General features: G+C 55.0%; 7 protein-coding genes and 1 long non-coding RNA gene across 9 annotated transcripts in view; all 8 read right to left on the reverse strand.

Moving 5' to 3' along the window:
* Positions 1-15,086: 15,086 nt before the first annotated feature.
* Positions 15,087-19,671, reverse strand: LOC309848776 (ral guanine nucleotide dissociation stimulator-like). Its single transcript, XM_082700769.1, has 4 exons — positions 19,620-19,671; positions 19,114-19,221; positions 17,344-17,537; positions 15,087-16,756 (listed from the first exon to the last, which is right to left on the reverse strand). The coding sequence occupies exons 2-4, from the start codon at positions 19,204-19,206 to the stop codon at positions 16,693-16,695; spliced, it is 351 nt and encodes a 116-aa protein (XP_082556895.1). The 5' UTR covers positions 19,207-19,221; positions 19,620-19,671; the 3' UTR covers positions 15,087-16,692.
* Positions 19,672-24,794: 5,123 nt separating this feature from the next.
* LOC309848778 (ral guanine nucleotide dissociation stimulator-like) lies at positions 24,795-28,074 on the reverse strand. Its single transcript, XM_082700771.1, has 4 exons — positions 28,004-28,074; positions 27,498-27,605; positions 25,728-25,921; positions 24,795-25,140 (listed from the first exon to the last, which is right to left on the reverse strand). Exons 2-4 carry the CDS (start codon positions 27,588-27,590, stop codon positions 25,077-25,079), a joined length of 351 nt encoding a protein of 116 aa, XP_082556897.1. The 5' UTR covers positions 27,591-27,605; positions 28,004-28,074; the 3' UTR covers positions 24,795-25,076.
* Positions 28,075-33,477: 5,403 nt separating this feature from the next.
* Positions 33,478-35,970, reverse strand: LOC309849144. Its single transcript, XR_014303523.1, has 3 exons — positions 35,891-35,970; positions 34,121-34,314; positions 33,478-33,533 (listed from the first exon to the last, which is right to left on the reverse strand). It is a non-coding gene; the product is annotated as an uncharacterized lncRNA (long non-coding RNA).
* Positions 35,971-42,762: 6,792 nt separating this feature from the next.
* On the reverse strand, positions 42,763-45,715 carry LOC309848929 (ral guanine nucleotide dissociation stimulator-like; the record flags this gene model as incomplete). Its single annotated transcript, XM_082700944.1, has 4 exons — positions 45,689-45,715; positions 45,183-45,290; positions 43,414-43,607; positions 42,763-42,826 (listed from the first exon to the last, which is right to left on the reverse strand). The coding sequence occupies exons 2-4, from the start codon at positions 45,273-45,275 to the stop codon at positions 42,763-42,765; spliced, it is 351 nt and encodes a 116-aa protein (XP_082557070.1). The 5' UTR covers positions 45,276-45,290; positions 45,689-45,715.
* Positions 45,716-48,618: 2,903 nt separating this feature from the next.
* On the reverse strand, positions 48,619-51,802 carry LOC309848930 (uncharacterized protein; the record flags this gene model as incomplete). The annotated part of the gene is made up of 3 exons (XM_082700945.1): positions 50,750-51,802; positions 49,421-50,504; positions 48,619-48,631 (listed from the first exon to the last, which is right to left on the reverse strand). The coding sequence occupies exons 1-3, from the start codon at positions 50,988-50,990 to the stop codon at positions 48,619-48,621; spliced, it is 1,338 nt and encodes a 445-aa protein (XP_082557071.1). The 5' UTR covers positions 50,991-51,802.
* Positions 51,803-51,859: 57 nt separating this feature from the next.
* On the reverse strand, positions 51,860-54,852 carry LOC309848777 (ral guanine nucleotide dissociation stimulator-like). Its single transcript, XM_082700770.1, has 4 exons — positions 54,801-54,852; positions 54,295-54,402; positions 52,526-52,719; positions 51,860-51,938 (listed from the first exon to the last, which is right to left on the reverse strand). The coding sequence occupies exons 2-4, from the start codon at positions 54,385-54,387 to the stop codon at positions 51,875-51,877; spliced, it is 351 nt and encodes a 116-aa protein (XP_082556896.1). The 5' UTR covers positions 54,388-54,402; positions 54,801-54,852; the 3' UTR covers positions 51,860-51,874.
* Positions 54,853-60,882: 6,030 nt separating this feature from the next.
* Positions 60,883-63,853, reverse strand: LOC309848779 (ral guanine nucleotide dissociation stimulator-like). The gene is made up of 4 exons (XM_082700772.1): positions 63,827-63,853; positions 63,321-63,428; positions 61,549-61,742; positions 60,883-60,961 (listed from the first exon to the last, which is right to left on the reverse strand). Exons 2-4 carry the CDS (start codon positions 63,411-63,413, stop codon positions 60,898-60,900), a joined length of 351 nt encoding a protein of 116 aa, XP_082556898.1. The 5' UTR covers positions 63,414-63,428; positions 63,827-63,853; the 3' UTR covers positions 60,883-60,897.
* Positions 63,854-67,014: 3,161 nt separating this feature from the next.
* The window catches only part of LOC309848750 (uncharacterized protein), a 10,577-nt gene continuing 10,340 nt past the window's right edge, over positions 67,015-67,251 (reverse strand). For both annotated transcript variants that reach the window (XM_082700728.1, XM_082700729.1), the window contains one exon: positions 67,015-67,170. In XM_082700728.1, coding sequence (XP_082556854.1) covers positions 67,025-67,170 — 146 coding nt within the window. In that variant the 3' untranslated portion in view covers positions 67,015-67,024. The remainder of the gene's footprint in view (positions 67,171-67,251) is intronic.

A 67,251-nucleotide genomic window follows, 5' to 3' on the forward strand; every position in this document is an offset into this window, starting at 1 on the left:
TACCCGACCCAGAGAGAGACTTTCCCTTCTCAGCCCTCTCAGGCCTGGTGTGTCCACAACAGCAAGCTCCAGGGAGTAGAACCCATCTGGTTCAGAACTTTGTGTGCTCAGGAAGGAAAGGGTATACGTGCTTAGAAAGCACATGAACTTGGGAGCTCAGCATCTGTGAAAAGCAGAGAAAGATCAGTTGTGGCAGGTACTTCAGGTGTGGTCTGCGTGAAATCCAGCAAGTCGTACATCTCTGGTCTGGGCACTTTTGTTTATCAATGTTATGTTTACTGTTTACATTTTTTAAAGGTTAGAAAAACATTATCCTCAATTGTTAATGCCCTTTCTAACTCGAAATATGTTTAAGAGGTTGGATCAGGGGTGGGGGTATGGTCTGGCTGAAAGTCCTAGGTTCACTGACACCGACGGCTGATGGGCTCCCCGGGTTGAGCTGGTGGCTGGCACCTTCCTCGCTCACTGCCCTGAGACGCACCCCCGCTCGGGGAGGGGCACGCTCTCCGGTCAATGGCAAAAGCAAAAAGGTTTGGCATTTTTCTGTCGGGCCATGGAGCAGAGAAACAAAATGCAAACAGGGACCCAGAAGCCCTTTCCCACATGTCCTCCTCCATGATCTGCTCTTTAAAGTTTTGGAAAACATCCACTGTCAGGAAAATGAGTAAGGAGGTCCCTGCACATGGACCGCCTGTCTGTTCATGCACCCAGGTACCACCAAGATGCATGTTGTCCCAGAACTCCCTCTAGTCTTTGGGACCATTTTCCTGTACACCACTGAGCTGAATCACCATGCTTAGGATGCTTTAAAATCAGAGAAGGACAGAGTGTCAGAACTGCGTGGTTCCCCAGAGAGCACCTCTCTCCAAGTTCTCAATGGTTTGAGAAACCATCCTGAACCTCGCTATTCATCTCAAGCAGTGATGAGCTGCAGCCGGGTCCTACTTGCCCCAACCCTCCACTCTGCATTCAGGAATACCCCACCAACAGCCTGCAGTGGGAGTATTTCCCCTTGGACAGCAGCAGACACTCCCCATCAGGGCTGCTCCTAGCTGTGCCCCCTGCCAGGGTCTGGGTGTCAGCATCCCACTGACAAGTCGAGCTCCATGTGTGAGTCAGAAATCAATTACCCTTGGCGGCACACCGCTGGGATGACTCTCAGAACAAGGTTGTGAGGTAACATCTTGGTTTGCTTTTAAATCAAGGTGTGGCTCAGCACACTGTGCGCACGGAGGGGTGTTCTTGGCCCGCTCGAAGGTCGTGTTCTCCCCAGTGTCCCTTTCAGCTAAGTAACAGAAGACGTGCTGGCTCAGAAGGGGAGGCTAATTTGTAGGATGTCACAAGAGACTGTTTGTTCACATGTGCTGGCACAGGCTGCGGACTCCCCAGAGCCCCAGGCCAGGGAGGGGAGCGTTGCTGTGGGGAGACAGCAAGGCAGACTCCCCAGGACAACCCAGCATCCCTGGAGCCCTTGTGGGGGTTGCTTATTGACCTTTGTCAGGAGGCCAAGCCGGTGACCCTCTACCAGGAGGAAATCCCTTTATGCTTTGGGCCACGAAGCGCTTTGGCTCATGGGATTCTTACACGGGACCTGTCAAGCAGGTGCCCTTACGGGGTAAGGAAATGGAGGCTGAGTGTAGGAGACAGCTGCCGCGGGTCACGTCCGGCTCCAGAGTCCCTTTTACCAGCTCTACCCCGTGTCCAGCCCAGCTGCCGCTTCTGCTCCTGTTCCCTCCTCAGTAGCAGACATGGGAGCAAGCCCAGTGCAGAGAAAGGAGGGAGGTAGCCAGCTCTATGGGGAGCAGACAGGGATGCGAATGACCAGAATGGTGGCTGTCCCTCTGAAAGCCCAGCAATGCTCCCAGGACTGCAGCAGGCAACATAAGGGCTCTGACTGGAGGATAAAAACCCCATAAAGGAAGGAAGTGCACTTGGCTCCCTTCCCCTTATTCCTTTCTTTTTTTAATTATCTTAATTGGGATCACCCTTCCCCTAGGCCTCAGCACCCCATTTCTTATCTGTCAGTCCGTGTGGTGGGCGCAGTGAGGACGTGGGGACAATATCAGTTCAGGATCGGGAGACAGGATCCTGGTCCTGACTCTGCCCAGCTCTGGGAAGTCACTCACCTCTCAACTCAAGGTTGGTCTCCACCTCCTACTCGGATGCCTCAGTGATCCACAACTCCCCACTCCTTCCTATCCTGCCCGCCCTCCCTCCCTGGGGAGCAGAACTTCCAGCCCAAGGTTCCCTTACTATTAGCCAAGATCCACTAATACAGGCAACTCCAGCCCACAAAGTGCAGAGGGACCCCACTGCAGGGACCATCCGTACAACACAATGCTCTGTAGCATCGAGCTATTCTCTTGTCCCTAAAACAGTCCCTGGTAACAGTGCTTGGAGCTGACTGCCAGAAGGGCCGCACAACAACAAACTTAGTCTTATACATGCTTTTCTCAGTCAATGCTACCCTCCTTCTAGAAAGAATGGGAGTTGGGAGGAGAAGCCTTTGCCTTTACCTTTGTGGATATGACCTTAAGCACAAATGGCGCTCCAACACTCTTTCCTCAAATATTCCCCACCAGAAACCCCTCTGCAAGCCCCAAATGCTACCCAAAGATCATAGACCATGAGGCTCGGTCCCTGACAACATCCACTCAGTCCCAGCCGCACCAGCCACTACCTCGGTGTTGGAAGGGTCCTCAGAGGCCACCTGGTCCAGGTTGCCCATAGTGGAGGACTGCTCCCTACATCCAGCTGGTCTCCACACGAAACTTTCCAGACATCCGGCTACACACCTGGAATTGTGAGGCATTCCCCTCACCCTGAGTCCCAGTCCGCCTCCCTGGGATTGCCGACATGAACACCAGCTCAGCCCTCCAGAGAGACGTAGACTATGTCCGCTCTCATCCAGATCATAGCCTTGCAAATTTATGAAGACAGAGGGTGTGTCCCTGGGTTATTCCAGGGTAAACATCTACGGTTTCCTCAATCATACCTCAGGTGACAAGGCTCTCAGAGCTCCCTGCTGGACACGGTCCAGAACCCATAAGAGCTAGTTGCCATGTGCCTAGAACAAGGGACCACGGGCCCCTCCCTCCCTTTCTGTAGACTCTGCTCCAGTGGGGTTCATATAGCTGAAAACTGCACAAGCAGCGAGTGATGCATGAATTCACGTGAGATCTGTGGCTGTCTAGAATTTCCAACTTGACCCCTACCTTGTCTTTACTCAGTTAATTATTAGAACTGAAATGAGGCCATTTACCTTTTAAAAGCTTATCCTTTCCCTATCAGCTTATCGGGATCTTTTTCTTGTCCCGATAGCTTTGTGCCGTTTTGACGTAATAAGTCACATGGGGTTACCCCAAAAACATTACCCCTCGGGACGTTACAGTCTCTTCTCAGTGGACCCTGAAGCCCTGAAAAGTAGTTAATGTCACATCGTAACAGGGTAATGACATTTATTCCACATCTCAGAAAACTTTGTTTTTTAAGATCACATTTGTCATGGAGATTGGGCTTGGGGGCCACATCATCCCCAGCTCAGACAGGTGGGGAGCCGGGGTGGGGGTAGTTCTTACTAAAGTGTTTGTCCTGAACCTAATGTTCATTATGTGGGATGTCCATAATCATCCTTCACTAATTTTTCCAGAATCTTCTACTGGAGTTCTAGGTGCAATATTTTATGCCACTCACTCTCTAGTGTATCATGGGTGAATGAAATAGTGATTGTGAACAGATGCATACGTCACGCCACCAGCAGACACAATTGTGCCTTCCATGGTGGAATTCCTGAGGGAGGAGAGGCTGAGAAGTCTCTGATGCGTCTTTCTTAGCATTACTTAAAGTCTTTGCATCTTTCTCCTTCTTAGTTTTCTTTTAACCACCAGTGCCTTGACTAACCGAATTTTGGAATTTCTCCCAATGCCGACACCTTATAAAGATGCGGTCTGTGCCCATTCCCCTCCTCCCCTACCCCCAGAAGCAGGCAGTTTGAATTTGGTGGGGAAGGACTCAAAACTAAATGTCCTGAGCTGAAGTGTCCCTCCAGGCCCTTCCCAGCTGTACAAGACCGGGCACGGAGGTCAGAGCAGGGCTGGGAAGTGGCAGCTAATGGGGGAAGGAGGGAGACACCCTCTCCGGAGACTGCTTCTCCCTCCGGGTGTCTTCAACAGGGAGGGGCTGCCTGGCCAGTGGGGGAGGTCCGCTGGGCAAGATACTTTGCTGAATTCTACATCCATGAAACGGGAAAGACAATACTCGCTTTGCAGGGTTTGTTTGCTCTGGGCTGGTAGGCCAGACCCCACTTTTTTCCCTCCCCGCTTCCAGCTTAGTGTCCATAAGGGACACGCAAGCAGGTCGTCCGAATGTGTTTCTTCCTTGTCAAACGAGGAGATCTCTGGCAGTACTCAGTACCGGGTGCTAGCTGATTTACCTGAATTCTGTTTTCATCAGAGTAACATGCACACGGAGGTACAGTTCATCATTCGCTAAATAGTTCAGTGTTTATTTCAGAGAAACACCTTCTACACTGTGTGCATGAGAAAGGTTTGCATTGTATGAATTATTTTCCCATTTGAAACCCAGAATCTTGCTCAAATGGCTTTCCAACCCATAGTGTACTGAAGTATCCTGTTTGTTCCATTAACTATTCACAGAGTCAACCGGGGAACCGTAGTTATTAATTTCAATGGAAAGCTAAAATGCAGTTCATTTTCTATAATTGCAGGCCCGCGGTCTAAAGAGCCAGCAAAAGCTTTTAATCTGAGGCATTTTTAGAGGAGTATGATCAGAATTACATTGAACATCTTTTGAAGGTACGTAATTATGAAAACCTCAATAACAGTGACATTCAAAGAGGCCTATAGCATAGATGCTCAACTCTGCGCAGTGAGCAAGCCGGGTTCGCATCTTAGTTACTCTCGGAGAAATGCCCGCGGGGAAGGTTGACAGTGTTTGCACACCTTGCTTTTCCAGTTTATTCAGGCTATGCGAGCTCTCTGCACCACATGGGTGGGGATATGGTGCATATCCCTTCCAGGTTATAAGATGTTTGCCCCACCGGAGTCTGCATGGGGCAGGGGACTGCAAACACCGGGCACAAGTGAGAGGGCGCTCCCTCCCGCCGCCAGAGGGCGTGAGAAGGCGACACAGTGAACCTTGGCTCCCTGGATAGCATTTGGCAAGCTCCGACGCCCCCCCCACCACCCCCATTCTGATGCTGGGCTGCTCCAGTTGGCAGAAAAAGCTAACAGGTTCCTCCGCTTGCTGTCTTCCTCCAGACTACTCAGAAGTCACAAGCTTTGGGTCAGGGCTGTCATCGCGTGGGTCGAAATCCCACAAGGATGGAGCCCAGCACCTCTTCCTCCTCCTCCTCCTCCCTGGAAAGGAGAGGGACAGTGAGAGAGGGAAGGGGAATGACCCCGAACAGCCACCATGAGCCACCTCAGCCCCCTCCCCCGCAGGCAGCTTAAACATCATCACCACCATAACAGGCGCCAGAAGTCTGGGAGAGCAGGCGCAGGAGAGATGTCCCTTTCATTCCAAACTAAAGTCTGTTTTACAGACACACCCACCAGCCCACGCTGTTTAGCTCAGTAAGGGGAGCGCAGAGAAGAGGGAGGCACATGAGCCTGTTTCAGGTCTGCAGGGACATCTTCATGGAGCGATGGTTAAAGTGTTGCAGAAACAGGGATGAGGGACATGGGCCATCAGGAAAGGTCGCGGGAGGCAGCGAGAACTTGAACTTGCTCTGGCAGAGAAGAGGTACAGGGTGCAGGGCTTCAGGGAAGGGCAGGAGCAAAGGGAGGAATGAGGACAAGTCTGGGGGTGGGGCAGGCGGGTGGGGTGAAGGCTCAGAGGCAGGTGCGGACAGTGGGTGGTGGTTCCTGTAAGATGTAAGACAGACTGAGGAATCTAGGTTCTATTCAGTCAACCATGAGAAACCGGAAGTGGTTCCAGAGGGCGACATGGTCAGATGTCTGATCTGGGATGTCCACCCTGAGCCTTTGTTGTCACCACCGCTGGCTGGGTGAGAGGGGACAGTTTAACCACCGTGCTGCCGGAGAATTAGCGAAGCAAGCATGCATGGCCAACCGGTGCTGTGGCTCCCCCAACGGTCCCGGGGTGGGGGGCACCTTGTCATTCTCTTTGAATGGTGGGGAGAATCCTAGAGCTCTGTTCACTTTCTCCTTAAAAATAAAAACCTTAAACATTAACAAATCATTAAAATGCTGGCACGCTGCATGTCAAAGTCACATGTCAGGTGGTAGATGAGAAAAGCCATTACAAAAAGGTGATCCTCAAAAAAGGGTGTCAGGGGGAACCCTCACATCTCCATTCTTAATACGTTGTGACTTAACGCAGTGTGTGTGTGCGTGTGTGTGTCTGGTGAAGGGGACTAAAGGATTTTATTATTTAATGTTAAGTACATGGAACCTGCAAAAAAGTGATAGATGGCTTTCAAAAGATCGCTACAAAGAAACTACAGATGGACAAGGTTAGAACTGAACGCACAAGTAGACACAAAGGGGCCGCTGAGACCTCTGCTTTGCCCAGAAGAGCCCTCGTCAACCACCCGGCAAGGAAAGCAGGGAGGGCCTCAGCCCATCTGGCAGGCTCAGAACACCAGTATTTATTTTATTTTATTTTTTATTTTTTTAAGATTTTTATTTATTTATTTGAGAGAGAGACAGTGAGAAGCGCATGAGCGAGGAGAAGGTCAGAGGGAGAAGCAGACTCCCCATGGAGCTGGGAGCCCAATGTGGGACTTGAACCTGGGACTCTGGGATCATGACCTGGGCCGAAGGCAGTCATCCAACAACTGAGCCACCCAGGTGTCCTACCAGTGTTTGTTTTAAAAAAAGCCAAGGAGTCTGCCATTTGCAGAAAAAGGTGCTTTAACAGTAAGTGGAAGCACAATTCTTTGCTTACTTTCTCTTTCTTTCTTTCTTTCTTTCTTTCTTTCTTTCTTTCTTTCTTTCTTTCTTTCTTTCTTTTTTCTTTCTCTTTCTTCTTTCTTTCTTTGTTTACTTTTCCCTGAGAGAAAACATATGGGATAGCATTTTGCAAATGAGATGCTTGGAAATGTCTTTCCATTATGGCATTGTTGTTGTCGAAAAGGTTCGATTTGTAGTTGCAGCGTGTAGGTACTCTCCTGCGTGCACCCTTCAGGTTGAAACAGACTTTTCTAATTACAAGGCAATCTCCCGCACAGTGTTTTGAAACCATTTGTCCAACAGGTAAAATTGCAAGAGCTTTTAATCAGCATGAAAGATAGACAGACGTCAGAGGAGATGGAATTTCCCGTACCTGAACCAAAACAGCAAACTATAATTGGTGGACGGATGCAGAAGTGACACAGGGACGCGTGACAACCAAGTACCAGCACAAATGAGATTCTAGAACCACTTCTAGATACTGTATCACCAAATACAAAAGTGAGGTTTATACAAAAAATGATGTTTAGCCAATCAGATTGCTTTCACTGAAACTTATTAATAAATACTTTGGCTCCGTCGGTGGAGCCTGTGCCTCTCCATCTGGGGGTTGTGAGTTTGAGCCCCTTGCTGGGCATAGAGAGGACGTAAAAAAAAGTTAAATTAAAAAGTAAATACATTAGAGAGAAAAAATTAATACTTTTAATAAACTAAAACTATGTCGGTATTTATTTAATCTTTTTCTTCTATTTTCACATTTTCTCTTATAATCAATCTCTATATTAGTTGAATCATATGTGTAATTTATAGATTCGTGTATAGGTTTTGAGGGGTGAGTGCTCCTAATTCTTTATTGAGGGGTACACAATCTTAAAAGTTGGAAGACACCTGCCTTGATGCGGAAGCGTGGTTTGTGTCCCTTCTGATCTCTGCCCTGGTAGGCCCGCCCGATCCCCCAGGGCACGGCCACTCCTGCCCACCGCCCCCCTTCGCTCCTTGTGTTCTTGGTGGGGAGGATCCTGGGTGCCAGCCCGGGGTCAGAGGGGAGGGCTCTCAGCTGGGGAGGCTCGTGGAAATCTTAGAATGCAGAGGGCTTTCCTGGGCAGAAAGATGGGCCGGGAAGAGGCGTGAAGCTGAGTGGGACACACAGGGCAGCGAGGCATGAGTCTGTGGGACCAGCCCTGCCTTCAGCCCATCAGAGAAAGATGGGCGGGGCCGGGGGGAGCAGGTGCAGGAAGGGCAGGAAGGCCGAGGCTGCAGGTGGGGCCCAAACCACGAGCTGCTCTCAGGGGGCTCGTCGCCCACGGAGGCTGAGCCCTGATCTCTACCGTCCCCGGGTCAGGGAACTTAGAGGCCTGAGAAACAGCAAAGTCCTGGTGCCTGGCCTCAAATTACCCAGAGAACTTTCACCCAGGTGAGAAGGTGTAGTAGGATAAAAACAAACAAACAAACAAACATGCAAACAAACATGAAAAGAGAACAAAGCTCAGGGGGAACTAATGTGGGCCTTCCCTGGGGGTATGTTGGGGGGGTTCTGAGGAGCCCGAGATCTGGGGCAGGGCCGCTGGGGGAGGTGTAAGCGGAGCACTGGGGTAAAGTGAGCGGCCCCACAGGGCTGGTGTGGGGGGATCAGATATGACAGAGAAGAGAGAAGGATGGAAATGAAGGAACCAGAGGCTGCCCCGTTCCCCTGGGGGGGGAGTACGCGGTCAGACCTTTGAAATTCAGCCACGACCCCTTGCAAACCTGGCCAAAATGCAGCAGAAAAGAGCTGTGGGAAGGAGATCCAGGAAAGGACGAAGGCGTGGTGCAAAGCAGTGTCGTTTTCAGGCTGGGGAAGCAAAACCAAACAGCAGAGTGCAGGGGCCAAAGTGAAGGAAACGAGGCACGGACACAAAACGGAGACAGGACAGGCTGGGGCCGCAGGCAGGAAACCGGGGCTGAGGATTCTCTCGTGATCTTGGGGTTTTGTTTGCCCATTTGTCTTCTTCTTGGGGTTTTACTTACACTGAGCTTTGTCAGTCCCTCGGGGCTCCCCACTGCCCACCATGTGTCCACAAACCACCGTGGGCAAGGTTTTGACCAAGGCAGGCCCTGAGGCTGTGACCACATGGAGTTTACACACACATGGGCTAAGGAGAGGGTCGGCCGGCTTCTGGCAGAATAGCCACGAAACTTGAGGGGGATAGACTTGTGCCTGCTCCTCGCCCCCGAAGGCCCCAGGCCCCGTGTCATCTGACCACAGGAGGGGAGGTCCAGCAGGTCGCACTTTTGGAGAATGGGCATTTTTGTCAATGACAGTGATGTTTCTAGGAAGCCCTTTTCCACATGTACTTTTTTTTTTTAAGATTTTATTTATTTATTTGATAGAGGGAGATCACAAGTAGGCAGAGAGGCAGGCAGAAAGAGAGAGGAGGAACAGGCTCCCTGCTGAGTAGAGAGCCCAATGTGGGACTTGATCCCAGGACCCTGAGATCATGACCAGAGCCGAAGGCAGCAGCCTAACCCACTGAGCCACCCAGGTGTCCCCCACATGTACTTCTTGACAGCAGGAAATCCCATCTATGAGATGACGTGAAAAGAATCATGCCTGGAGCACAGTTCTCACTGTCAAGCAGCTGGGATGGATCGGACCTTCCTTCCAGCGGCTGGAGCCGTCAGGGGACGGGCTGAGGCAACTCAGGGTCTGGCCCACCAAGCTGCAGGTTCAGTCTTCTCCTTACTGCCCGGCCATGTCAGATGTTGGATGGTGACAAGGAAATTAGCTCATTCTTGGTCCTCACAGGCGACCCAAACAGGTAAAAATCTCTAGGTGCACAATTCTGCAACCAGCTGTGCCATCGATCACCCCATCCAACCCTGTAATTGGGAGCAGGAATTCAGTACAAGTGATGGGAGTGCCAAGAAACCCAGTAGGAACAGTGGAGGTGAGCAGAAGTAGGAGCAGCTGGAGGTAAGACCCTTCCCAGGAGAGGGGTGGGGTGGTGTGGGGAGGTGGTGGGACCAGAGCCCAGGCTGCACCCCTGGAAAGCTGGTTGTCAAACTCTTGCTAGAGTCACCTCTGGTCTAGTCTGTGCCAGGAGCCCCACGGCCCACCCAAGGCCCGCCAGGGGCTTACCCCAGGCAGGGATGTTAGACTGACACAGAGAGTCTGTGCTATGTGGCGCTGACTCCTGGCCTTGCCGGGCATGCTTCTCAGGTTCCCAGGTCCTGTGACGTGGACCGACTGAGGGATGTGTTTACAGCCAGTCACCTCTCCAGGAATGTTCTCTCAACAGGGAGATGTTTTCAGCTGGGAAAAAACGTCCCTGTTGTCGGGCAGTCTGTTTCGCTGGAAACAAAATTCCACATCCAACCCCTGGCCTGGAGATCTCCCTGAACTCAAGGGGCAGTGGTGCCACCTCTGACTGGGGCTTGGCCTGGGTCTGTTGTCTGACGACGATGTGACTTGGCACTGAGGACTCTCCCAGTCCCACCAGCCTGTGTCTGGGCAGGAGGAGGTTTCTCCCTGGGTACAAAGGCTCATGGAACCTCAGAGTTGAGAAGTCCCTTCTGAAGCATCTGGACGCAACCTTCTTGTGAGTTGGGGCCCACAAGCCTGGCAAGCCCTGGGTTCAAATCCTGCCTATGACTCTATGGGGAGCATGGAGAGGGGAAGGTTCTTAAAGCCTTGGTTTCCTTCGGAGTCCAACAGAGACAGCATTTTGCCCTTCCTCATGAGCTGGTTAGGGGGATTGACTGTCCTGATTCATGCTCTCAAAAGATACTCAGTAATCCTCAGCTTGACCTGCTCAGAGTAGCCCCCTTGGAGCACGCTGCCGTCGTGGGCTCTGGGCCTCTGCCCTACTGTGTCCCTTCAGCCTGCCAATCCAAACTCCCCTGACCCAGTCGTCCTTCCAGAAAGCCTTCCTGCCCGCCAGTATGGGATCCCACTACACTGGTGCTCACCCATCAGACCCAGGCCAGCCCTGGGGCAGGACGTCCCCCAGAGCTAGTGTCCTGGACATGGACAGTCCTCCGTGTGGAGACTGGCAAGCTGGAGCCCGCTGTGCTGCCACCTGTTTTTAGAACAAATATTGGGGTGCCTTGTGATGGGGCTCTTTCTCCCCAAAGCAGGGAAATGAGCTGCCCCCAGTTCCATCACGCCTGTCCCACTTTTCCCCCACCATGGAACCATTGGTACATAGCGTCTTGGGCCTCCTTGGCTGCCAGGGCCCCAGAGCCTTTTCGTGGCTGGGGTTGAAAATGTTTGATGGAGGTCAGTTTGGTTTTTGATGGACCTGTTGGTGGGATAAAGCCTGGGCACTCCCTGCAAGCCAACACGAAGCCTGAGCCCCTGACCAGTAAGGCAGCGCACAGCCCACGGCAGCCCCTCCCCTAGCGCTCAGAGCTCCCCTTTCTCACTGAGTCCCACTCGCTGGTGTTTCTCTCTCTTCCTGCAGGGAGAGCCCCAAATGTCCTCTCTCTGAGGACCTATCTTGTGTGCCTGGTTAGCTCCATCTTCTGGAGGACAAGACAGGAGTTACTGACGACAACCTCTATTAGAGCATCAGATCAAGGGGACACCCCCTTACCCGACTTTGTGGGAGAGGAGGGGTGTCAGCAGGAAGCCGGGCCCCCTCTCTCACACAAGTTTAACTTGAGGGAAACCAAGGTTGGAGTTGGCAGGGTCAGGGGGTCACAGCCAGAAGATCCTGAGGGTGTGGATGAGCTCTGTCCAGTGCCAAAGGCCCTGGTTGAGGCTCTGTCCATCCTGCAGCTTCCATGAGCAGCCGACGTGCATTGTAAAGGCCTCTCTTGCTCACACAGTTCATGTGACTCTTGCTGTTGCCACTAAAACTCCATCTGCATGAACACTTGTCTGTCACCCATTGACCGGCACTGTCCTTGGAGGTTCGTCCCTGAGAGGATGGGGTTCAGCCAGGAAGGACAGGGAGCAAGCCGAGAGGAGTGGCCTGGCCTGTGCCCCTCTGCTGGCCTGGAGCAGGGTCTGGTTGCTCCAGTGAGAGTCTGGGTGATTGAGCCCGGGGGGGTTGGAGTGGCTGGAGCGTGTCACCAGACAGGGCATGGATGAGGTGTGTTCCAGGACACGGGGCAGGGGATCATCTGGGAGAGGACATATGAGGGCGCTGTGGGCAGCCTCCCCAATGCTCTGTGGTCACTCCCAGGGCCCCGACGTCATCACTGCTGGCTTGTCCTCCTCATGATTTCAGGTCTCATCTATAGAATCCTGGATCCCTCCAAAGCAATGCTTCTTCCTAATGAAGACAGCATAAAGGAGCCAGCAGCCAGTCCCCTAAAAATGTGGGTAAAGCGTGTTCCAGTGTTGGTGTTTACAGGAATCATTCCTAAAGAAACAGACATTTATGGCACAGACGTGCTTATCGCTTACATTATGAGAGTCAAAGAACTGGAAATGAATTAGTTGTTCAACAGAGGGGTTTCCTGAATGCTGTCACTGAGATTGCCCAAGGGGACAGAGCGACAGTGTCTGTCCACTGAGGGGACATACGGAAGAACAAGAGCACAGCCCCGGAACCTTCCCTACCCCACTCTGTCATGTACATGTGCGCACATGTGCACGCACGCGCGCACGCACACACACACACACACACACACTACACTTAGAGGGTAAGGCAGAGAACAAGGATGCCGTGTATTATAGGGGATTATTCATTGGTAGAAGGAACATGCCTTCCTTTTTTCATCTTTAAATCATTATTTATTAAATAAACATAGTCGGGATAAAGCCTAAAGAACTCTTTTATGACCTAACGTGTTAGCAAGAGGAGAATATTTAATTTTAATACTTGAAAACATGCCCATTAGAATAGTTGAAACATAGACTATCCAGAAAAATGAAAGCATGTAAAGGTGTCTCACGGACCCAGACATTTCTCTCATGGTTTCTGCTTTTCAAGGCATGCTTCTAAATGGGAAACCTAGCTCAGAATGAAAATAGTTCATTTGGGGGCTTCCCGTGATCTTTGTTCTTTCAGGAACATTCCTATGTAATAAAATGTTATTTGTATAACAAAGTTTGAAGAGGGGAATCACACTTGTGTTCTGCAGACACACAGAGAAGGCCATATTGTAGGATTCCAGGCAGAGGAAAATCCAAGTCGAGGTGAAGTGGCCGAGACAGAGAGCAGAGCAGCGGTTGCAGGGACTGGGCGAGGGACAGAGCAGTGAGCGATGAGGAGCGCGGGTGTCTCTGTGACGGAAACGTTGCAGAACGACATGGTTGTGCAACACTCTGGATGGACCTAATGAGACCTCCATATCCCACTGCAAAGGATGCAAGTAAAATGTTATGTAAACTCAAATTCTACTGTCTTTAATTAAATCTAGTATGTAATTATATACATACACACAAAAGAGAAGAAAAACAAAAAAAGCAATGAGGAGGATGGAAAAGACATGCTTTCTGGTTGTAGCAAGCACGAGGTGCTCCTCTGGAGCTAAGCCTGCTTGCTCCACGGAGGCAGGTGGGGGCAGCTCGGGGACCGAGACTGCTTGCTCCACGGAGGCAGGGGGCGGCAGCTCGGGGGCCGAGCCTGCTTGCTCCACGGAGGCAGGTGGGGGCAGCTCGGGGGCCGAGCCTGCTTGCTCCACGGAGGCAGGGGGCGGCAGCTCGTGGCCGAGCCTGCTTGCTCCACGGAGGCAGGGGGCGGCAGCTCGGGGGCCGAGCCAGCTTGCTCCACGGAGGCAGGGGGCGGCAGCTCGGGGGCCGAGCCTGCTTGCTCCACGGAGGCAGGGGGCGGCAGCTCGGGGAACGAGACTGCTTGCTCCACGGAGGCAGGGGGCGGCAGCTCGGGGGCCGAGCCTGCTTGCTCCACGGAGGCAGGTGGGGGCAGCTCGGGGGCCGAGACTGCTTGCTCCACGGAGGCAGGGGGCGGCAGCTCGGGGACCTAGACTGCTTGCTCCACGGAGGCAGGGGGCGGCAGCTCGGGGGCCCAGCCTGCTTGCTCCACGGAGGCAGGGGGCGGCAGCTCGGTGGCCGAGCCTGCTTGCTCCACGGAGGCAGGGGGCGGCAGCTCGGGGGCCGAGCCTGCTTGCTCCACGGAGGCAGGTGGGGGCAGCTCGGGTGCCGAGACTGCTTGCTCCACGGAGGCAGGGGGCGGCAGCTCGGGGGCCGAGCCTGCTTGCTCCAAGGAGGCAGGGGGCGGCAGCTCGGGGACCCAGCCTGCTTGCTCCACGGAGACAGGGGGCGGCAGCTCGGGGACCGAGACTGCTTGCTCCACGGAGGCTGGGGGCGGCAGCTCGGGGGCGGAGCCTGCTTGCTCCACCGAGGCAGGGGGCGGCAGCTCGGGGGCGGAGCCTGCTTGCTCCAAGGAGGCAGGTGGGGGCAGCTCGGGGGCCGAGATTGCTTGCTCCACGGAGGCAGGGGGCGGCAGCTCGGGGGCCGAGACTGCTTGCCCAACGGAGGCAGGGGGCGGCAGCTCGGGGGCCGAGCCTGCTTGCCCAACGGAGACAGGTGGGGGCAGCTCGGGGGCCGAGACTGCTTGCTCCACGGAGGCAGGGGGCGGCAGCTCGGGGGCCGAGACTGCTTGCTCCACGGAGGCAGGGGGCGGCAGCTCGGGGGCCGAGACTGCTTGCTCCACGGAGGCAGGGGGCGGCAGCTCGGGGGCCGAGCCTGCTTGCTCCACGGAGGCAGGGGGCGGCAGCTCGGGGGCCGAGACTGCTTGCTCCACGGAGGCAGGGGGCGGCAGCTCGGGGGCCGAGACTGCTTGCTCCACGGAGGCAGGGGGCGGCAGCTCTAGGGACCGAGCCTCCTTGCTCCACGGAGGCAGGGGGCGGCAGCTCGGGGGCGGAGCCTGCTTGCTCAACCGAGGCAGGGGGCGGCAGCTCGGGGGCGGAGCCTGCTTGCTCCAAGGAGGCAGGTGGGGGCAGCTCGGGGACCGAGACTGCTTGCTCCACGGAGGCAGGTGGGGGCAGCTCGGGGGCCGAGCCTGCTTGCTCCACGGAGGCAGGGGGCGGCAGCTCGGGGGCCCAGACTGCTTGCTCCACGGAGGCAGGTGGGGGCAGCTCGGGTGCCGAGCCTGCTTGCTCCACGTAGGCAGGGGGCGGCAGCTCGGGGACCGAGCCTGCTTGCTCCACGGAGGCAGGGGGCGGCAGCTCGGGGGCAGGACCCTGCTGGTCATCCAGGAAAGTCAAAAGGCCTGGTGGCTCTTCCGTGGCAGAGAAGTGAACAAGGGCCCTGACGACCATCTGCCCTGGCCCCAACGGGTCAGGGGGGCTCACTGGTCTTCCTATCCCATAGTGAGCAGCTGCAGCAGGGATGGCGGGGACCAGCTCTGGCCCCAGAGGTGCAGCGGGTGCCAGAGTGGCTGCTGGAACAACTTCCCGAGACTCATCCTGATCTGGCTCTGGGGCCGGTGATGTAGCTCCAAGAAGAGAAAGCATCATCAGCTTGGTTGACTTCCCTCTCACCTTTCCCTTTCCCCACCACTCAGCGTGGCCTGCGTTCAAGACCCAGCCCCTGGAAGGTGTCCCCAACAGAAGCCCATGGGGACAGGGATCTGAGATAACTCACTCCTCTCGGCCCAACTACAATCTATGGAGGCTTCCTCAGGGTGGCCCACCCTGCCTCCTCCTCAGGCCCACATCAGTCAACCCCAGTCCTCCTCACCACCAGCCTCGGGCTCTGTGGTCTCAGCGCGCTGCCTTTCTGGCAGCAGAAGCTGGGCACGGCACAGCAGGTCCGAGCCAGGTGCATTGACCTGCAGGTAGGCCAGTAGAGCATGCAAGTTGGGATACTCTGGAGGCTGCACAAAATCCCCTGGATACCTTTCCACCCAAATATCCAGGATGGCATAGATGGCCCTGGGGACAGACATAGAGGCAGAGAAGTCAGAGGACAGGGTACGCATCCAAACCAATATCCCAGGGAACCTATGTGGGAACCTGGGCCCCTGGGCTTCCAGCTCCTGTCCGAGACCAGTCGGACTCCTTGTCCACCTGCGACCTGGCAGTCCTGCCCGAGAAAGGCCTACTCCCAGACGGCGGGCTGGCCAAAAGCCTCTGGGAGTGGGAGTCCTTGGTCAATGGGGGGAGCATTTCTGGACTTTTTAGGGGAGCTGGACACACTCCTCAGTCTGTCTCCTTGCCCACGAGCCATTTGAATTCCACTGCATGTGTCCAGGGAGGGGTGGTGTCTGGCCTCTTAATTACCCTCACTGCACTCACCTCTGCTCCGTGAAGATCCAACCGAGGAGGGAACAAAGGGACTCTGTCTCTAGCCAGGCCTTCCGAGGACCCTCCCCATACCTCCACCGTTACCTCCTCTGCCCAGTCACTAGGTGCCAGGAGAGTGGGTCTGTTTCCACTGACACTCACCTCCCACAGGGTGTGGGATGTCTGCTGCTCCCTGGGCTCTACTGGGTCACCACTCTCCCTGAGCCCCCTCTGAGCACCCAGCGTGCAGGTGCCAACAGAATGCTGTGCGATGGTTCCTAAATCCTGCTATCTGGGTCCCAGAATTGGGGCAGAGAGAGGGCTGGGAGGGGGCAGGGATGGAGCATGACCCACTCAGGGGTTGAAGCTGTCCTCCATGCCCCTCTGCTCTCCCACAGTGCTCACACACCTACCCCAGCTCCCCAGGGCACCTTCCCAGTTTCCAGTAGAAGCTCTCAGACCTTTACCGTAAAGCAGGAATCACAGAGGTGTGCATGAAGGTCCATCAGCCCCTTGAACTCACAGTACCCTTACTGCCCTGCTGGAGAGGGAAGGCCCTCCTAGAGCAGCCAAAGCTTACTCACATGTCGCGCTGGTTCTGGTGTCCGCCGTCCTCGCCATACGTGGAGTAATAGCATCCGAATCTAGAGGAGGCCAGGGGGCATCACATGATATGTCTGTGGATGTTGGCTCTCACCGCCTGACCCTCGACTAGCCTGCAGCCCTGGGGTGCTGTCTGTTCTGTGCCGGGATCCCATTCAGCTCCGAGACAATCGCCTCCACCTACCGGGGCTTCCTGAATGCTTGCTGAATGAAAGGGCCCCAACCAGTCCATCACCGACATCTGAGTTGCCCTGGCCCCTGCTCACCCTCAGGGTTGCCTGCTCTGGATTCAGCCACACACAGACCCCAGAAGGAATCTCAGATCTCCCTTTCAGTGGCAGAGGAGCCCGGCTCAAGATGATAGTGAGAGTCAGGGATGAGGCAGAGGTTTCATCATGAAGGGCACGGGAATGTTCAAAGAGCATGCCCACAGGCCCAACAGCAGACTTTTCCACTGGCGCAGGCTACCAAGTGTTCTTTCCCTACAAGACCCCACTGAGTCCCTATAATACCTCTGCCCCAGTTAGGAGCAAGGGAAGCTTGGGGAAGCTTGGGGACCTGCCAGAGTCTCACAACCAGGCATTGGCCAAATCCCACGGAGCAGTTAGGGGCAGGGGAGGGTGCTCACCTTGCAAAGAGGAGGCCCAGCACCTCCTGGGTGGTAGCAAGGGTGCGATGTATTTCAAGAAACATGTGAACATAGTTTAGATCTTGTTTTATGACGGCAGTCACCAGGTAATCTATTATGGCCTCCAATGAACTGGCACGAGTGTTCCATAGTATCAAGGTCTTATTCCTCTTCCTCGTTGAGCCATTTTTCCCCTGAGGTGAATCAGAGGAGACATGAGTCAGTGCTGTGGCCACCAGGAGGGTTGGGGCTTGGAGGGCAGAATGAGCCCCCAGATCTCAGGGACTTCTGCAAGAGGTGGGACAAGAGAGCCCAGAGTCCGAAAAAGAATCGGGTGACTCAGTGTCTCATTGGGTTCAGCCTAAGACTCTTGGTTTTGCTTCAGGTCATGCTCTCCATGTCCTGAGGCTGCGTTCCCCGTACGGCTGTGTCCATAGGGCAGTGTCTGCTTGAGGATTCTGTCTCTCCCTCTGCTTCTCCCCACTCTCCCCTGCCTCCCTCTCAATCCATCCATCAATCAATCAATTAAGAACCCTTTAAGGAAGGGGTGTCTGGGTGGCTCAGTGGGTTACAGCCTCTGCCTTTGGCTTAGGTCATGATCTCAGGGTGCTGGGATCGAGCCCCGCATCGGGCTCTCTGCTCGGTGGGGAGCCTGCTTCCCCTCTCTGTCTCAGCCTGCCTCTCTGCCTACTTGTGATCTCTGTCTGTCAAATAAAGAAATAAAATTTTAAAAAAAGAAAGAAAGAAAGAAACCTTAAAGCAAAAGAGAATATGTTCTTGGTATCCATACAAAGAATTGAAAAAAATGATGTCTGAACTTGCTAGTATCTCAGGTCCTTTTGTGAGCAGAGTATTGGTAGCACGTCCCTGCATGAGTGGCATGGATCCTGTGATTTCTGATGACATAGCCCCATTGTTTTTATTTTTTTAAAGATTATTTATTTATTTATTTGACAGAGAGAGGTCACAAGTAGGCAGAGAGGCAGCCAGACAGAGACGGGGAAGCAGGTTCCCCGCTGAGCAGAGACCCCAACGTGGGCCTTGATCCCAGGATCGTGAGACCATGACCTGAGCTGCAGGCAGAGGCTGAAACCACTGAGCCACCCTGGCACCCAACATATCTCATTCTTGAGATGAGAACACAGACGTTTTAGGCAAGAGGGCGTAGGATAGGAGGGCACGGAGGCTGTAGGATGGAGCACTGTTCATTGGCCACAGAAGGGGATTATATCCAGTCCTGCCCCTGGAAAGGGCTAGATGCTGGTGATAAATGACTGGCCTTCTGGACTACCATGCAGTGCAGTGAGGCCCCTGTTCCTGACCCTAGGGGCCCCAAAGATGTGTTCCATCAAAACAAAAGCACAGAGCAAGAGACAGAGTACCATGGGCCCCATGTCCCTTTGGATCAGAGTCTCCCAACTCACTCTTGCAAATGATCATTTGCAAGATTTGTATAACCTGAGGAAGGACTGTTGGGCCACCTGGGAGCACGAGTTAGGAAAATGCCTAGCACAGGGCAAAAGGAGTCTAGATAAACGGGATGAGATCTGGTCTAAAGTCTCTTTAATGATATTCCTATAAGTATGTGGACAATGGCTCTACTTCTGTCCAAGGCATGGGCAGGGCCATGAGGGCCAGTTTGGGGAAGAGTGGGGATGCAGATTCACGGGAGTACAGGACTCTAGGAGGCCAGGCTGGCTTCTAGGAAGTGGGGCCCTTGGTGCTGCATCAGATTCCCAGGGGTCGCATCTCCCCAGCACCTGCACTCACCCTGAGCCAGCGCCAGACTCTGTTGGCCATGTGCGGCTTCTTGTCCTTTGGGGAATGAGAGCACGGGATGTCAACATTCAGCTCCTGCACCATGTCCTCTGGAGCGTTCTGTAAAGACAGTGCCCGGCAGGCAGGCAGGAGACCTTAGAGCCCTGTCTGGAGGCCTTTGCTGGTCTTCAGACCCAGGGCGCTCCATTCCAGACACACCACAGCCCAGGTGGCAGAGCCCTCCCCCAAGGAGAGAAACGTGGCCCAGCTTCAGGGCCTTGGATATGCTCTGGCACAGCTAAGAGGCACCTCAGGAATCCCCGGTGCACCCAGCCCACCATGACATTGGTGTGAACAAGAAGGGATCACCAGGGTATCCACTGTGCTCACCCTCCTCCAGCCCATGGGCGGGAACCCCCACATATCCCTCCTCCCCCCAAACTCCAGAGGAAGGGATGGGGCTTCCCTAGGACGGTTCAGAGGGGTGGGCATCGCCTAGTCTCCTCAGTAGTAAGTACCTTATGGCGTCTCCCTCGAAATGTGTTGAGGCATCGGGAGGGTGGTTTCAGCCAATGCCTACAGCATGGGAACAAGCAATTTTCCTGGGAGTTCTGGTTCCCAGAGCCCCGGGATGTACGTAGACAGGATGAAAACATCTTTCTATCTCCGACGTTTCTATCCAAATAGCCCTGACACCGGACTAGAGTGTGTGTCCTGGTTGCAGGGGTTATAAGTTGTGGGCCTTTGTGATCCAGGCAGTGACATCACTGCCTGTGATCCCCTACCGGGGCCCACTCCTGGTTGGACCCCTACACGAACAGTGCTCCGGTCTGCCATCTCCTCTTGCCCCTTCTGCATGCAAGGACACATCTCATCTGTACACAGTGACCCCAACACACCCCTCGGAACAGGCCCCCAGGGAAGGTCTGGGAGCAGCCAGTGCCCCAGCTTGCAAACACACCTGGTTTCAGACACAAGTCTCTATGCTTACCTGGTTTGGACCTTAGATAAGCCATTGTGCCTGACAGGGATGGTCTTTTCTGCAAAATATGGATGATTCCAGCATGTCTTTCTATCAGATGTCCACAGGCATAGGTTGAATAATAGCTCTGATGTTAGAGGAGTGCTGTCACAGGTAGGAAATACCTCCCAATTTCCTCCCTCCTATCAACTTCTTGGAATCTGCTACTAATCAGATCCCACCCCACAGTCCCTCCTGGGGTGTGTGTGTTTGTGTGCACAAGCACACTCGCTCCTGAGTGCACACATGTCTTCATCAGTGCTCATATTCTGGAGTCCCAGAAGACGACAGCCCCTCCTACAAAGGGCTGGGTAATAGCTTCTCAAGAACTTAGGCTTCGAATTTTCAATGAAATCCCTTAGTAAGGGACTGGCCTTGTCCCTTGTCCCTTGGCCCTTGGGTGGGAACAAGTTATGCGGATGATAGGGCTATGGATACATCCGAGGGGAGGCACCTACCTGAAGAAGCCTACTGCAAAGTTTCCATCGACAGACAGGTGCTTGATTGAAACATTTAGGTGTTTACCCCTGTCTGGGACATTCCTGACTTAAAAGTGTTCAAGGGGTGAAGTGGGGTGATATCCCAGGTGTGACAGCATGATCTCAGGATCCTGGTGGTCCCCAGAAGACCAGGTGGGCCCTGAATGCTTCAGAGTTCCCAGACATCAGTTAGGGAAAATGGCTGAAAACCATGAAGCTACATCCCGGTTTTCTACTCTGTAAAGCCCTGTACTCTGAATCACAGCATAGTTGGGTGATCACTTTCCTGGGAGTGGTCTAGAAGAAGCAGAAGCCTTGGCGAGACCTCCGACACCTCGCAGTTGGTCAGTATGATCTTCATAGTCATCCTATGAGATGGTAGGGCAGGTGTTAGGACCATTTCACAGATGAGGAGACTGAGGCTGGCAGGCAGAATAACAGCCCACCAGTGGCCCAGTAACTGCACAGACAGGAGTTACTGACGACGACCTCTATTAGAGCATCAGATCAAGGGGACTCCCCTTCCCGACTTTGTGGGAGGAGAGAGATCTCAGCAAGGTTGGGCTTGGCAGGGTCAAGGGGTCACAGCCAGAGGATCCTGAGGGTGTGGATGAGCTCTGTCCAGTGCCAAAGCCCCTGGTTGAGGCTCTGTTCATCCTGCAGTTTCCATGAGCAGCCGATGTGCATTGTAAAGGCCTCTCTTGCTCATACAGTTCAAGTGGCTCTGCTCTTGCCACAAAAACTCCATCTGCATGAACACTTGTCTGTCACCCATTGACCGGCACTGTCCTTGGAGGTTCGTCCCTGAGAGGATGGGGTTCAGCCAGGAAGGACAGGGAGCAAGCCGAGAGGAGTGGCCTGGCCTGTGCCCCTCTGCTGGCCTGGAGCAGGGTCTGGTTGCTCCAGTGAGAGTCTGGGTGATTGAGCCCGGGGGGGTTGGAGTGGCTGGAGCGTGTCACCAGACAGGGCATGGGTGAGGTGTGTTCCAGGACACGGGGCAGGGGAGCATCTGGGAGAGGACATATGAGGGCGCTGTGGGCAGCCTCCCCAATGCTCTGTGGTCACTCCCAGGGCCCCGACGTCATCACTGCTGGCTTGTCCTCCTCATGATTTCAGGTCTCATCTATAGAGTCCTGGATCCCTCCTTTCCAAAGCAATGCTTCTCCCTAATGCAGACAGCATAAAGGAGCCAGCAGCCAGTCCCCTAAAAATGTGGGTAAAGCGTGTTCCGGTGTTGGTGTTTACAGGAATCATTCCTAAAGAAACAGACATTTATGACACAGACGTGCTTATCACTTACATTATGAGAGTCAAATAACTGGATATGAATTAGTTGTTCAACAGAGGGGGTTCCTGAATGCTGTCACTGAGAATGCCCAAGGGGACAGAGCGACAGTGTCAGTCCACTGAGGGGACGTTAGGTAGAACAAGAACAGAGCCCCTGAACTTTCCCTGTCCCACTCTGTCACAAACATGTGCGCACACCCCACCCCCCCACACACACACTACACTTAGAGGGAAAGGCAGAGAAGAAGGACGCCGTGTGTGATGGGGGATTATTCCTTGGTAGAAGGAATGTGCCTTTTTTTTTTTCATGTTTAAATTATTATTGACTAAATAGATATAGTCTGAATAAAACCTAAAGACCTCTTGATGACCTAACTTGTTAGCAAGAAAGGAGAATATTTAAGATATGATTTTAATATTTGATAAGATGCCCATCAGAATAGTTGAAACGCAGACTACCCGGGAAATTGAAAGCATGTAAAGGTGTCTCATGGACCCAGACATTTCTCTCATGGTTTCTGCTTTTCAAGGCATGCTTCTAAATGGGAAACCTAGCTCAGAATGAAAATAGTTCATTTGGGGGCTTCCCGTGATCTTTGTTCTTTCAGGAACATTCCTATGTAATAAAATGTTATTTGTATAACAAAGTTTGAAGAGGGGAATCACACTTGTGTTCTGCAGACACACAGAGAAGGCCATATTGTAGGATTCCAGCAGAGGAAAATCCAAGTCGAGGTGAAGTGGCCGAGACAGAGAGCAGAGCAGCGGTTGCAGGGACTGGGCGAGGGACAGAGCAGTGAGCGATGAGGAGCGCGGGTGTCTCTGTGACGGAAACGTTGCAGAACGACATGGTTGTGCAACACTCTGGATGGACCTAATGAGACCTCCATATCCCACTGCAAAGGATGCAAGTAAAATGTTATGTAAACTCAAATTCTACTGTCTTTAATTAAATCTAGTATGTAATTATATACATACACACAAAAGAGAAGAAATACAAAAAAAGCAACGAGGAGGATGGAAAAGACATGCTTTCTGGTTGTAGCAAGCACGAGGTGCTCCTCTGGAGCGAAGCCTGCTTGCTCCACGGAGGAGGCAGGGGGCGGCAGCTCCGGGACCGAGCCTGCTTGCTCCACGGAGGCAGGTGGGGACAGCTCGGGGGCCCAGACTGCTTGCTCCACGGAGGCAGGGGGCGGCAGCTCGGGGGCCGAGCCTGCTTGCTCCACGGAGGCAGGGGGCGGCAGCTCGGGGGCCGAGCCTGCTTGCTCCACGGAGGCAGGGGGCGGCAGCTCGGGGGCCGAGCCTGCTTGCTCCACGGAGGCAGGGGGCGGCAGCTCGGGGGCCGAGCCTGCTTGCTCCACGGAGGCAGGGGGCGGCAGCTCGGGGGCCGAGCCTGCTTGCTCCACGGAGGCAGGGGGCGGCAGCTCGGGGGCCGAGCCTGCTTGCTCCACGGAGGCAGGGGGCGGCAGCTCGGGGGCCGAGCCTGCTTGCTCCACGGAGGCAGGGGCCGGCAGCTCGGGGGCCGAGCCTGCTTGCTCCACGGAGGCAGGGGGCGGCAGCTCGGGGGCAGGACCCTGCTGGTCATCCAGGAAAGTCAAAAGGCCTGGTGGCTCTTCCGTGGCAGAGAAGTGAACGAGGGCCCTGACGACCATCTGCCCTGGCCCCAACGGGTCAGGGGGGCTCACTGGTCTTCCTATCCCATAGTGAGCAGCTGCAGCAGGGATGGCGGGGGCCAGCTCAGGCCCCAGAGGTGCCGCGGGTGCCAGAGTGGCTGCTGGAACAACTTCCCGAGACTCATCCTGATCTGGCTCTGGGGCCGGTGCTGTAGCTCCAAGAAGAGAAAGCATCATCAGCTTGATTGACTTCCCTCTCACCTTTCCCTTTCCCCACCACTCAGCGTGGCCTGCGTTCAAGACCCAGCCCCTGGAAGGTGTCCCCAACAGAAGCCCATGGGGACAGGGATCTGAGATAACTCACTCCTCTCGGCCCAACTACAATCTATGGAGGCTTCCTCAGGGTGGCCCACCCTGCCTCCTCCTCAGGCCCACATCAGTCAACCCCAGTCCTCCTCACCACCAGCCTCGGGCTCTGTGGTCTCAGTGCGCTGCCTTTCTGGCAGCAGAAGCTGGGCACGGCACAGCAGGTCCGAGCCAGGTGCATTGACCTGCAGGTAGGCCAGTAGAGCATGCAAGTTGGGATACTCTGGAGGCTGCACAAAATCCCCTGGATACCTTTCCACCCAAATATCCAGGATGGCATAGATGGCCCTGGGGACAGACATAGAGGCAGAGAAGTCAGAGGACAGGGTACGCATCCAAACCAATATCCCAGGGAACCTATGTGGGAACCTGGGCCCCTGGGCTTCCAGCTCCTGTCCGAGACCAGTCGGACTCCTTGTCCACCTGCGACCTGGCAGTCCTGCCCGAGAAAGGCCTACTCCCAGACGGCGGGCTGGCCAAAAGCCTCTGGGAGTGGGAGTCCTTGGTCAATGGGGGGAGCATTTCTGGACTTTTTAGGGGAGCTGGACACACTCCTCAGTCTGTCTCCTTGCCCACGAGCCATTTGAATTCAACTGCATGTGTCCAGGGAGGGGTGGTGTCTGGCCTCTTAATTACCCTCACTGCACTCACCTCTGCTCCGTGAAGATCCAACCGAGGAGGGAACAAAGGGACTCTGTCTCTAGCCAGGCCTTCCCAGGACCCTCCCCATACCTCCACCGTTACCTCCTCTGCCCAGCCAGGAGAGTGGGTCTGTTTCCACTGACACTCACCTCCCACAGGGTGTGGGATGTCTGCTGCTCCCTGGGCTCTACTGGGTCACCACTCTCCCTGAGCCCCCTCTGAGCACCCAGCGTGCAGGTGCCAACAGAATGCTGTGCGATGGTTCCCAAATCCTGCATTCTGGGTCCCAGAATTGGGGCAGAGAGAGGGCTGGGAGGGGGCAGGGATGGAGCATGACCCACTCAGGGGTTGAAGCTGTCCTCCATGCCCCTCTGCTCTCCCACAGTGCTCACACACCTACCCCAGCTCCCCAGGGCACCTTCCCAGTTTCCAGTAGAAGCTCTCAGACCTTTACCGTAAAGCAGGAATCACAGAGGTGTGCATGAAGGTCCATCAGCCCCTTGAACTCACAGTACCCTTACTGCCCTGCTGGAGAGGGAAGGCCCTCCTGGAGCAGCCAAAGCTTACTCACATGTCGCGCTGGTTCTGGTGTCCGCCGTCCTCGCCATACGTGGAGTAATAGCATCCGAATCTAGAGGAGGCCAGGGGGCATCACATGATATGTCTGTGGATGTTGGCTCTCACCGCCTGACCCTCGACTAGCCTGCAGCCCTGGGGTGCTGTCTGTTCTGTGCCGGGATCCCATTCAGCTCCGAGACAATCGCCTCCACCTACTGGGGCTTCCTGAATGCTTGCTGAATGAAAGGGCCCCAACCAGCCCATCACCGACATCTGAGTTGCCCTGGCCCCTGCTCACCCTCAGGGTTGCCTGCTCTGGATTCAGCCACACACAGACCCCAGAAGGAGTCTCAGATCTCCCTTTCAGTGGCAGAGGGGCCCAGCTCAAGATCACAGTGAGAGTCAGGGATGAGGCAGAGGTTTCATCATGAGGGGCACGGGAATGTTCAAAGAGCATGCCCACAGGCCCAACAGCAGACTTTTCCACTGGCGCAGGCTACCAAGTGTTCTTTCCCTACAAGACCCCACTGAGTCCCTATAATACCTCTGCCCCAGTTAGGAGCAAGGGAAGCTTGGGGAAGCTTGGGGACCTGCCAGAGTCTCACAACCAGGCATTGGCCAAATCCCACGGAGCAGTTAGGGGCAGGGGAGGGTGCTCACCTTGCAAAGAGGAGGCCCAGCACCTCCTGGGTGGTAGCAAGGGTGCGATGTATTTCAAGAAACATGTGAACATAGTTTAGATCTTGTTTTATGACGGCAGTCACCAGGTAATCTATTATGGCCTCCAATGAACTGGCACGAGTGTTCCATAGTATCAAGGTCTTATTCCTCTTCCTCGTTGAGCCATTTTTCCCCTGAGGTGAATCAGAGGAGACATGAGTCAGTGCTGTGGCCACCAGGAGGGTTGGGGCTTGGAGGGCAGAATGAGCCCCCAGATCTCAGGGACTTCTGCAAGAGGTGGGACAAGAGAGCCCAGAGTCCGAAAAAGAATCGGGTGACTCAGTGTCTCATTGGGTTCAGCCTAAGACTCTTGGTTTTGCTTCAGGTCATGCTCTCCATGTCCTGAGGCTGCGTTCCCCGTACGGCTGTGTCCATAGGGCAGTGTCTGCTTGAGGATTCTGTCTCTCCCTCTGCTTCTCCCCACTCTCCCCTGCCTCCCTCTCAATCCATCCATCAATCAATCAATTAAGAACCCTTTAAGGAAGGGGTGTCTGGGTGGCTCAGTGGGTTACAGCCTCTGCCTTTGGCTTAGGTCATGATCTCAGGGTGCTGGGATCGAGCCCCGCATCGGGCTCTCTGCTCGGTGGGGAGCCTGCTTCCCCTCTCTGTCTCAGCCTGCCTCTCTGCCTACTTGTGATCTCTGTCTGTCAAATAAAGAAATAAAATTTTAAAAAAAGAAAGAAAGAAAGAAACCTTAAAGCAAAAGAGAATATGTTCTTGGTATCCATACAAAGAATTGAAAAAAATGATGTCTGAACTTGCTAGTATCTCAGGTCCTTTTGTGAGCAGAGTATTGGTAGCACGTCCCTGCATGAGTGGCATGGATCCTGTGATTTCTGATGACATAGCCCCATTGTTTTTATTTTTTTAAAGATTATTTATTTATTTATTTGACAGAGAGAGGTCACAAGTAGGCAGAGAGGCAGCCAGACAGAGACGGGGAAGCAGGTTCCCCGCTGAGCAGAGACCCCAACGTGGGCCTTGATCCCAGGATCGTGAGACCATGACCTGAGCTGCAGGCAGAGGCTGAAACCACTGAGCCACCCTGGCACCCAACATATCTCATTCTTGAGATGAGAACACAGACGTTTTAGGCAAGAGGGCGTAGGATAGGAGGGCACGGAGGCTGTAGGATGCAGCACTGTTCATTGGCCACAGAAGGGGATTATATCCAGTCCTGCCCCTGGAAAGGGCTAGATGCTGGTGATAAATGACTGGCCTTCTGGACTACCATGCAGTGCAGTGAGGCCCCTGTTCCTGACCCTAGGGGCCCCAAAGATGTGTTCCATCAAAACAAAAGCACAGAGCAAGAGACAGAGTACCATGGGCCCCATGTCCCTTTGGATCAGAGTCTCCCAACTCACTCTTGCAAATGATCATTTGCAAGATTTGTATAACCTGAGGAAGGACTGTTGGGCCACCTGGGAGCACGAGTTAGGAAAATGCCTAGCACAGGGCAAAAGGAGTCTAGATAAACGGGATGAGATCTGGTCTAAAGTCTCTTTAATGATATTCCTATAAGTATGTGGACAATGGCTCTACTTCTGTCCAAGGCATGGGCAGGGCCATGAGGGCCAGTTTGGGGAAGAGTGGGGATGCAGATTCACGGGAGTACAGGACTCTAGGAGGCCAGGCTGGCTTCTAGGAAGTGGGGCCCTTGGTGCTGCATCGGATTCCCAGGGGTCGCATCTCCCCAGCACCTGCACTCACCCTGAGCCAGCGCCAGACTCTGTTGGCCGTGTGCGGCTTCTTGTCCTTTGGGGAATGAGAGCACGGGATGTCAACATTCAGCTCCTGCACCATGTCCTCTGGAGCGTTCTGTAAAGACAGTGCCCGGCAGGCAGGCAGGAGACCTTAGAGCCCTGTCTGGAGGCCTTTGCTGGTCTTCAGACCCAGGGCGCTCCATTCCAGACACACCACAGCCCAGGTGGCAGAGCCCTCCCCCAAGGAGAGAAACGTGGCCCAGCTTCAGGGCCTTGGATATGCTCTGGCACAGCTAAGAGGCACCTCAGGAATCCCCGGTGCACCCAGCCCACCATGACATTGGTGTGAACAAGAAGGGATCACCAGGGTATCCACTGTGCTCACCCTCCTCCAGCCCATGGGCGGGAACCCCCACATATCCCTCCTCCCCCCAAACTCCAGAGGAAGGGATGGGGCTTCCCTAGGATGGTTCAGAGGGGTGGGCATCGCCTAGTCTCCTCAGTAGTAAGTACCTTATGGCGTCTCCCTCGAAATGTGTTGAGGCATCGGGAGGGTGGTTTCAGCCAATGCCTGCAACATGGGAACAAGCAATTTTCCTGGGAGTTCTGGTTCCCAGAGCCCCGGGATGTACGTAGACAGGATGAAAACATCTTTCTATCTCCGACGTTTCTATCCAAATAGCCCTGACACCGGACTAGAGTGTGTGTCCTGGTTGCAGGGGTTATAAGTTGTGGGCCTTTGTGATCCAGGCAGTGACATCACTGCCTGTGATCCCCTACCGGGGCCCACTCCTGGTTGGACCCCTACACGAACAGTGCTCCGGTCTGCCATCTCCTCTTGCCCCTTCTGCATGCAAGGACACATCTCATCTGTACACAGTGACCCCAACACACCCCTCGGAACAGGCCCCCAGGGAAGGTCTGGGAGCAGCCAGTGCCCCAGCTTGCAAACACACCTGGTTTCAGACACAAGTCTCTATGCTTACCTGGTTTGGACCTTAGATAAGCCATTGTGCCTGACAGGGATGGTCTTTTCTGCAAAATATGGATGATTCCAGCATGTCTTTCTATCAGATGTCCACAGGCATAGGTTGAATAATAGCTCTGATGTTAGAGGAGTGCTGTCACAGGTAGGAAATACCTCCCAATTTCCTCCCTCCTATCAACTTCTTGGAATCTGCTACTAATCAGATCCCACCCCACAGTCCCTCCTGGGGTGTGTGTGTTTGTGTGCACAAGCACACTCGCTCCTGAGTGCACACATGTCTTCATCAGTGCTCATATTCTGGAGTCCCAGAAGACGACAGCCCCTCCTACAAAGGGCTGGGTAATAGCTTCTCAAGAACTTAGGCTTCGAATTTTCAATGAAATCCCTTAGTAAGGGACTGGCCTTGTCCCTTGTCCCTTGGCCCTTGGGTGGGAACAAGTTATGCGGATGATAGGGCTATGGATACATCCGAGGGGAGGCACCTACCTGAAGAAGCCTACTGCAAAGTTTCCATCGACAGACAGGTGCTTGATTGAAACATTTAGGTGTTTACCCCTGTCTGGGACATTCCTGACTTAAAAGTGTTCAAGGGGTGAAGTGGGGTGATATCCCAGGTGTGACAGCATGATCTCAGGATCCTGGTGGTCCCCAGAAGACCAGGTGGGCCCTGAATGCTTCAGAGTTCCCAGACATCAGTTAGGGAAAATGGCTGAAAACCATGAAGCTACATCCCGGTTTTCTACTCTGTAAAGCCCTGTACTCTGAATCACAGCATAGTTGGGTGATCACTTTCCTGGGAGTGGTCTAGAAGAAGCAGAAGCCTTGGCGAGACCTCCGACACCTCGCAGTTGGTCAGTATGATCTTCATAGTCATCCTATGAGATGGTAGGGCAGGTGTTAGGACCATTTCACAGATGAGGAGACTGAGGCTGGCAGGCAGAATAACAGCCCACCAGTGGCCCAGTAACTGCACAGACAGGAGTTACTGACGATGACCTCTATTAGAGCATCAGATCAAGGGGACTCCCCTTCCCGACTTTGTGGGAGGAGAGAGATCTCAGCAAGGTTGGGCTTGGCAGGGTCAAGGGGTCACAGCCAGAGGATCCTGAGGGTGTGGATGAGCTCTGTCCAGTGCCAAAGCCCCTGGTTGAGGCTCTGTTCATCCTGCAGTTTCCATGAGCAGCCGATGTGCATTGTAAAGGCCTCTCTTGCTCATACAGTTCAAGTGGCTCTGCTCTTGCCACAAAAACTCCATCTGCATGAACACTTGTCTGTCACCCATTGACCGGCACTGTCCTTGGAGGTTCGTCCCTGAGAGGATGGGGTTCAGCCAGGAAGGACAGGGAGCAAGCCGAGAGGAGTGGCCTGGCCTGTGCCCCTCTGCTGGCCTGGAGCAGGGTCTGGTTGCTCCAGTGAGAGTCTGGGTGATTGAGCCCGGGGGGGTTGGAGTGGCTGGAGCGTGTCACCAGACAGGGCATGGGTGAGGTGTGTTCCAGGACACGGGGCAGGGGAGCATCTGGGAGAGGACATATGAGGGCGCTGTGGGCAGCCTCCCCAATGCTCTGTGGTCACTCCCAGGGCCCCGACGTCATCACTGCTGGCTTGTCCTCCTCATGATTTCAGGTCTCATCTATAGAGTCCTGGATCCCTCCTTTCCAAAGCAATGCTTCTCCCTAATGCAGACAGCATAAAGGAGCCAGCAGCCAGTCCCCTAAAAATGTGGGTAAAGCGTGTTCCGGTGTTGGTGTTTACAGGAATCATTCCTAAAGAAACAGACATTTATGACACAGACGTGCTTATCACTTACATTATGAGAGTCAAATAACTGGATATGAATTAGTTGTTCAACAGAGGGGGTTCCTGAATGCTGTCACTGAGAATGCCCAAGGGGACAGAGCGACAGTGTCAGTCCACTGAGGGGACATTAGGTAGAACAAGAACAGAGCCCCTGAACTTTCCCTGTCCCACTCTGTCACAAACATGTGCGCACACCCCACCCCCCCCCACACACACTACACTTAGAGGGAAAGGCAGAGAAGAAGGACGCCGTGTGTGATGGGGGATTATTCCTTGGTAGAAGGAATGTGCCTTTTTTTTTTCATGTTTAAATTATTATTGACTAAATAGATATAGTCTGAATAAAACCTAAAGACCTCTTGATGACCTAACTTGTTAGCAAGAAAGGAGAATATTTAAGATATGATTTTAATATTTGATAAGATGCCCGTCAGAATAGTTGAAACGCAGACTACCCGGGAAATTGAAAGCATGTAAAGGTGTCTCATGGACCCAGACATTTCTCTCATGGTTTCTGCTTTTCAAGGCATGCTTCTAAATGGGAAACCTAGCTCAGAATGAAAATAGTTCATTTGGGGGCTTCCCGTGATCTTTGTTCTTTCAGGAACATTCCTATGTAATAAAATGTTATTTGTATAACAAAGTTTGAAGAGGGGAATCACACTTGTGTTCTGCAGACACACAGAGAAGGCCATATTGTAGGATTCCAGCAGAGGAAAATCCAAGTCGAGGTGAAGTGGCCGAGACAGAGAGCAGAGCAGCGGTTGCAGGGACTGGGCGAGGGACAGAGCAGTGAGCGATGAGGAGCGCGGGTGTCTCTGTGACGGAAACGTTGCAGAACGACATGGTTGTGCAACACTCTGGATGGACCTAATGAGACCTCCATATCCCACTGCAAAGGATGCAAGTAAAATGTTATGTAAACTCAAATTCTACTGTCTTTAATTAAATCTAGTATGTAATTATATACATACACACAAAAGAGAAGAAATACAAAAAAAGCAACGAGGAGGATGGAAAAGACATGCTTTCTGGTTGTAGCAAGCACGAGGTGCTCCTCTGGAGCGAAGCCTGCTTGCTCCACGGAGGAGGCAGGGGGCGGCAGCTCCGGGACCGAGCCTGCTTGCTCCACGGAGGCAGGTGGGGACAGCTCGGGGGCCCAGACTGCTTGCTCCACGGAGGCAGGGGGCGGCAGCTCGGGGGCCGAGCCTGCTTGCTCCACGGAGGCAGGGGGCGGCAGCTCGGGGGCCGAGCCTGCTTGCTCCACGGAGGCAGGGGGCGGCAGCTCGGGGGCCGAGCCTGCTTGCTCCACGGAGGCAGGGGGCGGCAGCTCGGGGGCCGAGCCTGCTTGCTCCACGGAGGCAGGGGGCGGCAGCTCGGGGGCCGAGCCTGCTTGCTCCACGGAGGCAGGGGGCGGCAGCTCGGGGGCCGAGCCTGCTTGCTCCACGGAGGCAGGGGGCGGCAGCTCGGGGGCCGAGCCTGCTTGCTCCACGGAGGCAGGGGCCGGCAGCTCGGGGGCCGAGCCTGCTTGCTCCACGGAGGCAGGGGGCGGCAGCTCGGGGGCAGGACCCTGCTGGTCATCCAGGAAAGTCAAAAGGCCTGGTGGCTCTTCCGTGGCAGAGAAGTGAACGAGGGCCCTGACGACCATCTGCCCTGGCCCCAACGGGTCAGGGGGGCTCACTGGTCTTCCTATCCCATAGTGAGCAGCTGCAGCAGGGATGGCGGGGGCCAGCTCAGGCCCCAGAGGTGCCGCGGGTGCCAGAGTGGCTGCTGGAACAACTTCCCGAGACTCATCCTGATCTGGCTCTGGGGCCGGTGCTGTAGCTCCAAGAAGAGAAAGCATCATCAGCTTGATTGACTTCCCTCTCACCTTTCCCTTTCCCCACCACTCAGCGTGGCCTGCGTTCAAGACCCAGCCCCTGGAAGGTGTCCCCAACAGAAGCCCATGGGGACAGGGATCTGAGATAACTCACTCCTCTCGGCCCAACTACAATCTATGGAGGCTTCCTCAGGGTGGCCCACCCTGCCTCCTCCTCAGGCCCACATCAGTCAACCCCAGTCCTCCTCACCACCAGCCTCGGGCTCTGTGGTCTCAGTGCGCTGCCTTTCTGGCAGCAGAAGCTGGGCACGGCACAGCAGGTCCGAGCCAGGTGCATTGACCTGCAGGTAGGCCAGTAGAGCATGCAAGTTGGGATACTCTGGAGGCTGCACAAAATCCCCTGGATACCTTTCCACCCAAATATCCAGGATGGCATAGATGGCCCTGGGGACAGACATAGAGGCAGAGAAGTCAGAGGACAGGGTACGCATCCAAACCAATATCCCAGGGAACCTATGTGGGAACCTGGGCCCCTGGGCTTCCAGCTCCTGTCCGAGACCAGTCGGACTCCTTGTCCACCTGCGACCTGGCAGTCCTGCCCGAGAAAGGCCTACTCCCAGACGGCGGGCTGGCCAAAAGCCTCTGGGAGTGGGAGTCCTTGGTCAATGGGGGGAGCATTTCTGGACTTTTTAGGGGAGCTGGACACACTCCTCAGTCTGTCTCCTTGCCCACGAGCCATTTGAATTCAACTGCATGTGTCCAGGGAGGGGTGGTGTCTGGCCTCTTAATTACCCTCACTGCACTCACCTCTGCTCCGTGAAGATCCAACCGAGGAGGGAACAAAGGGACTCTGTCTCTAGCCAGGCCTTCCCAGGACCCTCCCCATACCTCCACCGTTACCTCCTCTGCCCAGTCACTAGGTGCCAGGAGAGTGGGTCTGTTTCCACTGACACTCACCTCCCACAGGGTGTGGGATGTCTGCTGCTCCCTGGGCTCTACTGGGTCACCACTCTCCCTGAGCCCCCTCTGAGCACCCAGCGTGCAGGTGCCAACAGAATGCTGTGCGATGGTTCCTAAATCCTGCATTCTGGGTCCCAGAATTGGGGCAGAGAGAGGGCTGGGAGGGGGCAGGGATGGAGCATGACCCACTCAGGGGTTGAAGCTGTCCTCCATGCCCCTCTGCTCTCCCACAGTGCTCACACACCTACCCCAGCTCCCCAGGGCACCTTCCCAGTTTCCAGTAGAAGCTCTCAGACCTTTACCGTAAAGCAGGAATCACAGAGGTGTGCATGAAGGTCCATCAGCCCCTTGAACTCACAGTACCCTTACTGCCCTGCTGGAGAGGGAAGGCCCTCCTGGAGCAGCCAAAGCTTACTCACATGTCGCGCTGGTTCTGGTGTCCGCCGTCCTCGCCATACGTGGAGTAATAGCATCCGAATCTAGAGGAGGCCAGGGGGCATCACATGATATGTCTGTGGATGTTGGCTCTCACCGCCTGACCCTCGACTAGCCTGCAGCCCTGGGGTGCTGTCTGTTCTGTGCCGGGATCCCATTCAGCTCCGAGACAATCGCCTCCACCTACTAGGGCTTCCTGAATGCTTGCTGAATGAAAGGGCCCCAACCAGCCCATCACCGACATCTGAGTTGCCCTGGCCCCTGCTCACCCTCAGGGTTGCCTGCTCTGGATTCAGCCACACACAGACCCCAGAAGGAGTCTCAGATCTCCCTTTCAGTGGCAGAGGGGCCCAGCTCAAGATCACAGTGAGAGTCAGGGATGAGGCAGAGGTTTCATCATGAGGGGCACGGGAATGTTCAAAGAGCATGCCCACAGGCCCAACAGCAGACTTTTCCACTGGCGCAGGCTACCAAGTGTTCTTTCCCTACAAGATCCCACTGAGTCCCTATAATACCTCTGCCCCAGTTAGGAGCAAGGGAAGCTTGGGGAAGCTTGGGGACCTGCCAGAGTCTCACAACCAGGCATTGGCCAAATCCCACGGAGCAGTTAGGGGCAGGGGAGGGTGCTCACCTTGCAAAGAGGAGGCCCAGCACCTCCTGGGTGGTAGCAAGGGTGCGATGTATTTCAAGAAACATGTGAACATAGTTTAGATCTTGTTTTATGACGGCAGTCACCAGGTAATCTATTATGGCCTCCAATGAACTGGCACGAGTGTTCCATAGTATCAAGGTCTTATTCCTCTTCCTCGTTGAGCCATTTTTCCCCTGAGGTGAATCAGAGGAGACATGAGTCAGTGCTGTGGCCACCAGGAGGGTTGGGGCTTGGAGGGCAGAATGAGCCCCCAGATCTCAGGGACTTCTGCAAGAGGTGGGACAAGAGAGCCCAGAGTCCGAAAAAGAATCGGGTGACTCAGTGTCTCATTGGGTTCAGCCTAAGACTCTTGGTTTTGCTTCAGGTCATGCTCTCCATGTCCTGAGGCTGCGTTCCCCGTACGGCTGTGTCCATAGGGCAGTGTCTGCTTGAGGATTCTGTCTCTCCCTCTGCTTCTCCCCACTCTCCCCTGCCTCCCTCTCAATCCATCCATCAATCAATCAATTAAGAACCCTTTAAGGAAGGGGTGTCTGGGTGGCTCAGTGGGTTACAGCCTCTGCCTTTGGCTTAGGTCATGATCTCAGGGTGCTGGGATCGAGCCCCGCATCGGGCTCTCTGCTCGGTGGGGAGCCTGCTTCCCCTCTCTGTCTCAGCCTGCCTCTCTGCCTACTTGTGATCTCTGTCTGTCAAATAAAGAAATAAAATTTTAAAAAAAGAAAGAAAGAAAGAAACCTTAAAGCAAAAGAGAATATGTTCTTGGTATCCATACAAAGAATTGAAAAAAATGATGTCTGAACTTGCTAGTATCTCAGGTCCTTTTGTGAGCAGAGTATTGGTAGCACGTCCCTGCATGAGTGGCATGGATCCTGTGATTTCTGATGACATAGCCCCATTGTTTTTATTTTTTTAAAGATTATTTATTTATTTATTTGACAGAGAGAGGTCACAAGTAGGCAGAGAGGCAGCCAGACAGAGACGGGGAAGCAGGTTCCCCGCTGAGCAGAGACCCCAACGTGGGCCTTGATCCCAGGATCGTGAGACCATGACCTGAGCTGCAGGCAGAGGCTGAAACCACTGAGCCACCCTGGCACCCAACATATCTCATTCTTGAGATGAGAACACAGACGTTTTAGGCAAGAGGGCGTAGGATAGGAGGGCACGGAGGCTGTAGGATGGAGCACTGTTCATTGGCCACAGAAGGGGATTATATCCAGTCCTGCCCCTGGAAAGGGCTAGATGCTGGTGATAAATGACTGGCCTTCTGGACTACCATGCAGTGCAGTGAGGCCCCTGTTCCTGACCCTAGGGGCCCCAAAGATGTGTTCCATCAAAACAAAAGCACAGAGCAAGAGACAGAGTACCATGGGCCCCATGTCCCTTTGGATCAGAGTCTCCCAACTCACTCTTGCAAATGATCATTTGCAAGATTTGTATAACCTGAGGAAGGACTGTTGGGCCACCTGGGAGCACGAGTTAGGAAAATGCCTAGCACAGGGCAAAAGGAGTCTAGATAAACGGGATGAGATCTGGTCTAAAGTCTCTTTAATGATATTCCTATAAGTATGTGGACAATGGCTCTACTTCTGTCCAAGGCATGGGCAGGGCCATGAGGGCCAGTTTGGGGAAGAGTGGGGATGCAGATTCACGGGAGTACAGGACTCTAGGAGGCCAGGCTGGCTTCTAGGAAGTGGGGCCCTTGGTGCTGCATCGGATTCCCAGGGGTCGCATCTCCCCAGCACCTGCACTCACCCTGAGCCAGCGCCAGACTCTGTTGGCCGTGTGCGGCTTCTTGTCCTTTGGGGAATGAGAGCACGGGATGTCAACATTCAGCTCTTGCACCATGTCCTCTGGAGCGTTCTGTAAAGACAGTGCCCGGCAGGCAGGCAGGAGACCTTAGAGCCCTGTCTGGAGGCCTTTGCTGGTCTTCAGACCCAGGGCGCTCCATTCCAGACACACCACAGCCCAGGTGGCAGAGCCCTCCCCCAAGGAGAGAAACGTGGCCCAGCTTCAGGGCCTTGGATATGCTCTGGCACAGCTAAGAGGCACCTCAGGAATCCCCGGTGCACCCAGCCCACCATGACATTGGTGTGAACAAGAAGGGATCACCAGGGTATCCACTGTGCTCACCCTCCTCCAGCCCATGGGCGGGAACCCCCACATATCCCTCCTCCCCCCAAACTCCAGAGGAAGGGATGGGGCTTCCCTAGGACGGTTCAGAGGGGTGGGCATCGCCTAGTCTCCTCAGTAGTAAGTACCTTATGGCGTCTCCCTCGAAATGTGTTGAGGCATCGGGAGGGTGGTTTCAGCCAATGCCTGCAACATGGGAACAAGCAATTTTCCTGGGAGTTCTGGTTCCCAGAGCCCCGGGATGTACGTAGACAGGATGAAAACATCTTTCTATCTCCGACGTTTCTATCCAAATAGCCCTGACACCGGACTAGAGTGTGTGTCCTGGTTGCAGGGGTTATAAGTTGTGGGCCTTTGTGATCCAGGCAGTGACATTACTGCCTGTGATCCCCTACCGGGGCCCACTCCTGGTTGGACCCCTACACGAACAGTGCTCCGGTCTGCCATCTCCTCTTGCCCCTTCTGCATGCAAGGACACATCTCATCTGTACACAGTGACCCCAACACACCCCTCGGAACAGGCCCCCAGGGAAGGTCTGGGAGCAGCCAGTGCCCCAGCTTGCAAACACACCTGGTTTCAGACACAAGTCTCTATGCTTACCTGGTTTGGACCTTAGATAAGCCATTGTGCCTGACAGGGATGGTCTTTTCTGCAAAATATGGATGATTCCAGCATGTCTTTCTATCAGATGTCCACAGGCATAGGTTGAATAATAGCTCTGATGTTAGAGGAGTGCTGTCACAGGTAGGAAATACCTCCCAATTTCCTCCCTCCTATCAACTTCTTGGAATCTGCTACTAATCAGATCCCACCCCACAGTCCCTCCTGGGGTGTGTGTGTTTGTGTGCACAAGCACACTCGCTCCTGAGTGCACACATGTCTTCATCAGTGCTCATATTCTGGAGTCCCAGAAGACGACAGCCCCTCCTACAAAGGGCTGGGTAATAGCTTCTCAAGAACTTAGGCTTCGAATTTTCAATGAAATCCCTTAGTAAGGGACTGGCCTTGTCCCTTGTCCCTTGGCCCTTGGGTGGGAACAAGTTATGCGGATGATAGGGCTATGGATACATCCGAGGGGAGGCACCTACCTGAAGAAGCCTACTGCAAAGTTTCCATCGACAGTCAGGTGCTTGATTGAAACATTTAGGTGTTTACCCCTGTCTGGGACATTCCTGACTTAAAAGTGTTCAAGGGGTGAAGTGGGGTGATATCCCAGGTGTGACAGCATGATCTCAGGATCCTGGTGGTCCCCAGAAGACCAGGTGGGCCCTGAATGCTTCAGAGTTCCCAGACATCAGTTAGGGAAAATGGCTGAAAACCATGAAGCTACATCCCGGTTTTCTACTCTGTAAAGCCCTGTACTCTGAATCACAGCATAGTTGGGTGATCACTTTCCTGGGAGTGGTCTAGAAGAAGCAGAAGCCTTGGCGAGACCTCCGACACCTCGCAGTTGGTCAGTATGATCTTCATAGTCATCCTATGAGATGGTAGGGCAGGTGTTAGGACCATTTCACAGATGAGGAGACTGAGGCTGGCAGGCAGAATAACAGCCCACCAGTGGCCCAGTAACTGCACAGACAGGAGTTACTGACGACGACCTCTATTAGAGCATCAGATCAAGGGGACTCCCCTTCCCGACTTTGTGGGAGGAGAGAGATCTCAGCAAGGTTGGGCTTGGCAGGGTCAAGGGGTCACAGCCAGAGGATCCTGAGGGTGTGGATGAGCTCTGTCCAGTGCCAAAGCCCCTGGTTGAGGCTCTGTTCATCCTGCAGTTTCCATGAGCAGCCGATGTGCATTGTAAAGGCCTCTCTTGCTCATACAGTTCAAGTGGCTCTGCTCTTGCCACAAAAACTCCATCTGCATGAACACTTGTCTGTCACCCATTGACCGGCACTGTCCTTGGAGGTTCGTCCCTGAGAGGATGGGGTTCAGCCAGGAAGGACAGGGAGCAAGCCGAGAGGAGTGGCCTGGCCTGTGCCCCTCTGCTGGCCTGGAGCAGGGTCTGGTTGCGCCAGTGAGAGTCTGGGTGATTGAGCCCGGGGGGTTGGAGTGGCTGGAGCGTGTCACCAGACAGGGCATGGGTGAGGTGTGTTCCAGGACACGGGGCAGGGGAGCATCTGGGAGAGGACATATGAGGGCGCTGTGGGCAGCCTCCCCAATGCTCTGTGGTCACTCCCAGGGCCCCGACGTCATCACTGCTGGCTTGTCCTCCTCATGATTTCAGGTCTCATCTATAGAGTCCTGGATCCCTCCTTTCCAAAGCAATGCTTCTCCCTAATGCAGACAGCATAAAGGAGCCAGCAGCCAGTCCCCTAAAAATGTGGGTAAAGCGTGTTCCGGTGTTGGTGTTTACAGGAATCATTCCTAAAGAAACAGACATTTATGACACAGACATGCTTATCACTTACATTATGAGAGTCAAATAACTGGATATGAATTAGTTGTTCAACAGAGGGGGTTCCTGAATGCTGTCACTGAGAATGCCCAAGGGGACAGAGCGACAGTGTCAGTCCACTGAGGGGACGTTAGGTAGAACAAGAACAGAGCCCCTGAACTTTCCCTGTCCCACTCTGTCACAAACATGTGCGCACACCCCACCCCCACACACACACACTACACTTAGAGGGAAAGGCAGAGAAGAAGGACGCCGTGTGTGATGGGGGATTATTCCTTGGTAGAAGGAATGTGCCTTTTTTTTTTCATGTTTAAATTATTATTGACTAAATAGATATAGTCTGAATAAAACCTAAAGACCTCTTGATGACCTAACTTGTTAGCAAGAAAGGAGAATATTTAAGATATGATTTTAATATTTGATAAGATGCCCATCAGAATAGTTGAAACGCAGACTACCCGGGAAATTGAAAGCATGTAAAGGTGTCTCATGGACCCAGACATTTCTCTCATGGTTTCTGCTTTTCAAGGCATGCTTCTAAAAGGGAAACCTAGCTCAGAATGAAAATAGTTCATTTGGGGGCTTCCCGTGATCTTTGTTCTTTCAGGAACATTCCTATGTAATAAAATGTTATTTGTATAACAAAGTTTGAAGAGGGGAATCACACTTGTGTTCTGCAGACACACAGAGAAGGCCATATTGTAGGATTCCAGGCAGAGGAAAATCCAAGTCGAGGTGAAGTGGCCGAGACAGAGAGCAGAGCAGCGGTTGCAGGGACTGGGCGAGGGACAGAGCAGTGAGCGATGAGGAGCGCGGGTGTCTCTGTGACGGAAACGTTGCAGAACGACATGGTTGTGCAACACTCTGGATGGACCTAATGAGACCTCCATATCCCACTGCAAAGGATGCAAGTAAAATGTTATGTAAACTCAAATTCTACTGTCTTTAATTAAATCTAGTATGTAATTATATACATACACACAAAAGAGAAGAAATACAAAAAAAGCAATGAGGAGGATGGAAAAGACATGCTTTCTGGTTGTAGCAAGCACGAGGTGCTCCTCTGGAGCGAAGCCTGCTTGCTCCACGGAGGAGGCAGGGGGCGGCAGCTCCAGGACCGAGCCTGCTTGCTCCACGGAGGCAGGTGGGGACAGCTCGGGGGCCCAGACTGCTTGCTCCACGGAGGCAGGGGGCGGCAGCTCGGGGGCCGAGCCTGCTTGCTCCACGGAGGCAGGGGGCGGCAGCTCGGGGGCCGAGCCTGCTTGGTCCACGGAGGCAGGGGGCGGCAGCTCGGGGGCCGAGCCTGCTTGGTCCACGGAGGCAGGGGGCGGCAGCTCGGGGGCCGAGCCTGCTTGCTCCACGGAGGCAGGGGGCGGCAGCTCGGGGGCCGAGCCTGCTTGCTCCACGGAGGCAGGGGGCGGCAGCTCGGGGGCCGAGCCTGCTTGCTCCACGGAGGCAGGGGGCGGCAGCTCGGGGGCCGAGCCTGCTTGGTCCACGGAGGCAGGGGGCGGCAGCTCGGGGGCCGAGCCTGCTTGGTCCACGGAGGCAGGGGGCGGCAGCTCGGGGGCCGAGCCTGCTTGCTCCACGGAGGCAGGGGGCGGCAGCTCGGGGGCCGAGCCTCCTTGCTCCACGGAGGCAGGGGGCGGCAGCTCGGGGGCCGAGCCTGCTTGCACCACGGAGGCAGGGGGCGGCAGCTCGGGGGCCGAGCCTGCTTGCTCCACGGAGGCAGGGGGCGGCAGCTCGGGGGCCGAGCCTGCTTGCTCCACGGAGGCAGGGGGCGGCAGCTCGGGGGCCGAGCCTCCTTGCTCCACGGAGGCAGGGGGCGGCAGCTCGGGGGCCGAGCCTGCTTGCTCCACGGAGGCAGGGGGCGGCAGCTCGGGGGCCGAGCCTGCTTGCACCACGGAGGCAGGGGGCGGCAGCTCGGGGGCCGAGCCTGCTTGCTCCACGGAGGCAGGGGGCGGCAGCTCGGGGGCCGAGCCTGCTTGCTCCACGGAGGCAGGGGGCGGCAGCTCGGGGGCCGAGCCTCCTTGCTCCACGGAGGCAGGGGGCGGCAGCTCGGGGGCCGAGCCTGCTTGCTCCACGGAGGCAGGGGGCGGCAGCTCGGGGGCCGAGCCTGCTTGCTCCACGGAGGCAGGGGGCGGCAGCTCGGGGGCCGAGCCTGCTTGGTCCACGGAGGCAGGGGGCGGCAGCTCTTGGGCCGAGCCTGCTTGCTCCACGGAGGCAGGGGGCGGCAGCTCGGGGGCCGAGCCTGCTTGCTCCACGGAGGCAGGGGGCGGCAGCTCGGGGGCCGAGCCTGCTTGCTCCACGGAGGCAGGGGGCGGCAGCTCGGGGGCCGAGCCTGCTTGCTCCACGGAGGCAGGGGGCGGCAGCTCGGGGGCCGAGCCTGCTTGCTCCACGGAGGCAGGGGGCGGCAGCTCGGGGGCCGAGCCTGCTTGCTCCACGGAGGCAGGGGGCGGCAGCTCGGGGGCAGGACCCTGCTGGTCATCCAGGAAAGTCAAAAGGCCTGGTGGCTCTTCCGTGGCAGAGAAGTGAACGAGGGCCCTGACGACCATCTGCCCTGGCCCCAACGGGTCAGGGGGGCTCACTGGTCTTCCTATCCCATAGTGAGCAGCTGCAGCAGGGATGGCGGGGGCCAGCTCAGGCCCCAGAGGTGCCGCGGGTGCCAGAGTGGCTGCTGGAACAACTTCCCGAGACTCATCCTGATCTGGCTCTGGGGCCGGTGATGTAGCTCCAAGAAGAGAAAGCATCATCAGCTTGATTGACTTCCCTCTCACCTTTCCCTTTCCCCACCACTCAGCGTGGCCTGCGTTCAAGACCCAGCCCCTGGAAGGTGTCCCCAACAGAAGCCCATGGGGACAGGGATCTGAGATAACTCACTCCTCTCGGCCCAACTACAATCTATGGAGGCTTCCTCAGGGTGGCCCACCCTGCCTCCTCCTCAGGCCCACATCAGTCAACCCCAGTCCTCCTCACCCCCAGCCTCGGGCTCTGTGGTCTCAGCGCGCTGCCTTTCTGGCAGCAGAAGCTGGGCACGGCACAGCAGGTCCGAGCCAGGTGCATTGACCTGCAGGTAGGCCAGTAGAGCATGCAAGTTGGGATACTCTGGAGGCTGCACAAAATCCCCTGGATACCTTTCCACCCAAATATCCAGGATGGCATAGATGGCCCTGGGGACAGACATAGAGGCAGAGAAGTCAGAGGACAGGGTACGCATCCAAACCAATATCCCAGGGAACCTATGTGGGAACCTGGGCCCCTGGGCTTCCAGCTCCTGTCCGAGACCAGTCGGACTCCTTGTCCACCTGCGACCTGGCAGTCCTGCCCGAGAAAGGCCTACTCCCAGACGGCGGGCTGGCCAAAAGCCTCTGGGAGTGGGAGTCCTTGGTCAATGGGGGGAGCATTTCTGGACTTTTTAGGGGAGCTGGACACACTCCTCAGTCTGTCTCCTTGCCCACGAGCCATTTGAATTCCACTGCATGTGTCCAGGGAGGGGTGGTGTCTGGCCTCTTAATTACCCTCACTGCACTCACCTCTGCTCCGTGAAGATCCAACCGAGGAGGGAACAAAGGGACTCTGTCTCTAGCCAGGCCTTCCCAGGACCCTCCCCATACCTCCACCGTTACCTCCTCTGCCCAGTCACTAGGTGCCAGGAGAGTGGGTCTGTTTCCACTGACACTCACCTCCCACAGGGTGTGGGATGTCTGCTGCTCCCTGGGCTCTACTGGGTCACCACTCTCCCTGAGCGCCCTCTGAGCACCCAGCGTGCAGGTGCCAACAGAATGCTGTGCGATGGTTCCTAAATCCTGCATTCTGGGTCCCAGAATTGGGGCAGAGAGAGGGCTGGGAGGGGGCAGGGATGGAGCATGACCCACTCAGGGGTGGAAGCTGTCCTCCATGCCCCTCTGCTCTCCCACAGTGCTCACACACCTACCCCAGCTCCCCAGGGCACCTTCCCAGTTTCCAGTAGAAGCTCTCAGACCTTTACCGTAAAGCAGGAATCACAGAGGTGTGCATGAAGGTCCATCAGCCCCTTGAACTCACAGTACCCTTACTGCCCTGCTGGAGAGGGAAGGCCCTCCTGGAGCAGCCAAAGCTTACTCACATGTCGCGCTGGTTCTGGTGTCCGCCGTCCTCGCCATACGTGGAGTAATAGCATCCGAATCTAGAGGAGGCCAGGGGGCATCACATGATATGTCTGTGGATGTTGGCTCTCACCGCCTGACCCTCGACTAGCCTGCAGCCCTGGGGTGCTGTCTGTTCTGTGCCGGGATCCCATTCAGCTCCGAGACAATCGCCTCCACCTACTGGGGCTTCCTGAATGCTTGCTGAATGAAAGGGCCCCAACCAGCCCATCACCGACATCTGAGTTGCCCTGGCCCCTGCTCACCCTCAGGGTTGCCTGCTCTGGATTCAGCCACACACAGACCCCAGAAGGAGTCTCAGATCTCCCTTTCAGTGGCAGAGGGGCCCAGCTCAAGATCACAGTGAGAGTCAGGGATGAGGCAGAGGTTTCATCATGAGGGGCACGGGAATGTTCAAAGAGCATGCCCACAGGCCCAACAGCAGACTTTTCCACTGGCGCAGGCTACCAAGTGTTCTTTCCCTACAAGACCCCACTGAGTCCCTATAATACCTCTGCCCCAGTTAGGAGCAAGGGAAGCTTGGGGAAGCTTGGGGACCTGCCAGAGTCTCACAACCAGGCATTGGCCAAATCCCACGGAGCAGTTAGGGGCAGGGGAGGGTGCTCACCTTGCAAAGAGGAGGCCCAGCACCTCCTGGGTGGTAGCAAGGGTGCGATGTATTTCAAGAAACATGTGAACATAGTTTAGATCTTGTTTTATGACGGCAGTCACCAGGTAATCTATTATGGCCTCCAATGAACTGGCACGAGTGTTCCATAGTATCAAGGTCTTATTCCTCTTCCTCGTTGAGCCATTTTTCCCCTGAGGTGAATCAGAGGAGACATGAGTCAGTGCTGTGGCCACCAGGAGGGTTGGGGCTTGGAGGGCAGAATGAGCCCCCAGATCTCAGGGACTTCTGCAAGAGGTGGGACAAGAGAGCCCAGAGTCCGAAAAAGAATCGGGTGACTCAGTGTCTCATTGGGTTCAGCCTAAGACTCTTGGTTTTGCTTCAGGTCATGCTCTCCATGTCCTGAGGCTGCGTTCCCCGTACGGCTGTGTCCATAGGGCAGTGTCTGCTTGAGGATTCTGTCTCTCCCTCTGCTTCTCCCCACTCTCCCCTGCCTCCCTCTCAATCCATCCATCAATCAATCAATTAAGAACCCTTTAAGGAAGGGGTGTCTGGGTGGCTCAGTGGGTTACAGCCTCTGCCTTTGGCTTAGGTCATGATCTCAGGGTGCTGGAATCGAGCCCCGCATCGGGCTCTCTGCTCGGTGGGGAGCCTGCTTCCCCTCTCTGTCTCAGCCTGCCTCTCTGCCTACTTGTGATCTCTGTCTGTCAAATAAAGAAATAAAATTTAATAAAAGAAAGAAAGAAAGAAACCTTAAAGCAAAAGAGAATATGTTCTTGGTATCCATACAAAGAATTGAAAAAAATGATGTCTGAACTTGCTAGTATCTCAGGTCCTTTTGTGAGCAGAGTATTGGTAGCACGTCCCTGCATGAGTGGCATGGATCCTGTGATTTCTGATGACATAGCCCCATTGTTTTTATTTTTTTAAAGATTATTTATTTATTTATTTGACAGAGAGAGGTCACAAGTAGGCAGAGAGGCAGCCAGACAGAGACGGGGAAGCAGGTTCCCCGCTGAGCAGAGACCCCAACGTGGGCCTTGATCCCAGGATCGTGAGACCATGACCTGAGCTGCAGGCAGAGGCTGAAACCACTGAGCCACCCTGGCACCCAACATATCTCATTCTTGAGATGAGAACACAGACGTTTTAGGCAAGAGGGCGTAGGATAGGAGGGCACGGAGGCTGTAGGATGGAGCACTGTTCATTGGCCACAGAAGGGGATTATATCCAGTCCTGCCCCTGGAAAGGGCTAGATGCTGGTGATAAATGACTGGCCTTCTGGACTACCATGCAGTGCAGTGAGGCCCCTGTTCCTGACCCTAGGGGACCCAAAGATGTGTTCCATCAAAACAAAAGCACAGAGCAAGAGACAGAGTACCATGGGCCCCATGTCCCTTTGGATCAGAGTCTCCCAACTCACTCTTGCAAATGATCATTTGCAAGATTTGTATAACCTGAGGAAGGACTGTTGGGCCACCTGGGAGCACGAGTTAGGAAAATGCCTAGCACAGGGCAAAAGGAGTCTAGATAAACGGGATGAGATCTGGTCTAAAGTCTCTTTAATGATATTCCTATAAGTATGTGGACAATGGCTCTACTTCTGTCCAAGGCGTGGGCAGGACCATGAGGGCCAGTTTGGGGAAGAGAGGGGATGCAGATTCACGGGAGTACAGGACTCTAGGAGGCCAGGCTGGCTTCTAGGAAGTGGGGCCCTTGGTGCTGCATCGGATTCCCAGGGGTCGCATCTCCCCAGCACCTGCACTCACCCTGAGCCAGCGCCAGACTCTGTTGGCCGTGTGCGGCTTCTTGTCCTTTGGGGAATGAGAGCACGGGATGTCAACATTCAGCTCCTGCACCATGTCCTCTGGAGCGTTCTGTAAAGACAGTGCCCGGCAGGCAGGCAGGAGACCTTAGAGCCCTGTCTGGAGGCCTTTGCTGGTCTTCAGACCCAGGGCGCTCCATTCCAGACACACCACAGCCCAGGTGGCAGAGCCCTCCCCCAAGGAGAGAAACGTGGCCCAGCTTCAGGGCCTTGGATATGCTCTGGCACAGCTAAGAGGCACCTCAGGAATCCCCGGTGCACCCAGCCCACCATGACATTGGTGTGAACAAGAAGGGATCACCAGGGTATCCACTGTGCTCACCCTCCTCCAGCCCATGGGCGGGAACCCCCACATATCCCTCCTCCCCCCAAACTCCAGAGGAAGGGATGGGGCTTCCCTAGGACGGTTCAGAGGGGTGGGCATCGCCTAGTCTCCTCAGTAGTAAGTACCTTATGGCGTCTCCCTCGAAATGTGTTGAGGCATCGGGAGGGTGGTTTCAGCCAATGCCTGCAACATGGGAACAAGCAATTTTCCTGGGAGTTCTGGTTCCCAGAGCCCCGGGATGTACGTAGACAGGATGAAAACATCTTTCTATCTCCGACGTTTCTATCCAAATAGCCCTGACACCGGACTAGAGTGTGTGTCCTGGTTGCAGGGGTTATAAGTTGTGGGCCTTTGTGATCCAGGCAGTGACATTACTGCCTGTGATCCCCTACCGGGGCCCACTCCTGGTTGGACCCCTACACGAACAGTGCTCCGGTCTGCCATCTCCTCTTGCCCCTTCTGCATGCAAGGACACATCTCATCTGTACACAGTGACCCCAACACACCCCTCGGAACAGGCCCCCAGGGAAGGTCTGGGAGCAGCCAGTGCCCCAGCTTGCAAACACACCTGGTTTCAGACACAAGTCTCTATGCTTACCTGGTTTGGACCTTAGATAAGCCATTGTGCCTGACAGGGATGGTCTTTTCTGCAAAATATGGATGATTCCAGCATGTCTTTCTATCAGATGTCCACAGGCATAGGTTGAATAATAGCTCTGATGTTAGAGGAGTGCTGTCACAGGTAGGAAATACCTCCCAATTTCCTCCCTCCTATCAACTTCTTGGAATCTGCTACTAATCAGATCCCACCCCACAGTCCCTCCTGGGGTGTGTGTGTTTGTGTGCACAAGCACACTCGCTCCTGAGTGCACACATGTCTTCATCAGTGCTCATATTCTGGAGTCCCAGAAGACGACAGCCCCTCCTACAAAGGGCTGGGTAATAGCTTCTCAAGAACTTAGGCTTCGAATTTTCAATGAAATCCCTTAGTAAGGGACTGGCCTTGTCCCTTGTCCCTTGGCCCTTGGGTGGGAACAAGTTATGCGGATGATAGGGCTATGGATACATCCGAGGGGAGGCACCTACCTGAAGAAGCCTACTGCAAAGTTTCCATCGACAGACAGGTGCTTGATTGAAACTTTTAGGTGTTTACCCCTGTCTGGGACATTCCTGACTTAAAAGTGTTCAAGGGGTGAAGTGGGGTGATATCCCAGGTGTGACAGCATGATCTCAGGATCCTGGTGGTCCCCAGAAGACCAGGTGGGCCCTGAATGCTTCAGAGTTCCCAGACATCAGTTAGGGAAAATGGCTGAAAACCATGAAGCTACATCCCGGTTTTCTACTCTGTAAAGCCCTGTACTCTGAATCACAGCATAGTTGGGTGATCACTTTCCTGGGAGTGGTCTAGAAGAAGCAGAAGCCTTGGCGAGACCTCCGACACCTCGCAGTTGGTCAGTATGATCTTCATAGTCATCCTATGAGATGGTAGGGCAGGTGTTAGGACCATTTCACAGATGAGGAGACTGAGGCTGGCAGGCAGAATAACAGCCCACCAGTGGCCCAGTAACTGCACAGACAGGAGTTACTGACGACGACCTCTATTAGAGCATCAGATCAAGGGGACTCCCCTTCCCGACTTTGTGGGAGGAGAGAGATCTCAGCAAGGTTGGGCTTGGCAGGGTCAAGGGGTCACAGCCAGAGGATCCTGAGGGTGTGGATGAGCTCTGTCCAGTGCCAAAGCCCCTGGTTGAGGCTCTGTTCATCCTGCAGTTTCCATGAGCAGCCGATGTGCATTGTAAAGGCCTCTCTTGCTCATACAGTTCAAGTGGCTCTGCTCTTGCCACAAAAACTCCATCTGCATGAACACTTGTCTGTCACCCATTGACCGGCACTGTCCTTGGAGGTTCGTCCCTGAGAGGATGGGGTTCAGCCAGGAAGGACAGGGAGCAAGCCGAGAGGAGTGGCCTGGCCTGTGCCCCTCTGCTGGCCTGGAGCAGGGTCTGGTTGCTCCAGTGAGAGTCTGGGTGATTGAGCCCGGGGGGGTTGGAGTGGCTGGAGCGTGTCACCAGACAGGGCATGGGTGAGGTGTGTTCCAGGACACGGGGCAGGGGAGCATCTGGGAGAGGACATATGAGGGCGCTGTGGGCAGCCTCCCCAATGCTCTGTGGTCACTCCCAGGGCCCCGACGTCATCACTGCTGGCTTGTCCTCCTCATGATTTCAGGTCTCATCTATAGAGTCCTGGATCCCTCCTTTCCAAAGCAATGCTTCTCCCTAATGCAGACAGCATAAAGGAGCCAGCAGCCAGTCCCCTAAAAATGTGGGTAAAGCGTGTTCCGGTGTTGGTGTTTACAGGAATCATTCCTAAAGAAACAGACATTTATGACACAGACGTGCTTATCACTTACATTATGAGAGTCAAATAACTGGATATGAATTAGTTGTTCAACAGAGGGGGTTCCTGAATGCTGTCACTGAGAATGCCCAAGGGGACAGAGCGACAGTGTCAGTCCACTGAGGGGACGTTAGGTAGAACAAGAACAGAGCCCCTGAACTTTCCCTGTCCCACTCTGTCACAAACATGTGCGCACACCCCACCCCCCCACACACACACTACACTTAGAGGGAAAGGCAGAGAAGAAGGACGCCGTGTGTGATGGGGGATTATTCCTTGGTAGAAGGAATGTGCCTTTTTTTTTTCATGTTTAAATTATTATTGACTAAATAGATATAGTCTGAATAAAACCTAAAGACCTCTTGATGACCTAACTTGTTAGCAAGAAAGGAGAATATTTAAGATATGATTTTAATATTTGATAAGATGCCCATCAGAATAGTTGAAACGCAGACTACCCGGGAAATTGAAAGCATGTAAAGGTGTCTCATGGACCCAGACATTTCTCTCATGGTTTCTGCTTTTCAAGGCATGCTTCTAAAAGGGAAACCTAGCTCAGAATGAAAATAGTTCATTTGGGGGCTTCCCGTGATCTTTGTTCTTTCAGGAACATTCCTATGTAATAAAATGTTATTTGTATAACAAAGTTTGAAGAGGGGAATCACACTTGTGTTCTGCAGACACACAGAGAAGGCCATATTGTAGGATTCCAGCAGAGGAAAATCCAAGTCGAGGTGAAGTGGCCGAGACAGAGAGCAGAGCAGCGGTTGCAGGGACTGGGCGAGGGACAGAGCAGTGAGCGATGAGGAGCGCGGGTGTCTCTGTGACGGAAACGTTGCAGAACGACATGGTTGTGCAACACTCTGGATGGACCTAATGAGACCTCCATATCCCACTGCAAAGGATGCAAGTAAAATGTTATGTAAACTCAAATTCTACTGTCTTTAATTAAATCTAGTATGTAATTATATACATACACACAAAAGAGAAGAAATACAAAAAAAGCAATGAGGAGGATGGAAAAGACATGCTTTCTGGTTGTAGCAAGCACGAGGTGCTCCTCAGGAGCGAAGCCTGCTTGCTCCACGGAGGAGGCAGGGGGCGGCAGCTCCGGGACCGAGCCTGCTTGCTCCACGGAGGCAGGTGGGGACAGCTCGGGGGCCGAGCCTGCTTGCTCCACGGAGGCAGGGGGCGGCAGCTCGGGGGCCGAGCCTGCTTGCTCCACGGAGGCAGGGGGCGGCAGCTCGGGGGCCGAGCCTGCTTGCTCCACGGAGGCAGGGGGCGGCAGCTCGGGGGCCGAGCCTGCTTGCTCCACGGAGGCAGGGGGCGGCAGCTCGGGGGCCGAGCCTGCTTGGTCCACGGAGGCAGGGGGCGGCAGCTCGGGGGCCGAGCCTGCTTGCTCCACGGAGGCAGGGGGCGGCAGCTCGGGGGCCGAGCCTGCTTGCTCCACGGAGGCAGGGGGCGGCAGCTCGGGGGCCGAGCCTGCTTGGTCCACGGAGGCAGGGGGCGGCAGCTCGGGGGCCGAGCCTGCTTGCTCCACGGAGGCAGGGGGCGGCAGCTCGGGGGCCGAGCCTGCTTGCTCCACGGAGGCAGGGGGCGGCAGCTCGGGGGCCGAGCCTGCTTGCTCCACGGAGGCAGGGGGCGGCAGCTCGGGGGCCGAGCCTGCTTGCTCCACGGAGGCAGGGGGCGGCAGCTCGGGGGCCGAGCCTGCTTGCTCCACGGAGGCAGGGGGCGGCAGCTCGGGGGCCGAGCCTGCTTGCTCCACGGAGGCAGGGGGCGGCAGCTCGGGGGCCGAGCCTGCTTGCTCCACGGAGGCAGGGGGCGGCAGCTCGGGGGCCGAGCCTGCTTGGTCCACGGAGGCAGGGGGCGGCAGCTCGGGGGCCGAGCCTGCTTGCTCCACGGAGGCAGGGGGCGGCAGCTCGGGGGCCGAGCCTGCTTGCTCCACGGAGGCAGGGGGCGGCAGCTCGGGGGCCGAGCCTGCTTGGTCCACGGAGGCAGGGGGCGGCAGCTCGGGGGCCGAGCCTGCTTGCTCCACGGAGGCAGGGGGCGGCAGCTCGGGGGCCGAGCCTGCTTGCTCCACGGAGGCAGGGGGCGGCAGCTCGGGGGCCGAGCCTGCTTGCTCCACGGAGGCAGGGGGCGGCAGCTCGGGGGCCGAGCCTGCTTGCTCCACGGAGGCAGGGGGCGGCAGCTCGGGTGCCGAGCCTGCTTGCTCCACGGAGGCAGGGGCCGGCAGCTCGGGGGCCGAGCCTGCTTGCTCCACGGAGGCAGGGGGCGGCAGCTCGGGGGCAGGACCCTGCTGGTCATCCAGGAAAGTCAAAAGGCCTGGTGGCTCTTCCGTGGCAGAGAAGTGAACGAGGGCCCTGACGACCATCTGCCCTGGCCCCAACGGGTCAGGGGGGCTCACTGGTCTTCCTATCCCATAGTGAGCAGCTGCAGCAGGGATGGCGGGGGCCAGCTCAGGCCCCAGAGGTGCCGCGGGTGCCAGAGTGGCTGCTGGAACAACTTCCCGAGACTCATCCTGATCTGGCTCTGGGGCCGGTGATGTAGCTCCAAGAAGAGAAAGCATCATCAGCTTGATTGACTTCCCTCTCACCTTTCCCTTTCCCCACCACTCAGCGTGGCCTGCGTTCAAGACCCAGCCCCTGGAAGGTGTCCCCAACAGAAGCCCATGGGGACAGGGATCTGAGATAACTCACTCCTCTCGGCCCAACTACAATCTATGGAGGCTTCCTCAGGGTGGCCCACCCTGCCTCCTCCTCAGGCCCACATCAGTCAACCCCAGTCCTCCTCACCCCCAGCCTCGGGCTCTGTGGTCTCAGCGCGCTGCCTTTCTGGCAGCAGAAGCTGGGCACGGCACAGCAGGTCCGAGCCAGGTGCATTGACCTGCAGGTAGGCCAGTAGAGCATGCAAGTTGGGATACTCTGGAGGCTGCACAAAATCCCCTGGATACCTTTCCACCCAAATATCCAGGATGGCATAGATGGCCCTGGGGACAGACATAGAGGCAGAGAAGTCAGAGGACAGGGTACACATCCAAACCAATATCCCAGGGAACCTATGTGGGAACCTGGGCCCCTGGGCTTCCAGCTCCTGTCCGAGACCAGTCGGACTCCTTGTCCACCTGCGACCTGGCAGTCCTGCCCGAGAAAGGCCTGCTCCCAGACGGCGGGCTGGCCAAAAGCCTCTGGGAGTGGGAGTCCTTGGTCAATGGGGGGAGCATTTCTGGACTTTTTAGGGGAGCTGGACACACTCCTCAGTCTGTCTCCTTGCCCACGAGCCATTTGAATTCAACTGCATGTGTCCAGGGAGGGGTGGTGTCTGGCCTCTTAATTACCCTCACTGCACTCACCTCTGCTCCGTGAAGATCCAACCGAGGAGGGAACAAAGGGACTCTGTCTCTAGCCAGGCCTTCCCAGGACCCTCCCCATACCTCCACCGTTACCTCCTCTGCCCAGTCACTAGGTGCCAGGAGAGTGGGTCTGTTTCCACTGACACTCACCTCCCACAGGGTGTGGGATGTCTGCTGCTCCCTGGGCTCTACTGGGTCACCACTCTCCCTGAGCCCCCTCTGAGCACCCAGCGTGCAGGTGCCAACAGAATGCTGTGCGATGGTTCCTAAATCCTGCATTCTGGGTCCCAGAATTGGGGCAGAGAGAGGGCTGGGAGGGGGCAGGGATGGAGCATGACCCACTCAGGGGTTGAAGCTGTCCTCCATGCCCCTCTGCTCTCCCACAGTGCTCACACACCTACCCCAGCTCCCCAGGGCACCTTCCCAGTTTCCAGTAGAAGCTCTCAGACCTTTACCGTAAAGCAGGAATCACAGAGGTGTGCATGAAGGTCCATCAGCCCCTTGAACTCACAGTACCCTTACTGCCCTGCTGGAGAGGGAAGGCCCTCCTGGAGCAGCCAAAGCTTACTCACATGTCGCGCTGGTTCTGGTGTCCGCCGTCCTCGCCATACGTGGAGTAATAGCATCCGAATCTAGAGGAGGCCAGGGGGCATCACATGATATGTCTGTGGATGTTGGCTCTCACCGCCTGACCCTCGACTAGCCTGCAGCCCTGGGGTGCTGTCTGTTCTGTGCCGGGATCCCATTCAGCTCCGAGACAATCGCCTCCACCTACTAGGGCTTCCTGAATGCTTGCTGAATGAAAGGGCCCCAACCAGCCCATCACCGACATCTGAGTTGCCCTGGCCCCTGCTCACCCTCAGGGTTGCCTGCTCTGGATTCAGCCACACACAGACCCCAGAAGGAGTCTCAGATCTCCCTTTCAGTGGCAGAGGGGCCCAGCTCAAGATCACAGTGAGAGTCAGGGATGAGGCAGAGGTTTCATCATGAGGGGCACGGGAATGTTCAAAGAGCATGCCCACAGGCCCAACAGCAGACTTTTCCACTGGCGCAGGCTACCAAGTGTTCTTTCCCTACAAGATCCCACTGAGTCCCTATAATACCTCTGCCCCAGTTAGGAGCAAGGGAAGCTTGGGGAAGCTTGGGGACCTGCCAGAGTCTCACAACCAGGCATTGGCCAAATCCCACGGAGCAGTTAGGGGCAGGGGAGGGTGCTCACCTTGCAAAGAGGAGGCCCAGCACCTCCTGGGTGGTAGCAAGGGTGCGATGTATTTCAAGAAACATGTGAACATAGTTTAGATCTTGTTTTATGACGGCAGTCACCAGGTAATCTATTATGGCCTCCAATGAACTGGCACGAGTGTTCCATAGTATCAAGGTCTTATTCCTCTTCCTCGTTGAGCCATTTTTCCCCTGAGGTGAATCAGAGGAGACATGAGTCAGTGCTGTGGCCACCAGGAGGGTTGGGGCTTGGAGGGCAGAATGAGCCCCCAGATCTCAGGGACTTCTGCAAGAGGTGGGACAAGAGAGCCCAGAGTCCGAAAAAGAATCGGGTGACTCAGTGTCTCATTGGGTTCAGCCTAAGACTCTTGGTTTTGCTTCAGGTCATGCTCTCCATGTCCTGAGGCTGCGTTCCCCGTACGGCTGTGTCCATAGGGCAGTGTCTGCTTGAGGATTCTGTCTCTCCCTCTGCTTCTCCCCACTCTCCCCTGCCTCCCTCTCAATCCATCCATCAATCAATCAATTAAGAACCCTTTAAGGAAGGGGTGTCTGGGTGGCTCAGTGGGTTACAGCCTCTGCCTTTGGCTTAGGTCATGATCTCAGGGTGCTGGGATCGAGCCCCGCATCGGGCTCTCTGCTCGGTGGGGAGCCTGCTTCCCCTCTCTGTCTCAGCCTGCCTCTCTGCCTACTTGTGATCTCTGTCTGTCAAATAAAGAAATAAAATTTTAAAAAAAGAAAGAAAGAAAGAAACCTTAAAGCAAAAGAGAATATGTTCTTGGTATCCATACAAAGAATTGAAAAAAATGATGTCTGAACTTGCTAGTATCTCAGGTCCTTTTGTGAGCAGAGTATTGGTAGCACGTCCCTGCATGAGTGGCATGGATCCTGTGATTTCTGATGACATAGCCCCATTGTTTTTATTTTTTTAAAGATTATTTATTTATTTATTTGACAGAGAGAGGTCACAAGTAGGCAGAGAGGCAGCCAGACAGAGACGGGGAAGCAGGTTCCCCGCTGAGCAGAGACCCCAACGTGGGCCTTGATCCCAGGATCGTGAGACCATGACCTGAGCTGCAGGCAGAGGCTGAAACCACTGAGCCACCCTGGCACCCAACATATCTCATTCTTGAGATGAGAACACAGACGTTTTAGGCAAGAGGGCGTAGGATAGGAGGGCACGGAGGCTGTAGGATGGAGCACTGTTCATTGGCCACAGAAGGGGATTATATCCAGTCCTGCCCCTGGAAAGGGCTAGATGCTGGTGATAAATGACTGGCCTTCTGGACTACCATGCAGTGCAGTGAGGCCCCTGTTCCTGACCCTAGGGGACCCAAAGATGTGTTCCATCAAAACAAAAGCACAGAGCAAGAGACAGAGTACCATGGGCCCATGTCCCTTTGGATCAGAGTCTCCCAACTCACTCTTGCAAATGATCATTTGCAAGATTTGTATAACCTGAGGAAGGACTGTTGGGCCACCTGGGAGCACGAGTTAGGAAAATGCCTAGCACAGGGCAAAAGGAGTCTAGATAAACGGGATGAGATCTGGTCTAAAGTCTCTTTAATGATATTCCTATAAGTATGTGGACAATGGCTCTACTTCTGTCCAAGGCGTGGGCAGGGCCATGAGGGCCAGTTTGGGGAAGAGTGGGGATGCAGATTCACGGGAGTACAGGACTCTAGGAGGCCAGGCTGGCTTCTAGGAAGTGGGGCCCTTGGTGCTGCATCGGATTCCCAGGGGTCGCATCTCCCCAGCACCTGCACTCACCCTGAGCCAGCGCCAGACTCTGTTGGCCGTGTGCGGCTTCTTGTCCTTTGGGGAATGAGAGCACGGGATGTCAACATTCAGCTCCTGCACCATGTCCTCTGGAGCGTTCTGTAAAGACAGTGCCCGGCAGGCAGGCAGGAGACCTTAGAGCCCTGTCTGGAGGCCTTTGCTGGTCTTCAGACCCAGGGCGCTCCATTCCAGACACACCACAGCCCAGGTGGCAGAGCCCTCCCCCAAGGAGAGAAACGTGGCCCAGCTTCAGGGCCTTGGATATGCTCTGGCACAGCTAAGAGGCACCTCAGGAATCCCCGGTGCACCCAGCCCACCATGACATTGGTGTGAACAAGAAGGGATCACCAGGGTATCCACTGTGCTCACCCTCCTCCAGCCCATGGGCGGGAACCCCCACATATCCCTCCTCCCCCCAAACTCCAGAGGAAGGGATGGGGCTTCCCTAGGACGGTTCAGAGGGGTGGGCATCGCCTAGTCTCCTCAGTAGTAAGTACCTTATGGCGTCTCCCTCGAAATGTGTTGAGGCATCGGGAGGGTGGTTTCAGCCAATGCCTGCAACATGGGAACAAGCAATTTTCCTGGGAGTTCTGGTTCCCAGAGCCCCGGGATGTACGTAGACAGGATGAAAACATCTTTCTATCTCCGACGTTTCTATCCAAATAGCCCTGACACCGGACTAGAGTGTGTGTCCTGGTTGCAGGGGTTATAAGTTGTGGGCCTTTGTGATCCAGGCAGTGACATCACTGCCTGTGATCCCCTATCGGGGCCCACTCCTGGTTGGACCCCTACACGAACAGTGCTCCGGTCTGCCATCTCCTCTTGCCCCTTCTGCATGCAAGGACACATCTCATCTGTACACAGTGACCCCAACACACCCCTCGGAACAGGCCCCCAGGGAAGGTCTGGGAGCAGCCAGTGCCCCAGCTTGCAAACACACCTGGTTTCAGACACAAGTCTCTATGCTTACCTGGTTTGGACCTTAGATAAGCCATTGTGCCTGACAGGGATGGTCTTTTCTGCAAAATATGGATGATTCCAGCATGTCTTTCTATCAGATGTCCACAGGCATAGGTTGAATAATAGCTCTGATGTTAGAGGAGTGCTGTCACAGGTAGGAAATACCTCCCAATTTCCTCCCTCCTATCAACTTCTTGGAATCTGCTACTAATCAGATCCCACCCCACAGTCCCTCCTGGGGTGTGTGTGTTTGTGTGCACCAGCACACTCGCTCCTGAGTGCACACATGTCTTCATCAGTGCTCATATTCTGGAGTCCCAGAAGACGACAGCCCCTCCTACAAAGGGCTGGGTAATAGCTTCTCAAGAACTTAGGCTTCGAATTTTCAATGAAATCCCTTAGTAAGGGACTGGCCTTGTCCCTTGTCCCTTGGCCCTTGGGTGGGAACAAGTTATGCGGATGATAGGGCTATGGATACATCCGAGGGGAGGCACCTACCTGAAGAAGCCTACTGCAAAGTTTCCATCGACAGACAGGTGCTTGATTGAAACATTTAGGTGTTTACCCCTGTCTGGGACATTCCTGACTTAAAAGTGTTCAAGGGGTGAAGTGGGGTGATATCCCAGGTGTGACAGCATGATCTCAGGATCCTGGTGGTCCCCAGAAGACCAGGTGGGCCCTGAATGCTTCAGAGTTCCCAGACATCAGTTAGGGAAAATGGCTGAAAACCATGAAGCTACATCCCGGTTTTCTACTCTGTAAAGCCCTGTACTCTGAATCACAGCATAGTTGGGTGATCACTTTCCTGGGAGTGGTCTAGAAGAAGCAGAAGCCTTGGCGAGACCTCCGACACCTCGCAGTTGGTCAGTATGATCTTCATAGTCATCCTATGAGATGGTAGGGCAGGTGTTAGGACCATTTCACAGATGAGGAGACTGAGGCTGGCAGGCAGAATAACAGCCCACCAGTGGCCCAGTAACTGCACAGACAGGAGTTACTGACGACGACCTCTATTAGAGCATCAGATCAAGGGGACTCCCCTTCCCGACTTTGTGGGAGGAGAGAGATCTCAGCAAGGTTGGGCTTGGCAGGGTCAAGGGGTCACAGCCAGAGGATCCTGAGGGTGTGGATGAGCTCTGTCCAGTGCCAAAGCCCCTGGTTGAGGCTCTGTTCATCCTGCAGTTTCCATGAGCAGCCGATGTGCATTGTAAAGGCCTCTCTTGCTCATACAGTTCAAGTGGCTCTGCTCTTGCCACAAAAACTCCATCTGCATGAACACTTGTCTGTCACCCATTGACCGGCACTGTCCTTGGAGGTTCGTCCCTGAGAGGATGGGGTTCAGCCAGGAAGGACAGGGAGCAAGCCGAGAGGAGTGGCCTGGCCTGTGCCCCTCTGCTGGCCTGGAGCAGGGTCTGGTTGCTCCAGTGAGAGTCTGGGTGATTGAGCCCGGGGGGGTTGGAGTGGCTGGAGCGTGTCACCAGACAGGGCATGGGTGAGGTGTGTTCCAGGACACGGGGCAGGGGAGCATCTGGGAGAGGACATATGAGGGCGCTGTGGGCAGCCTCCCCAATGCTCTGTGGTCACTCCCAGGGCCCCGACGTCATCACTGCTGGCTTGTCCTCCTCATGATTTCAGGTCTCATCTATAGAGTCCTGGATCCCTCCTTTCCAAAGCAATGCTTCTCCCTAATGCAGACAGCATAAAGGAGCCAGCAGCCAGTCCCCTAAAAATGTGGGTAAAGCGTGTTCCGGTGTTGGTGTTTACAGGAATCATTCCTAAAGAAACAGACATTTATGACACAGACGTGCTTATCACTTACATTATGAGAGTCAAATAACTGGATATGAATTAGTTGTTCAACAGAGGGGGTTCCTGAATGCTGTCACTGAGAATGCCCAAGGGGACAGAGCGACAGTGTCAGTCCACTGAGGGGACGTTAGGTAGAACAAGAACAGAGCCCCTGAACTTTCCCTGTCCCACTCTGTCACAAACATGTGCGCACACCCCACCCCCCCACACACACACTACACTTAGAGGGAAAGGCAGAGAAGAAGGACGCCGTGTGTGATGGGGGATTATTCCTTGGTAGAAGGAATGTGCCTTTTTTTTTTTCATGTTTAAATTATTATTGACTAAATAGATATAGTCTGAATAAAACCTAAAGACCTCTTGATGACCTAACTTGTTAGCAAGAAAGGAGAATATTTAAGATATGATTTTAATATTTGATAAGATGCCCATCAGAATAGTTGAAACGCAGACTACCCGGGAAATTGAAAGCATGTAAAGGTGTCTCATGGACCCAGACATTTCTCTCATGGTTTCTGCTTTTCAAGGCATGCTTCTAAATGGGAAACCTAGCTCAGAATGAAAATAGTTCATTTGGGGGCTTCCCGTGATCTTTGTTCTTTCAGGAACATTCCTATGTAATAAAATGTTATTTGTATAACAAAGTTTGAAGAGGGGAATCACACTTGTGTTCTGCAGACACACAGAGAAGGCCATATTGTAGGATTCCAGCAGAGGAAAATCCAAGTCGAGGTGAAGTGGCCGAGACAGAGAGCAGAGCAGCGGTTGCAGGGACTGGGCGAGGGACAGAGCAGTGAGCGATGAGGAGCGCGGGTGTCTCTGTGACGGAAACGTTGCAGAACGACATGGTTGTGCAACACTCTGGATGGACCTAATGAGACCTCCATATCCCACTGCAAAGGATGCAAGTAAAATGTTATGTAAACTCAAATTCTACTGTCTTTAATTAAATCTAGTATGTAATTATATACATACACACAAAAGAGAAGAAATACAAAAAAAGCAATGAGGAGGATGGAAAAGACATGCTTTCTGGTTGTAGCAAGCACGAGGTGCTCCTCTGGAGCGAAGCCTGCTTGCTCCACGGAGGAGGCAGGGGGCGGCAGCTCCGGGACCGAGCCTGCTTGCTCCACGGAGGCAGGTGGGGACAGCTCCGGGGCCCAGACTGCTTGCTCCACGGAGGCAGGGGGCGGCAGCTCGGGGGCCCAGACTGCTTGCTCCACGGAGGCAGGGGGCGGCAGCTCGGGGGCCGAGCCTGCTTGCTCCACGGAGGCAGGGGGCGGCAGCTCGGGGGCCGAGCCTGCTTGCTCCACGGAGGCAGGGGGCGGCAGCTCGGGGGCCGAGCCTGCTTGGTCCACGGAGGCAGGGGGCGGCAGCTCGGGGGCCGAGCCTGCTTGGTCCACGGAGGCAGGGGGCGGCAGCTCGGGGGCCGAGCCTGCTTGGTCCACGGAGGCAGGGGGCGGCAGCTCGGGGGCCGAGCCTGCTTGGTCCACGGAGGCAGGGGGCGGCAGCTCGGGGGCCGAGCCTGCTTGGTCCACGGAGGCAGGGGGCGGCAGCTCGGGGGCCGAGCCTGCTTGGTCCACGGAGGCAGGGGGCGGCAGCTCGGGGGCCGAGCCTGCTTGGTCCACGGAGGCAGGGGGCGGCAGCTCGGGGGCCGAGCCTGCTTGCTCCACGGAGGCAGGGGGCGGCAGCTCGGGGGCCGAGCCTGCTTGGTCCACGGAGGCAGGGGGCGGCAGCTCGGGGGCCGAGCCTGCTTGGTCCACGGAGGCAGGGGGCGGCAGCTCGGGGGCCGAGCCTGCTTGGTCCACGGAGGCAGGGGGCGGCAGCTCGGGGGCCGAGCCTGCTTGGTCCACGGAGGCAGGGGGCGGCAGCTCGGGGGCCGAGCCTGCTTGCTCCACGGAGGCAGGGGGCGGCAGCTCGGGGGCCGAGCCTGCTTGCTCCACGGAGGCAGGGGGCGGCAGCTCGGGGGCCGAGCCTGCTTGCTCCACGGAGGCAGGGGGCGGCAGCTCGGGGGCCGAGCCTGCTTGCTCCACGGAGGCAGGGGGCGGCAGCTCGGGGGCCGAGCCTGCTTGCTCCACGGAGGCAGGGGGCGGCAGCTCGGGGGCCGAGCCTGCTTGCTCCACGGAGGCAGGGGGCGGCAGCTCGGGGGCCGAGCCTGCTTGCTCCACGGAGGCAGGGGGCGGCAGCTCGGGGGCAGGACCCTGCTGGTCATCCAGGAAAGTCAAAAGGCCTGGTGGCTCTTCCGTGGCAGAGAAGTGAACGAGGGCCCTGACGACCATCTGCCCTGGCCCCAACGGGTCAGGCGGGCTCACTGGTCTTCCTATCCCATAGTGAGCAGCTGCAGCAGGGATGGCGGGGGCCAGCTCAGGCCCCAGAGGTGCCGCGGGTGCCAGAGTGGCTGCTGGAACAACTTCCCGAGACTCATCCTGATCTGGCTCTGGGGCCGGTGCTGTAGCTCCAAGAAGAGAAAGCATCATCAGCTTGATTGACTTCCCTCTCACCTTTCCCTTTCCCCACCACTCAGCGTGGCCTGCGTTCAAGACCCAGCCCCTGGAAGGTGTCCCCAACAGAAGCCCATGGGGACAGGGATCTGAGATAACTCACTCCTCTCGGCCCAACTACAATCTATGGAGGCTTCCTCAGGGTGGCCCACCCTGCCTCCTCCTCAGGCCCACATCAGTCAACCCCAGTCCTCCTCACCCCCAGCCTCGGGCTCTGTGGTCTCAGCGCGCTGCCTTTCTGGCAGCAGAAGCTGGGCACGGCACAGCAGGTCCGAGCCAGGTGCATTGACCTGCAGGTAGGCCAGTAGAGCATGCAAGTTGGGATACTCTGGAGGCTGCACAAAATCCCCTGGATACCTTTCCACCCAAATATCCAGGATGGCATAGATGGCCCTGGGGACAGACATAGAGGCAGAGAAGTCAGAGGACAGGGTACGCATCCAAACCAATATCCCAGGGAACCTATGTGGGAACCTGGGCCCCTGGGCTTCCAGCTCCTGTCCGAGACCAGTCGGACTCCTTGTCCACCTGCGACCTGGCAGTCCTGCCCGAGAAAGGCCTACTCCCAGACGGCGGGCTGGCCAAAAGCCTCTGGGAGTGGGAGTCCTTGGTCAATGGGGGGAGCATTTCTGGACTTTTTAGGGGAGCTGGACACACTCCTCAGTCTGTCTCCTTGCCCACGAGCCATTTGAATTCCACTGCATGTGTCCAGGGAGGGGTGGTGTCTGGCCTCTTAATTACCCTCACTGCACTCACCTCTGCTCCGTGAAGATCCAACCGAGGAGGGAACAAAGGGACTCTGTCTCTAGCCAGGCCTTCCCAGGACCCTCCCCATACCTCCACCGTTACCTCCTCTGCCCAGTCACTAGGTGCCAGGAGAGTGGGTCTGTTTCCACTGACACTCACCTCCCACAGGGTGTGGGATGTCTGCTGCTCCCTGGGCTCTACTGGGTCACCACTCTCCCTGAGCCCCCTCTGAGCACCCAGCGTGCAGGTGCCAACAGAATGCTGTGCGATGGTTCCTAAATCCTGCATTCTGGGTCCCAGAATTGGGGCAGAGAGAGGGCTGGGAGGGGGCAGGGATGGAGCATGACCCACTCAGGGGTTGAAGCTGTCCTCCATGCCCCTCTGCTCTCCCACAGTGCTCACACACCTACCCCAGCTCCCCAGGGCACCTTCCCAGTTTCCAGTAGAAGCTCTCAGACCTTTACCGTAAAGCAGGAATCACAGAGGTGTGCATGAAGGTCCATCAGCCCCTTGAACTCACAGTACCCTTACTGCCCTGCTGGAGAGGGAAGGCCCTCCTGGAGCAGCCAAAGCTTACTCACATGTCGCGCTGGTTCTGGTGTCCGCCGTCCTCGCCATACGTGGAGTAATAGCATCCGAATCTAGAGGAGGCCAGGGGGCATCACATGATATGTCTGTGGATGTTGGCTCTCACCGCCTGACCCTCGACTAGCCTGCAGCCCTGGGGTGCTGTCTGTTCTGTGCCGGGATCCCATTCAGCTCCGAGACAATCGCCTCCACCTACTAGGGCTTCCTGAATGCTTGCTGAATGAAAGGGCCCCAACCAGCCCATCACCGACATCTGAGTTGCCCTGGCCCCTGCTCACCCTCAGGGTTGCCTGCTCTGGATTCAGCCACACACAGACCCCAGAAGGAGTCTCAGATCTCCCTTTCAGTGGCAGAGGGGCCCAGCTCAAGATCACAGTGAGAGTCAGGGATGAGGCAGAGGTTTCATCATGAGGGGCACGGGAATGTTCAAAGAGCATGCCCACAGGCCCAACAGCAGACTTTTCCACTGGCGCAGGCTACCAAGTGTTCTTTCCCTACAAGATCCCACTGAGTCCCTATAATACCTCTGCCCCAGTTAGGAGCAAGGGAAGCTTGGGGAAGCTTGGGGACCTGCCAGAGTCTCACAACCAGGCATTGGCCAAATCCCACGGAGCAGTTAGGGGCAGGGGAGGGTGCTCACCTTGCAAAGAGGAGGCCCAGCACCTCCTGGGTGGTAGCAAGGGTGCGATGTATTTCAAGAAACATGTGAACATAGTTTAGATCTTGTTTTATGACGGCAGTCACCAGGTAATCTATTATGGCCTCCAATGAACTGGCACGAGTGTTCCATAGTATCAAGGTCTTATTCCTCTTCCTCGTTGAGCCATTTTTCCCCTGAGGTGAATCAGAGGAGACATGAGTCAGTGCTGTGGCCACCAGGAGGGTTGGGGCTTGGAGGGCAGAATGAGCCCCCAGATCTCAGGGACTTCTGCAAGAGGTGGGACAAGAGAGCCCAGAGTCCGAAAAAGAATCGGGTGACTCAGTGTCTCATTGGGTTCAGCCTAAGACTCTTGGTTTTGCTTCAGGTCATGCTCTCCATGTCCTGAGGCTGCGTTCCCCGTACGGCTGTGTCCATAGGGCAGTGTCTGCTTGAGGATTCTGTCTCTCCCTCTGCTTCTCCCCACTCTCCCCTGCCTCCCTCTCAATCCATCCATCAATCAATCAATTAAGAACCCTTTAAGGAAGGGGTGTCTGGGTGGCTCAGTGGGTTACAGCCTCTGCCTTTGGCTTAGGTCATGATCTCAGGGTGCTGGGATCGAGCCCCGCATCGGGCTCTCTGCTCGGTGGGGAGCCTGCTTCCCCTCTCTGTCTCAGCCTGCCTCTCTGCCTACTTGTGATCTCTGTCTGTCAAATAAAGAAATAAAATTTTAAAAAAAGAAAGAAAGAAAGAAACCTTAAAGCAAAAGAGAATATGTTCTTGGTATCCATACAAAGAATTGAAAAAAATGATGTCTGAACTTGCTAGTATCTCAGGTCCTTTTGTGAGCAGAGTATTGGTAGCACGTCCCTGCATGAGTGGCATGGATCCTGTGATTTCTGATGACATAGCCCCATTGTTTTTATTTTTTTAAAGATTATTTATTTATTTATTTGACAGAGAGAGAGGTCACAAGTAGGCAGAGAGGCAGCCAGACAGAGACGGGGAAGCAGGTTCCCCGCTGAGCAGAGACCCCAACGTGGGCCTTGATCCCAGGATCGTGAGACCATGACCTGAGCTGCAGGCAGAGGCTGAAACCACTGAGCCACCCTGGCACCCAACATATCTCATTCTTGAGATGAGAACACAGACGTTTTAGGCAAGAGGGCGTAGGATAGGAGGGCACGGAGGCTGTAGGATGGAGCACTGTTCATTGGCCACAGAAGGGGATTATATCCAGTCCTGCCCCTGGAAAGGGCTAGATGCTGGTGATAAATGACTGGCCTTCTGGACTACCATGCAGTGCAGTGAGGCCCCTGTTCCTGACCCTAGGGGACCCAAAGATGTGTTCCATCAAAACAAAAGCACAGAGCAAGAGACAGAGTACCATGGGCCCCATGTCCCTTTGGATCAGAGTCTCCCAACTCACTCTTGCAAATGATCATTTGCAAGATTTGTATAACCTGAGGAAGGACTGTTGGGCCACCTGGGAGCACGAGTTAGGAAAATGCCTAGCACAGGGCAAAAGGAGTCTAGATAAACGGGATGAGATCTGGTCTAAAGTCTCTTTAATGATATTCCTATAAGTATGTGGACAATGGCTCTACTTCTGTCCAAGGCGTGGGCAGGGCCATGAGGGCCAGTTTGGGGAAGAGTGGGGATGCAGATTCACGGGAGTACAGGACTCTAGGAGGCCAGGCTGGCTTCTAGGAAGTGGGGCCCTTGGTGCTGCATCGGATTCCCAGGGGTCGCATCTCCCCAGCACCTGCACTCACCCTGAGCCAGCGCCAGACTCTGTTGGCCGTGTGCGGCTTCTTGTCCTTTGGGGAATGAGAGCACGGGATGTCAACATTCAGCTCCTGCACCATGTCCTCTGGAGCGTTCTGTAAAGACAGTGCCCGGCAGGCACGCAGGAGACCTTAGAGCCCTGTCTGGAGGCCTTTGCTGGTCTTCAGACCCAGGGCGCTCCATTCCAGACACACCACAGCCCAGGTGGCAGAGCCCTCCCCCAAGGAGAGAAACGTGGCCCAGCTTCAGGGCCTTGGATATGCTCTGGCACAGCTAAGAGGCACCTCAGGAATCCCTGGTGCACCCTGCCCACCATGACATTGGTGTGAACAAGAAGGGATCACCAGGGTATCCACTGTGCTCACCCTCCTCCAGCCCATGGGCGGGAACCCCCACATATCCCTCCTCCCCCCAAACTCCAGAGGAAGGGATGGGGCTTCCCTAGGACGGTTCAGAGGGGTGGGCATCGCCTAGTCTCCTCAGTAGTAAGTACCTTATGGCGTCTCCCTCGAAATGTGTTGAGGCATCGGGAGGGTGGTTTCAGCCAATGCCTGCAACATGGGAACAAGCAATTTTCCTGGGAGTTCTGGTTCCCAGAGCCCCGGGATGTACGTAGACAGGATGAAAACATCTTTCTATCTCCGACGTTTCTATCCAAATAGCCCTGACACCGGACTAGAGTGTGTGTCCTGGTTGCAGGGGTTATAAGTTGTGGGCCTTTGTGATCCAGGCAGTGACATTACTGCCTGTGATCCCCTACCGGGGCCCACTCCTGGTTGGACCCCTACACGAACAGTGCTCCGGTCTGCCATCTCCTCTTGCCCCTTCTGCATGCAAGGACACATCTCATCTGTACACAGTGACCCCAACACACCCCTCGGAACAGGCCCCCAGGGAAGGTCTGGGAGCAGCCAGTGCCCCAGCTTGCAAACACACCTGGTTTCAGACACAAGTCTCTATGCTTACCTGGTTTGGACCTTAGATAAGCCATTGTGCCTGACAGGGATGGTCTTTTCTGCAAAATATGGATGATTCCAGCATGTCTTTCTATCAGATGTCCACAGGCATAGGTTGAATAATAGCTCTGATGTTAGAGGAGTGCTGTCACAGGTAGGAAATACCTCCCAATTTCCTCCCTCCTATCAACTTCTTGGAATCTGCTACTAATCAGATCCCACCCCACAGTCCCTCCTGGGGTGTGTGTGTTTGTGTGCACAAGCACACTCGCTCCTGAGTGCACACATGTCTTCATCAGTGCTCATATTCTGGAGTCCCAGAAGACGACAGCCCCTCCTACAAAGGGCTGGGTAATAGCTTCTCAAGAACTTAGGCTTCGAATTTTCAATGAAATCCCTTAGTAAGGGACTGGCCTTGTCCCTTGTCCCTTGGCCCTTGGGTGGGAACAAGTTATGCGGATGATAGGGCTATGGATACATCCGAGGGGAGGCACCTACCTGAAGAAGCCTACTGCAAAGTTTCCATCGACAGACAGGTGCTTGATTGAAACTTTTAGGTGTTTACCCCTGTCTGGGACATTCCTGACTTAAAAGTGTTCAAGGGGTGAAGTGGGGTGATATCCCAGGTGTGACAGCATGATCTCAGGATCCTGGTGGTCCCCAGAAGACCAGGTGGGCCCTGAATGCTTCAGAGTTCCCAGACATCAGTTAGGGAAAATGGCTGAAAACCATGAAGCTACATCCCGGTTTTCTACTCTGTAAAGCCCTGTACTCTGAATCACAGCATAGTTGGGTGATCACTTTCCTGGGAGTGGTCTAGAAGAAGCAGAAGCCTTGGCGAGACCTCCGACACCTCGCAGTTGGTCAGTATGATCTTCATAGTCATCCTATGAGATGGTAGGGCAGGTGTTAGGACCATTTCACAGATGAGGAGACTGAGGCTGGCAGGCAGAATAACAGCCCACCAGTGGCCCAGTAACTGCACAGACAGGAGTTACTGACGACGACCTCTATTAGAGCATCAGATCAAGGGGACTCCCCTTCCCGACTTTGTGGGAGGAGAGAGATCTCAGCAAGGTTGGGCTTGGCAGGGTCAAGGGGTCACAGCCAGAGGATCCTGAGGGTGTGGATGAGCTCTGTCCAGTGCCAAAGCCCCTGGTTGAGGCTCTGTTCATCCTGCAGTTTCCATGAGCAGCCGATGTGCATTGTAAAGGCCTCTCTTGCTCATACAGTTCAAGTGGCTCTGCTCTTGCCACAAAAACTCCATCTGCATGAACACTTGTCTGTCACCCATTGACCGGCACTGTCCTTGGAGGTTCGTCCCTGAGAGGATGGGGTTCAGCCAGGAAGGACAGGGAGCAAGCCGAGAGGAGTGGCCTGGCCTGTGCCCCTCTGCTGGCCTGGAGCAGGGTCTGGTTGCTCCAGTGAGAGTCTGGGTGATTGAGCCCGGGGGGGTTGGAGTGGCTGGAGCGTGTCACCAGACAGGGCATGGGTGAGGTGTGTTCCAGGACACGGGGCAGGGGAGCATCTGGGAGAGGACATATGAGGGCGCTGTGGGCAGCCTCCCCAATGCTCTGTGGTCACTCCCAGGGCCCCGACGTCATCACTGCTGGCTTGTCCTCCTCATGATTTCAGGTCTCATCTATAGAGTCCTGGATCCCTCCTTTCCAAAGCAATGCTTCTCCCTAATGCAGACAGCATAAAGGAGCCAGCAGCCAGTCCCCTAAAAATGTGGGTAAAGCGTGTTCCGGTGTTGGTGTTTACAGGAATCATTCCTAAAGAAACAGACATTTATGACACAGACGTGCTTATCACTTACATTATGAGAGTCAAATAACTGGATATGAATTAGTTGTTCAACAGAGGGGGTTCCTGAATGCTGTCACTGAGAATGCCCAAGGGGACAGAGCGACAGTGTCAGTCCACTGAGGGGACGTTAGGTAGAACAAGAACAGAGCCCCTGAACTTTCCCTGTCCCACTCTGTCACAAACATGTGCGCACACCCCACCCCCCCACACACACACTACACTTAGAGGGAAAGGCAGAGAAGAAGGACGCCGTGTGTGATGGGGGATTATTCCTTGGTAGAAGGAATGTGCCTTTTTTTTTTTCATGTTTAAATTATTATTGACTAAATAGATATAGTCTGAATAAAACCTAAAGACCTCTTGATGACCTAACTTGTTAGCAAGAAAGGAGAATATTTAAGATATGATTTTAATATTTGATAAGATGCCCATCAGAATAGTTGAAACGCAGACTACCCGGGAAATTGAAAGCATGTAAAGGTGTCTCATGGACCCAGACATTTCTCTCATGGTTTCTGCTTTTCAAGGCATGCTTCTAAAAGGGAAACCTAGCTCAGAATGAAAATAGTTCATTTGGGGGCTTCCCGTGATCTTTGTTCTTTCAGGAACATTCCTATGTAATAAAATGTTATTTGTATAACAAAGTTTGAAGAGGGGAATCACACTTGTGTTCTGCAGACACACAGAGAAGGCCATATTGTAGGATTCCAGCAGAGGAAAATCCAAGTCGAGGTGAAGTGGCCGAGACAGAGAGCAGAGCAGAGGTTGCAGGGACTGGGCGAGGGACAGAGCAGTGAGCGATGAGGAGCGCGGGTGTCTCTGTGACGGAAACGTTGCAGAACGACATGGTTGTGCAACACTCTGGATGGACCTAATGAGACCTCCATATCCCACTGCAAAGGATGCAAGTAAAATGTTATGTAAACTCAAATTCTACTGTCTTTAATTAAATCTAGTATGTAATTATATACATACACACAAAAGAGAAGAAATACAAAAAAAGCAATGAGGAGGATGGAAAAGACATGCTTTCTGGTTGTAGCAAGCACGAGGTGCTCCTCTGGAGCGAAGCCTGCTTGCTCCACGGAGGAGGCAGGGGGCGGCAGCTCCGGGACCGAGCCTGCTTGCTCCACGGAGGCAGGTGGGGACAGCT

Source organism: Mustela nivalis (assembly GCF_964662115.1).
Source record: "Mustela nivalis genome assembly, chromosome: 15".
Lineage (NCBI taxonomy): Eukaryota > Metazoa > Chordata > Mammalia > Carnivora > Mustelidae > Mustela > Mustela nivalis.

Excerpts from the sequence above, each read along its gene's own strand:
- LOC309848776 (XM_082700769.1), bottom strand. The coding sequence starts at position 19,206 with ATGGTGCAGGAGCTGAATGTTGACATCCCGTGCTCTCATTCCCCAAAG. Across the intron at positions 17,538-19,113 it reads GAGTCTGGCGCTGGCTCAGG|GGGAAAAATGGCTCAACGAG; the intron begins GTGAGTGCAGGT and ends GATTCACCTCAG. Across the intron at positions 16,757-17,343 it reads CTGGGCCTCCTCTTTGCAAG|ATTCGGATGCTATTACTCCA; the intron begins GTGAGCACCCTC and ends GGCCTCCTCTAG.
- LOC309848778 (XM_082700771.1), bottom strand. The coding sequence starts at position 27,590 with ATGGTGCAGGAGCTGAATGTTGACATCCCGTGCTCTCATTCCCCAAAG. Across the intron at positions 25,922-27,497 it reads GAGTCTGGCGCTGGCTCAGG|GGGAAAAATGGCTCAACGAG; the intron begins GTGAGTGCAGGT and ends GATTCACCTCAG. Across the intron at positions 25,141-25,727 it reads CTGGGCCTCCTCTTTGCAAG|ATTCGGATGCTATTACTCCA; the intron begins GTGAGCACCCTC and ends GGCCTCCTCTAG.
- LOC309848777 (XM_082700770.1), bottom strand. The coding sequence starts at position 54,387 with ATGGTGCAGGAGCTGAATGTTGACATCCCGTGCTCTCATTCCCCAAAG. Across the intron at positions 52,720-54,294 it reads GAGTCTGGCGCTGGCTCAGG|GGGAAAAATGGCTCAACGAG; the intron begins GTGAGTGCAGGT and ends GATTCACCTCAG. Across the intron at positions 51,939-52,525 it reads CTGGGCCTCCTCTTTGCAAG|ATTCGGATGCTATTACTCCA; the intron begins GTGAGCACCCTC and ends GGCCTCCTCTAG.
- LOC309848779 (XM_082700772.1), bottom strand. The coding sequence starts at position 63,413 with ATGGTGCAGGAGCTGAATGTTGACATCCCGTGCTCTCATTCCCCAAAG. Across the intron at positions 61,743-63,320 it reads GAGTCTGGCGCTGGCTCAGG|GGGAAAAATGGCTCAACGAG; the intron begins GTGAGTGCAGGT and ends GATTCACCTCAG. Across the intron at positions 60,962-61,548 it reads CTGGGCCTCCTCTTTGCAAG|ATTCGGATGCTATTACTCCA; the intron begins GTGAGCACCCTC and ends GGCCTCCTCTAG.